The 72,089-nt window shown below is 41.4% G+C and overlaps 1 long non-coding RNA gene across 1 annotated transcript; it reads right to left on the bottom strand.

Moving 5' to 3' along the window:
* Positions 1 to 28,193: 28,193 nt before the first annotated feature.
* On the bottom strand, positions 28,194 to 37,051 carry LOC120395244. The gene is made up of 3 exons (XR_005592540.1): positions 36,473 to 37,051; positions 33,961 to 34,100; positions 28,194 to 28,715 (listed from the first exon to the last, which is right to left on the bottom strand). It is a non-coding gene; the product is annotated as an uncharacterized LOC120395244 (long non-coding RNA).
* Positions 37,052 to 72,089: the final 35,038 nt, after the last annotated feature.

The following is a 72,089-nucleotide window of genomic DNA, read 5'->3' as shown; positions in this document are numbered from 1 at the left end:
TTGACTACCCATGCTGGAAATGCTCTTGACAATTTGACTATGAGCCCTGAGTGCCTGACTGTGTCACATGTTTCTGTCAGGTCCAGAAATACAGTTCCCATCTTCAGGTTTTTCCGAAAACCATTTTCAACAAATGTTGTCAACGCTAACACTGGAACAGAGGTGCTCCAACCTCTCTGAAAGCCTGCTTACACAACACTGAGTATTGACTCCATTTCTGGAGAGATGTGCTGGAGAATGAGATGCTCTAGTAACTTGAATAGCACAGACAGCAGGGGTATTGGTCATCAAAATTATAAAAAATAAAAATGGAATTCTGCCCAGCCTACTTATATGCATTAGCCCTTGACAAATACCATACAATACAAAGTAAAACAAGTTTATACTGGCAGTTGCATAGTATTATTTGGCACACAGATATATTCATTTAACTAAAATTAAAAGTAAAATGACCAGAATCTTTCCTGGAAAAATAACATTTATCTGCTATTTATTTTGTTTTTTAAAAGGGCCAGATACTCCATATAAGGACCAATTTAAATGTTTTGAGTACTGGGAAAGAATCCTGCAAAGAGCATTTTAAAAAAAAATCTGAAGTCAAAGCAAACTTACCCCATTGTTCAGCCTGATATAGTTATTTATGGAGATTTCATAATTGGAGCATTTGTCTTGAGCATTAATAATATGATTAGCAATATTATGTTATGCCAGCATACATTAATCTTTATACAAGATGACTACATGCACATAATAAAAATGACCAGCTTAATATTCCATATTAGGCCTGCCTGCCTCTACCAGTTTTTATCAGCAACACTTGTTTTAAAAATGTTGGGCCCCATGTCTGCACTGAAAAGTATATGGACATATTTCTGTAGCTGAGTGTAGTGCATGATTGGGGCTTTGGTGTGTATGGTACTGAATTTTTTTTAGTAACAGGAGATTGCTTTAGTAGGACTGTTGGGAATTAAAAGAGGCACATACCTGTCCAGTCCCCGAGCACCTGGCCCAGGAGGCTCACCCCTGGCCCCTCCCCTGCTGTCCCCCCTCCCCTGCAGCCTCAGCTTGTTCGCTCCGCCGCCAGCGCAATCCTCTGGGCGGCTGGGCTGTGAGCTCCTGGGGCAGAGCAGCTGCAGAGCCCAGCCTGACCCGGTGCTCTGTGCTGTATGGTGGCGGCGGCAGTGGTCACAGCATGACCCGGCTGCAGCTGGGCGGTGCAGCTGTACCGCCACCAGTGCTCCAGGCAGCACGGTAAGGGGACGGGGGGGGGGTTGGATAGAGGGCAGGGGAGTTCAGGGTGGTGGTCAGGGGGCAGGGTGTGGATGGTGGTTGGGGGCAAAGAGGGGGTTGAATGGGGGCAGGGGTTCCGGGGGCAGTCAGGAAGAGGGGGTGGATGGGGCGGCAGGGGCAGTCAGGGGCAGGGGTTCCGGGGGTAGTCAAGGGACAGAGAGAAGGGGTGGTTGGATGGGGCAGGGGTCCCGGGAGGGGGCGTCAGGAATGAGAGGAGGGGTTCAATGGGGCGGCGGGAGTCCGGGGGCAGTCAGGGGACAGGGAGAGGGGTGGTGGTGGAGGGGGCAGGGGTCCCAGAGGGGCCATCAGGGAATGGGGGGGTTGGATGGGGCAGGAGTTGAGGGGGGCAGATAGGAGATGGGGGCCAGGTTAGGGTTAGGGTTTGGCCGCCCCTAACCTGCTCTCCATATAAATTTATGAAATTTGATGTGGCCCTTGGGCCAAAAAGTTTGCCCGCCCCTGCTGTAGAAGAGCAAACCATCTGTTCCTAATCCAGCCCCTAAATCCCATACAGGGTAACTGGGTAACCTAGGTTCCTTGAGGTTGTCTCCACATTACTCTGATGTGCTTATATTATTGCCCCCAAGCCTCCTACTTGCAGCCCACCACACTGCATTCTGCCGCTGTGGCTACTGCTGGCCCCCTGCCTGCATCTGCTATTTCCCTGGCCAGCTCTCAGGCTGTCTGTGCCTTGCCTTCTCTTTACAATCAGCTCTCAGGCTGTTGCCTCCAACCTACTACTTCTCCTGCAACCTCTCAGTCTCTCCTGAGCCCAGTCAACTTTGAGCTCAGCATGATACTCCGTTTCCTGTATTTTAGGAATTATGTAATCTTCTGCCAGATGGATGTTGAACTGCATAATCCAGTGGCTTCCATGGCTATATCCTTTCCTTCCAGCACATTCAGGGTGTGGGGAAAGTATCCTGTAATGAATAGGCAGGTATCATGACTTCTGATGTGAAAATAGTAACAGATTTCTGTGTGTGTGTGTCTTTTTAAAAATAGGGTAACTACAGCCTTGTGAGACATATACTGAAAAAGTTATTGAACATCAATATGTCATATCTTTCCTACATGTATGGATTGAAAGGCCAGAAAGGACCTTTTGGCCATTATGATCATATAATCCAACCTCCTCCATAACACATGACATAGACTATGACTCAGTAATTCCTTCTTCAACCCCATAAATTCTGGTAGAAAGAGAATATTTCTTTTAGAAAGACATCTGTTATAGGAGTGCTCAGTGAAAGATATGTCTGCATATATTCCCAGACAAAAAAAATACATGAAGATGGAATAAAGTTTAAGGTTATGTATCAATAAATGAAGGATTAAAACAACATGTGACAAAGTTCCTCCTCTACCTCTGGGTCCTGTGCTTACTGGCGGATTTGCTCGCCTCAGTGATCTTCCCCTCTGGTGGAACCCACAGTCCAGGTCAACTCCTCCTGTGTCTGATCAGGAGTTGGGAGGTTTGGGGGGAACCCAGACCTGTCCTCTACTCCGGGTTCCAGCCCAGGGCCCTGTGGATTGCAGCTGTCTATAGTGCCTCCTGTAACAGCTGCATGACAGCTACAAATCCCTAGGCTACTTCCTCATGGCCTCCTCCAAACACCTCTTTATCCTCACCACAGGACCTTCCTTCTGGTGTCTGATAGCGCTTGTACTCCTTAGTCCTCCAGCAGCTCTCACTCTCAACTTCTTGCTCCTCTTGCTCCCAGCTCCTCACATGCCACCCACAAACTGAAGTGAGCTCCTTTTTAAACCCAGGTGCCCTGATTAGCCTGCCTTAATTGATTCTAGCAGCTTCTTGATTGGCTGCAGGTGTTCTAATCAACCTGTCTGCCTTAATTGTTTCCAGAAAGTTCCTGATTGTTCTGGAACCTTCCCTGTTGCCTTACCCAGGGAAAGGGGACCTGCTTAACCTGGGGCTAATATATCTGCCTTCTGTCACTCTCCTGTAGACATCTGGCCTGACCCTGTCACAAACATTACACTGATACCGTAATTATTTTTTTTAAAAAAACAAGCATTGCAAAACCAGAAAATTCAGAGTTAAGGTTACATTTACAAGAAATCCAAATACATTAAGGTCTGGCAATGTACAGAGACCCTTAACTTTTCGGATGCCATGAAATAATTATGCGATTATAATTAGGGCATTTTAGGGTTTGTGATCCAAGATTAGATTACACTGATTTTTTTAAAAGACACATTACCTTTTTTTCCCCACATTTTTCTCTTCATAGAGTTACATACAAATGATATTTTTTACACTCCTAAGTAGGAACAAACCATACCTGACATTGCTAGAAACAAAGGGAGAAGGGTGATCTAGCTCATCTTTTGTGGTGTTTGTTTGTTGTCACTCTCAGTCTCTGACTTGCATCCAGTTTAGAAAAAATAGATGCAAGTAAACCCTTTAAGCATAAATATTTATTCTAACCAATAAAGACCAGCTTAAGAAGCAGAAAGAAAGGTTTACCTACAGCTGTTTAGAGTGCAGCCACACCCTCAACATGTGTGAAGTGTAAGTACTATCTCTTATCATTCTGAGTGGTTCAATTATAATATCAAATATATTGTGTCAGACTTTATCCATAAACTGGTATATGATTTGGTTAAAACAGTATTGGAAATGCCCCTAATAAATGCAAATTGCAGAGCTACTGATTAAAGTCTCAAACGTTAACATTTTCTCCAGTAAGCCACTGCTCTAATGCAGTCTTTTCCAGCTGATATCACATCGATAGAGTGTTTTATTACGGCAAGATTTCTTATATTACCTAAGGCTGTGAAAATGTTATTTTAACTTCCTGCAGAATAATGTCACAACCCTTCCATTAAAATTAACCATTAGCATATGAACTGCAAGCTGCTTAATAGCACAATCTCTTTGGCTAATAAAGACCATTCGTTGTTTTTTTCTAAATGGTGAAGTGGGCCATTGTGCAGCGGAGCTCTTTATTAGAGCTGTTTGCCCCGTTTACAACTGTCACTGGGGGTCATATGGAGGGCAACCTGGCTGAACTTTACCTTCACCCAGTAACCCCCAAAACAATCCATTGTTAACACTCATCAACCTGGGATTGAATGAAGCATCAGAGAGCGCTATTAGGCAAAAACAAAAGGTACAATAGAACTGTAAAGTCTACTATTTGCATTCTTGGCAGGATGACATATCTTAGCGCATACACTTCCCTGAAAAAATAAGAAAATTAACCCACTCGAAAGGAGTGATGAGTCTGAGATCCAGCATACTGACTGCACAGTCACAGATATTTGATGGCACTAAATACAAGTGGGAAAGTAGCTGTAAAAAGGGCTAGAACACAAACAAAAGGGAGGTAATTATTTTATGACTCCTTTTTTCTCCCTTCAATTGCCATGTTTATAACTATATTTTATTACACACGCTGAGTGGTCACAGAAGTAGAACTGTAGGTATAGCCAGACAGGATTTGTCTTGGCAAATGAGTAATCCACTTTGACTAGTATCACCTAGTAGGCTTTATCTCCTGAGGAAAGGATTAATTTTTAATTAATGATGATTTCAAGTGATATCACAGTCCATTACCCAGTTCACTGCCCATGAAAAAGCTGGGTGGAGGACGCTGCTGTGCCTCAATGTTAAAAAATAAATTATTGCAACATCCAGAAATAAAACTCTAAATCTTTGCATCCAGGGATGGAATAGAGCAGTTTACCACAATAAACATGGGTTAGATTCACCTCTATGGGCATAAAGTATGGAAATTACCCTCTCTGGCACTCATGGGCTCAGCAAAACGGATTCAGTACCTCCTTACCTCTCCTGAAGAAGCAGCATCAAATTCTAGAAGAACCAACACAGGAGCCAGGTTGATGGAGTCTCTTTAGGAGAATAATTGAATCTGGTACCACATAGAGCTGGTCTTTTCTTGCCAGCTCTAGCTACACCCATTGCAGCAGGAGCTCTGGACAGCTTGAGCTAGATTAACAAGGGAGGCTTAGGTGCTGGAATATGCTTAAACACGTAATTAGTCATTGCGCCAGTGAGAAAGTATGAGTGAATGACACCATATTCCTGTGGCTACGGAACTCACTTAGGAGCCAGGAGACCCAGTTCCCCTATGACAATTGATATTCAATTAGTTATACATAGTGGAACAGCTCCAACAGGAAACATTGAGAGAGACCTGCTCAGGAATACGTCATACCTCAGTGACTAGGGCGGGAGCCCTAGGTTCATGTCTCTACTCCATATCAGACAGTAGGAATTTGAACTTGACTCCCCCACATCCTGGGTAAGTGCTCTTACCAATGGGCTACTGGATGGAATGGGGCTCCAGCATCTTTTGTGCAGATTCAGGCATGCTTTGAGCACACCTACCGGAATGAACTTGGAAGGTAAGATAGGGAGGGGAATTCTGAGGCTTAGGTCTGAGCTGTGTGTGCCGAGCTGCTCGGCAGCGTCAGGACTTAGGCAGCAGTATATGTGCCCAGATGCCAAAATTTAAGTGCCTTGCAGATTTTAACAGTAGAAACTTAGGCATCTTTAGGTGTCTATGGAGATAGGCGGTAGCTGATTGGTGATTTTGTGATTGCCAGTGGCACCTAAATGTTGGACTGAGAGGTGCCTAAAATGGCAGTCAGGTGCCTAAGTTGCTCTTGTGAATCTAGCCCTTTATAGCTTCTCCAGGTAAACTTCTGCCTTGGGGACTCACAACCCAGTGTGTACTGGTAAAACCAAAGTGATGAATTTCACTCACTCTTGTTTGCCTCTCATTCATACATCAGCTTTTGTCACAAAGGATCACTGAGCACTTTTAAAGAGCAGCTGTTGATGGTGCAAAGCAATACTACTTGGTAGCTTAGGGCAGGAAGTATAGAAGGGTACCATGTCCAATTTAAAATATAGGGGCAATTTCCTAACAGGAGTTTGACCAGGACACTAGGCCTAACAGCCCCATTCCCACATGCCATGAGATCTTTAAGACCTTACTCCCCCCAAACAACTTTACTTGTATGTTAGGAAACACCTATGTAATTTTTTAAAAATAGTGGCAGCTCCCACTTTGATTACACAAACCCTCCCTTAACTCAACTTCCTTTCTTTTGCCACCCTCTCCAGCAGCCTCTCTCTTCTACTCTGTTCCTGTTTCCCTTACCCACCCTCAATCCCACTGTTCCTGTTTCCATTGCACATACTTCTCTAGTGCCATGCTACTACTCCATCTTTTTCCTACCTCTACCCACTGTCTTTTCCCTTCCGCTATTTTAGACTACCCCCTTGCATCCTATTGCAGCTTGCTATCTACTTGGCATCTTCTAGGACCTCCATTCCTGTTCTCCATTAATCCTATTAGTTACTCAGTTCCTACTAACTTCCAGGCTCATGAAGTACCTTGCAAAATCAGGCCCAGTGAAAAGAATAGCCTGTTTTATACCAATTTGTTATGAAAAAAACATGTTGGTTTTCAGTATCTAATAAGCCACTTCTTCACTGGTGGCACACTGTGAACCTCATCCTGTCCCTTAATGTGCCTTTGGGACCTTTTATGATTTCCATTGTCGCTTGACTCATAAAACTGTACAAGAAAAGCATAATATGCAAACATTTCTGTTTGTGAGAAGTAGATTCATCTTCTGGAGGAATACGTCAAAGAACCATCACTAGGCCAGTGAAGAGTTTCCATCTTGTTCCAACAATTCATTCATTATTTGCTGTATATTTCCCCACTCTTTCTGCAGTGGTACACTGTTCCATAATTTGTGTATCAAGTCAGTGACTTCTGCATTGTATTTCCATCATTTGTTGATCTCTGATATATGTTTCTGTTTCAGGTATTGGGGTTGTTTGCTTCTTTGTTTCTGGCTCAATGAACATGAACCAAGAAGTAATCTTGTACTTTACACTTTTTTTTTTTTGTGGTCATAGTCAGCACAAGAATTCTTCCATTTTTCAAGTATGATGGGAGTCCCCAAGTATGTTTCTCATATGTCTGATCATGTCTCCTGGGTTTTTTTATATAAACTAAGTCACTAATTGCATTATAATCATGAATAAAATCTATAGTTATAGCAGGTGCATATTTATTTATTTAGATTTGTACACACCATAAAGTATGCTATCTCATTAACTAAAGTTGGTGCTTACAGAATCTGAATAAATGGAAATGACTCAATGTAATATTTTTTGGCCATTCTGAAAGGTAGGAAAGCACAGAATAAAGTTAATAGGTCTCTGATGGTTCTTTTTTGCCATTCCAAGAACTCAAAGCAATTTGCTCTTTTGAAATTAAGTTGTAAGATAGACAGGTAACGCTTGCTTTTTCAGAAGAAATAGAAGCAATTATTCTTTATTTAGAAGGGACACTCATTTCCATTCATAAATAACTTGAAAAAAAAATCAACCAGATTTTAAGCATGTGGACAAGAAACACATGTTGCAGCCACTGAAGAAATAACCATATATTAAGTCAGCATTTTCAGAAGACTTACATCTACTATATTCATATAAACCACCCTCCTAGGACACTGAAGTAGACATGGTTGGGTGGAGTCTCTGATTCCACCACGGGGAATGGTGCATGTTTGGATGGATATGTACCATAATGCCAATTCATCATTGCATGGTTACTTCTGAAGAGGAAGTACCTCCTTAGAATAGGTTTTCATTTCCACAGATGTTTAGCCCAGAGACTATGAAAGTCTGGCTGGATACAGCATTCACAGAATTTTGTTTGGAATAAAAAGAAACCTCAACCCAGTTTATAAATTAGTCTTAAAACAAAAATCTTGAATTATAGATACTCTGTCTCAAATTGCACTAAAGGGTAAATAATAGCAGAGCAGATAGAGAGAGAGATAATGCATCTTGAAACAGATATGTGAAAGAAACCCACACGCTAGATCCTAGTTTTAATCCAAACCATCACAGTCTATTTTTTGGTAACACAAAGGAGGGCTTGTTTCCATTCCAGGAGGATGAACGTTACTTAACTCCTGAATTTTCTAAATGGTAAAATAGTGTTAATCACCACTTACATTCACTGAAATGCCCATTTATACTACTTCGTGTGGCTGAATCTTTTGTTTTAAAAAAAGAGAGAATATGGCTTGATTAGATGAGATTAGGTTTGACTAGAGTCACCTGCACACTGCTTTTCACTTAGTCACTTCTGCTGCTGTAAAGAACTAGTAACTTGTCCTATGGCAAGAAAAAGAAAGAGAACTGTTTAACATCTTATTCCATTTTATATAATGGCTTAATTGCTCATTCAGAGTAGTTGGTTACTACAGGACAGGAATGCTGATTCTTTCAGCAAAACTGAACATTTATATAAAACTTGGACCATTTCACAAAGGCAGGTCATGTACACAATTAAAAATTTCCAATGTGCAATCATTCAAACTGCTAATTGTTCCTTGAACAGGCATGGCAGATACAAGAAATTCATTGAAGGCCCAGAGGGAGCTTTTTAAAGGCACGAAGAGGAGAGTGGTGCCTACCTGCCCTTTGTGCCTTTGAAAATCTCCCCATGAAATCTGTATATAGGCTCCTAACACAATGGCCTGATTTTCAAAAGTGCTGAGCAGCCAGCAGCTCTCCTGGAAATCTTTCATTAACATTATGAACCTATGTAAGTGAGGAAAGGTTTTCAGGATTTGAGTGTAGATTTCAATGGGAGCTGCTGGCTACTCAGCAGTTTGGAAAAGCAGGCCACATAGGTACCTAACTTTCAGCTCCCATTTCTGAAAACCTTTGCTGAAGTTTATTATTTATTAATGATTAATTATTATGATTTTTATTAGCATAGAAGCATTTAGTTGTTGAGAAATAAATTCTAATTTTAAAATAGCATTTTGACCTCAAGGCTATAAGGTAAAGTTATTTTAAATTCTCAGTTTTCCATCACCAGTATAAAAATTAAAATCATGCATAGTTTGAATGACAAATGTCACCATTTCTTTCGGAAACAAATCTAGCAGCTTTTTTTCTGCACAGTCTCCAAGGCTCAGAACCACAGAGGGATTTACAAAGGGACTTAGGCACCTATGTCCTGACATACCACCACTGGTGGCACTCACAAAACTCTCACCTAACCCCATAGATTCCTAAACTCACTCGGTGCCTATGATTTTTGCAATAAAAGTTCCCTCAGGCTTAGGTTTTTGCCTTTGGGCATCCATTCTGCTGTCCAGCTTTAGGCATCTGGATGTGTCCCTCCTGATTAAGCCTCAGTGTTATCCAGATACCCCAGAAATATGGGTGCTGCTGCATCTAATTTGCCCACAGGGATTGATCCAATAGGCATGCTTGGAGCCTCCTCTCAACTTCACCCAAAACACTGGGAAGGAGGCCCTCCCTCACAACTTTTAGCCCACTGGTTAGGGTATTCCCCTGGGATGTAGGAGATCCCTGGGTCAAGTTCCCCCTCTTCCTGATGAGACAACGGGATTTGAACAGTGCTCTGCCACTTCTTAGGTGTGTGTCCACTTTAGCTAAATCATTGGGCCAGTGTGAGAGAGTAAGAATAAACGTATAGCCTGCTGGGCAGCACACTCATAAGGGAGAGCCAAAATCCAGTCTGTCTGCTCCAATAGCTCTTTAGTAATTCATATTCAGTGGAACAGCTTCAACGGGAGAGATGGAAGGGACCCCCCCACATCATATCAAACTGTCTGATAGCTCAGTATCATAGAATAATAGAATCATAGGGTTAGAAGGGACCACAAGGGTCATCTAGTCTAACCCCTTGCCAAGATTCAAGATTAGTTGTGTCTAAACCATCCAAGAGAGATGGCTATCCAGCCTCCTTTTGAAAATCTCCAGCGAAGGAGCTCCTGAGGCAGTCTGTTCCAGTGTCCTACTGTTCTTACGGTTAGGAAGCTTTTCCTGAGATGCAGTCTAAATCTGCTATGCTGTAGTTTTAATCCATTGCCTCTTGTCCTGCCCTCTGTGACAAAAAAGAACAAGTTTTCTCCATCTTTTTTTATGGCAACCTTTCAAGTACCTGAAAACTGTTATCATGTCCCGCCTCAATCTCCTCTTTTCCAAACTAAACATACCCAGTTCCTTCAGCCTTTTCTCATACGGCTTGTGTTCTATCTCACTGATCATCTTTGTCACTCACCTATGGATCCTTTCCAGTTTCTCCACATCCTTTCTATACATTGGTGACCAAAATGGGCACAGTACTCCAGCTGAGGCCTAACCAGTGCCGAACAGAACAGTACTATCACCTCCCACGACTTGCATGTTACGCCTCTGTTAATGCAACCTAAGATTGCATTTGCGTTTTTGCAACAGCATCACATTGCTGATTCATGTTGAGGTTGTGATTCACCACAATTCCCAGATCCTTCTCAGCAGTGCTGCTACCAACCCAATTATTGCCCATTCTGTATTTGTGGATTTGGTTTTTCTTCCCTCAGTATAGCACCTTACATTTGTTATTGTTGAATTTCATTTTGTTGTCTATAGCCCAGTTTTCCAAAAGATTCCTCTGAATCAAAGCTCTATCCTCCAAAGTGTTTTGTGTCATCTTCAAATTTGATCAGTATGCTCTACATCCAGGTCATTAATAAAGATGTTAAACAACACCAGAGCCAGATGAGATCCCTGTGGAACAACACTTGAGACCTCCCTCCAAACTAACATAATTCCATTAGTAGTTACTCTTTCTTTGTGGTTGTTAACTAATTATGTATCCACCTAATGGTACTTTCACCAATCCTGAATTTCTCCAGCTTACTTATCAGAATGTCACGTGGGACTGTCATGTGGGATTTGCTGAAGTCCAGGTATATTATGTCCACTGCATTGCCCTGATCAACAAAATCAGTCATCCTGTCAAAGAAGGAAATCAAGCCATGTTTAAATCCTTTCTCCCTCTAAAGGGTCCGATTTTATTCAATCTATTTATCGCTGACCTCGGAACCAAAAGTAGGAGTGGGCTGATAAAGTTTGCGGATGACACAAAGTTGGGAGGTATTGCAAATTCGGAAAAGGATCGGGATATCCTCCAGGGAGATTTGGATGACCTTGTAAACTGGAGTATTAGTAACAGGATGAAATTCAATAGTGAGAAGTGTAAGGTTATGCATTTAGGGATGACTAACAAGAACTTTAGTTATAAGCTGGGGACGCACCAGTTGGAAGTAATGGAGGAGGAGAAGGACCTAGGAGTCCTGGTTGATCGTAGGATGACTATGAGTAGGCAATGTGATGTGGCCGTTAAAAAAGCTAATGCGGTCTTGGGATGCATTAGGCGAGGTATTTCTAGTAGGGATAAGGAGGTGCTAGTCCCGTTATATAAGGCATTGGTAAGACCTCATTTGGAGTATTGTGTGCAGTTTTGGTCTCCCATGTTTAAGAAGGATGAATTCAAACTGGAACGGGTACAAAGAAGGGCCACTAGAATGATCCGAGGAATGGAAAGCCTGTCGTATGAAAGGAGACTTGAGGAGCTCGGTTTGTTTTCCTTAACCAAAAGAAGGATAAGAGGAGATATGATTGCACTCTTTAAATATATCAGAGGGATAAATACCAGGGAAGGAGAGGAATTATTTCAGCTCAGTGCTAATGTGGACACAAGGACAAACGGATATAAATTGTCAGTCAGGAAATTTAGGCTTGAAATTAGATGAAGGTTTCTAACCATCAGAGGAGTGCAATTCTGGAACAGCCTTCTGAAGGAAACAGTGGGGGCGAAGGACCTCCATGACTTTAAGATTAAGCTAGATAAGTTTATGGAGGAGATAGTATGATAGGATAACGGGCTTAGTCAATAGGTCAATTAAGTGCCACACTGGTAATTAGTACAATGGGTCAATGATAGGATATTGTTAGCCTTTTTCCAGAGGGTATGGCTGGAGAGTCTTGCCCGCATGCTCGGGGTTCAGCTGACCGCCATATTTGGGGTCGGGAAGGAATTTTCCTCCAGGGTAGATTGGCAGTGGCCCTGGAGGTTTTTCGCCTTCCTCCGAAGCATGGGGCAGGGGTCGCTTGCTTAAGGAGTGGGTGGATTGGCTTATGTGGCCTGCATCTTGCAGGAGGTCAGACTAGATGATCATAATGGTCCCTTCTGATCTTGAATTCTATGATTCTATGATTAAAGCAGAGGTGAGAATTTGACCTGGGTTTTCCATGTGAGTGCTCTGACCACTGGGATAAAAGTTATAAGGTCAGCTGCTTCCACCAGATTTTGAATAGGACCTGATCTAGTAGGCAGCCTCTGAGTACCTCATGGGTGAGATAGGCACTCCTCTGCCTATCTTCTCTTGCTTCATGAATCACACTGTGACTTTGGCAGAGACAGGCATCCAGATGCCTCATGTGAGGAAGCAGTGCTCATGCCCCGAAACAGAAACCTCAACACGTAGGGAACTTCTACTGCAAAAACATAGACACCTATAGAGTTAGGGGACAGTTGAGCAGGGTGGTTTGTGGATCACAGTGACACATAAAAAAAGAGACTTAGGTAGCTAAGTACCTTTGTGGATCTGGGCCCAAGACCCCAAGGACAAATCTTCAAAAATAGGAGTTTAAAGTTAAGCTTCTGTATAAAATCACCTAGTTTTCAAAGGTGCAGCGTACCCAGCAGCTCACATTCAAGCCAACTTTGGAAACTCAGGTGACTTGCTTAGGGGCCAAATAAAAGGTTTAAAGTGTGGTTTTGTGGCAGAGGGAAAGGTAGAATCCAATTCCTCATGGCATCATGGGAGTCCATTCCAGGCTCTGGAGGGGAGCATTCTTTAGTGGACACAGTTTCTTCTGCCTGTTTCCCCCAAACCTGATGCTTTCTGCCTCTTCACATCAAACCTGTCCCTGATCCAGTTCTGTCTGTTTCCCCCTGGGCACACAATGATTGATCCATCCCCAGTGGCCCAGTGTGGGGTTGGTGCACCCCATCACAGGCCTAATTCAGTTTCTAAACTTCATCTGCAAATGACATATTTTTACTTGAAGTACATAATGAGTAGAAAGAGAAATAGTTTAATTCATTTTATATCACAATTTCACTAATAATATTTTACATTTATGCTGTGTAGCATATCTCATCTAAGGCTAATTGAGGTTTCTTCCTGGAATGTTAGAGAAGATTTATCCACATTTCACAGTTAAAGAAACTGACACAAAGACTTGTTAAGTAATTTGGCCCAACATCACACAAGAAGTCTGTTGCAAAGCTTTTGATAATCTTGATATCTTTTCCTTGTAACATTTCACACACTTGGGGTTTATATGTATTAAAATTAAACTTCCTTTTAAAAAGCCAAAGATGGAAGAGATCATTTGCTGGCTTTGTCTTTTATGAGTGTATATATATATATATATATATATATATATATATATATATATATATATATATACACACACACACACACACACACACACACCCCTATTGGTGTTAAATACCACAATTTTAATTTTCAGACACATGGAAAAAGTTACAGGGCAAAATAATCACTTTTATTAGACTAATAAAACATTTTGGAACCAGATTCATCATTTCCTATATTTAATTCTTGAGGAAATGCAGCTGATGCTTTCAAGGTGAATAATAATGGGGTTTTGTTTTTGTTTGTTTGCTTTATATTGGGAGGATGGAAGATACAATCAGTCAGTGGACCCAGAATGTTTGCAGATGTCAAATTAAAGGGGGTTATTAAGAAGGTCAGCAGCTGTGTTCTCTGGCGAACAGCTCATGTTGCTATGACCCTTTGTTTGTCCCTCAGAAAGCTAGTTCACCAAATAATGAAGTGTATAAGAGCTGTTATGAAAAATGGTTACATTTTTCCTGTCAGAGGAGGTTACTATGATCAGTAAACTGACCAGCTGCAATATGAAACAAATAAAGCAAAACACTTCTTCCTGTAAGGCTATTCCCTTCAAGGAGCTGAACACACTCAATTTCCATTGACTCAAAATCTCCTAGCACTTTGCAGTAGAACACTCATTAGGTCCTCCTGGGGTTAAGCCCATAACCTGTAATATGCACTTCTGCAGGACAATGAGATGATGTTGATGTTGGATTTAAAGTTTTAACATGGGTTTAAATCAATCAGTGTATCAGCTTCTTCAATCATGGTCAAAAACTCTGTTGCTATGGTATATCCACTATCTGCTTCTTTATCATCTGCAGGTAACTGGGAATGCATATTAACCAAGTGCTTTCTAGATAATTATTATTCTCACAGTTCAGGGCAACTTCACCTGTATTTCCCCTCCATGGCCCATCAAAGGCACCCAATCTTAGGTTTCTGGCTTCCAATCCGTCACCTCTCTTGGACAGTAACACGTGTCTCTCCCCCTCCTGACCAGGATATTTCCAGGCTGCATAGCTCACTACCGACACTGTAAATACCCCAGCAAAGTCAGAGTACCTGAGTAGGCCTACTTTACTTTTCTCCTCAAAGGCTATAGTGTAATTACCCACTGTTAAGTTACACACAGCTCTTTCAAAGCAAGCACTTCATTCTTAAGGTGCAAACATTGCAGAGAAAACATTGTGTCAAGTATCAGAGGGGTAGCCTTGTTAGTCTGGATCTGTAAAAGCAGCAAAGAATCCTGTGGCACCTTATAGACTAACAGACGTTTTGCAGCATGAGCTTTCGTGGGTGAATACCCACTTCTTCGGATGCAGAGAAAACATTAAAAACAATAAAAGAATCTGCATGCATAAGGAACGAGGAGTACTTGTAGCACTTTAGAAACTAACATTTATTTGGGCATAAGCTTTCGTGGGCTAAAGCCCACTTCATCAGATGCATGCAGTGGAAAAAATTAGGCTTGAATTAAGGACTGGGAGTGGATGGGTCATTACACAAAGCAAAAACGATTTCCCCATGCCAACTTTCCCCCTACGGTTACTCACACCTTCTTGTCAACTATTTGAAATGGGCCATCCCGATTATCACTACAAAAGTTTTTTTTCCTCCTGCTGATAATAGCCCACCTTAATTGATTAATCTCATTAGAGTTGGTATGGCAACACCCATTTTTTCATGTTCTCTGTGTATATACATCTTCCTACTGTATTTTCCACTGCATGCATCTGATGAAGTGGGCTTTAGCCCACAAAAGCTTATGCACAAATAAATTTGTTAGTCTCTAAGGTGCCGCAAGTACTCCTTGTTGTTCTTATGCTGATACAGACTAATACGGCTACCACTCTGATACGTGCATAAGCTTACCAGAGATCACCCCAATTCCAACAAGCACTGTGGCTGATGAACAGTCTTTCAAACCCCACCAAGGGGGTTTTCTGCAATCAACAATTTGTAGCAGCTTTGGCTCAGAACAAGCACCCCATGAATCTGTGAGTCACTCTTTTACCCAGTGAGGACCTCTGGTCATGTCTTCATGTAACCCGTGATCAGCGGATAATGGGTTTCGCTTCAGGGCATAGCTTCAAAAGGTTGGTTCTGGAGGTGAAAAGTTGCATTCCCTTCTTCCCAAGTATTTCATAGGAATCCCAATTAATTTTGTTTGTTTAGTATGTTGTTTCAAAGAGTCCTTTGAAGCTCATAATACTTCCCAGGGTCTATGTTAGCCACAAAGAAGTTTAAAAAGTTTTAAAGACGTTATATAGAATCCCACAATAATACATTTGCATTGTTAATAGAATGAACTGGTAAAATACTGTACCTGAATGCAATAAGGTTTAATTGAATTGAATAAGGTTTGGTTATGATATTTCATGAAATTGTCATATCTGTCACAACTACCGCTTGCGAAAGGGTGTGATGCAATTTTCACATTAGGTTGTTCATATCACATGCTTTTCCATCACCACCATGAAAAAAGGGGTAAACAGTGAGGTGGCAAAATTTGCAGATACAAAATTACTCAAGATAGTTAAGTCCCAGGAAGACTGTGAAGAGCTACAAAAGGATCTCAAAACTGGGTGAGTGGGCAACCAAATGGCAGATGAGATTCAAAGTTGATAAATGCAAAGTAATACACATTGGTAAACATAATCCCAACTATACACATAAAATGATGGGGTCTAAATTAGCTGTTACCACTCAAGAAAGAGATCTTGGAGTCATTGTGGATAATTCTCTGAAAACATCCACTCAATGTGCAGCAGCAGTCAAAACACCAATCAGAATGTTGGGAATTGTTAAGAAAGAGATAGACAATAAGACAGAAAATATCATATTGCCTCTATATACATCCATGGTACGCCTACATCTGGAATACTGCATGCAGATGTTGTTGCCCCATCTCAAAAAAGATATATTGGAATTGGAAAAGGTTCAGAAAGGGCAACAATAATGAGTATGGGTATGGAACGGCTTCCGTATAAGGAGAGATTAATAAGTCTAGGACTTTTCAACTTGGAAAAAAGATGACTAAGGAGGGATATGATAGAGGTCTATAAAATCATGAGTGGTGCGGAAAAGTAAATAAATAAGTGTTATTTACTCCTCATAACACCAGAACTAGGGGTCACCCAATTAAATTAATAGGCAGCAAGTTTAAAACAAACAAAAGGAAGTATTTTTTTCACACAATGCACAGTCTGTGGAACTCTTTGCCAGAGGATGTTGTAAAGGCCAAGACTATAGCAGGGTTCAAAAAAGAACTAAATAAGTTCACGGAGGATAGGTCCATCAATAGCTATTAGCCAGGATGGGCAGGGACGGTGTCCCTAGCCTCTGTTTGCCAGAAGCTGGGAATGGGTGACAGGGAATGGATCACTTGATGATTACCTGTTCTGTTCATTCCCTCTGGGGCACCTGGCATTGGCCACTGTCAGAAGACAAGATACTGAGCTTGATGGACCTTTGGTCTGACCCAGTATGGCCACTCTTATGTTCACCCCATGTACCCTCTGTTTCCAGGCAATTAATTTTGCACAATGAGGACCAGATCTGTAGCTGGTGTAAATAGACATAACTCCATTGAAATCAATGGAGCTGTAACAATTTACAGTAGTTGAGGGTTTTATCAATGCTGAATGAGCCTACACAGTGCATTGTGCCAGTACAACTTGTTATTTTGGTATGAGAACTTTATTAGGTTCAGTGTGTGCTACTAATTCCAAATTTTTCAATAATTATGTGTTTTTTATTTCCTTTGGATAATGGTTGTAAAATGACTTATGAGGCTCTGCATTTTACACCTGTCTGTCTTAGTTTTCCTTTGGTGGGCTCCTGATGAGTGCTAAGTATCTCACCATCAATTTTTCCCACCAGAGTTGCCTAAATCATGACTTTTGGCTGTAAACTCAGGCTTCCCTATAAGTTCTCCAACTCCCTGGCCAATCTCCCTCATGTCTGTGTTTTCTTGGCTGGCTACCATGCATATTTTTTTCAGTGCTTCTCCTCTGCCTGATGATGCTCTCTTCCCCAACTGCTGAACAGACAGGAGGCCAGCAACAAAAACTTCCTCCCTTCTCTTTTTTATTTTTCCCTATTGACTGCTCAGCATTCTCATTCCTCTCAGCTCCTATTCTGCATGTCTGATGAGGAGGAGAAGCCAAAGGGTCAAGTGAATCTGCTGAGGAAAGAGGAATCTGTCTCAGATGGCCCCAAACACTAAATTGTGGCAGCAACAAGATCTGTCCCCTAACTGTCCACTCCTTGCGATGGTAGGCTTTGAGAAGAAGGGAAGAGGTGAAGGGGCAGAAGCCTAAGGGAGTCAAAGGTAGAGAGAGGGAAAACAGACACAGTGTCTGTCAGCACCTGGATGAAGAGCAGTGTGCTTAAGATGAGATGATATTGGTAGGAAGAGAGAAGGATTTTGAAGAAATGTCTCCTCTCTAACATCTCCTTCTGTCAAGGACATCTGTTAATTTGCTATACAGCCTCAAGCCCTGACTGAACTCCACATTATTGTTATTAATGGCCATAAAACTCTTAAATGTGATCCTGAATTTGGGCTCACTGACATTATGGCAAGTGTGAGCCTATAGATGATTTTTAAAGTCACTATAATGATGTGGTTTATAAAATGGACTAAACCCCTTGAAACGTTCTCCTAGCAGTCTGGAGAAATATTTAGGATACAGCTGCATGCCTTTAACTATAGACTGGATTGGGCTGGATTTTTCTGATTTGCAATAGCATATAAAACCAGATAGAATCCAGGGACCTGAATTGCATCTCACTTACTTTGATGTAATCAGGAGTAACTCCCTTGATGTCACTCGAGTTACATCAATGTAAAACTGCGGTGAGAAGAGAATCAGGCCCTAGCAGTTAGACTACTAGAGGCTTGAAACGAAAGGCCAGTTTTGTGGCTGCTCACCACCTTGCATTATCATTGATGCATGAACAAACTGCATGTAACATGGTATCAAACTGGAATTCTTCACTCACTTATGGATGTGGGGGTGCAAATGACTGTTTGTGCCAGTAAGTGGATAAGTAAAGTGTTTCTGGGACAGTTCTTCTATATCAGATTGCCCTTCAGAAAGTAGGAAAGGATAAGGCTGGAGAAAAAGAGGAGCTAATTGGAGAGAGCAAGAGATAGAATATGGGCAAAGGTAATTGGGAGGGAGAACACTCAAGAAGTACAAATATATTAGGGTGACAAACTTGGGGGCTCAGACAAACCAACTGAACCTTCGAATCTTTAGAGGTAAATCAGTGAATATGAGAAATTGATATGAATGGGTATAAAAGGGAGCATCAGCCAATGAATAAAGTTGGGTCTTTGTTTTTAAAATAAACGGCCTTCAAAATGAAACTCATTCAGTATTTTTTTAACTATTTAGAGGAATTATTTTAGCTCCTTTTTAAAAGGCAAACAGAATATCCATACAGGTCAAAATGTCATTACAAGACCTGGATTTAATCAATTTCACTCTAGATATGGTTCAATTTAAATATTTTCATGGCAAACAAAAGATGTCATGGTTTGTCTAACTTTCGCCGCATTGCAATTGACACTGGGATTTATAAGTAATGTTTATAAGGTTGATGCAAATCTTTATCAGATAGAATGGTTTACATATGTTAAGCTAAAAAAAACAGGAGTACTTGTGGCACCTTAAAGACTAACAAATTTATTTAAGCATGAGCTTTCGTGAGCTACAGCCATTATGGTTGGGTCATTACACCAATTGAATCTATTTCCCTATGTTAAGTTCTCCTCATACCTTCTATGGGCCATCTTAATTATCACTTCAAAAAGTTTTTTTCCTCCTGCTAACGATAGCTCATCTCAATTGATTAGACTCTGCCTGTTGGTATGCATACTTCCACCTTTTCATGTTCTCTGTATGTATAAATATCCCGTCTGTGTGTTCCATTCTATGCATCCGAAGAAGTGAGCTGTAGCTCACGAAAGCTCATGCTTAAATAAATTTGTTAGTCTTTAAGGTGCCACAAGTACTCCTGTTTTTTTTGCGGATACAGACTAACACGGCTGCTACTCTGAAATATGTTAAGCTAGTACACAAGACTGTCACGGTTTGGATTAAATTCTATCATCATAACACTTTTGAATCTTGATCCTCTGAGCCTATGACAAAAAAAATGTTTTTCAGCCAAAAATATGCATAAGAGATTTTCTTTGTTTTAATTATATAATCTGTACAACATAAAATTCTTAATAAATGTAGCTTTAGATAGGATTCTGTTTTGAATCTTAATTCTTAATTTGTGCACTAGAGGGTCCCCTTTCCCTCTTATAACGTAGAAACACCTGAATAGCTCACTGTATGCATTTAAGTTAGAATGCCAAATTTTCAAGTATGTTTTTGATTTGCTGCTACTTTCAGTAAAAGGATTTATTTAGCACACTACTAAGCTTTTACTATTTGAATGCTTTCAGTTATAATTCTGCCTCTAAAATAAGGATATAAAATATCATCTTCTATTTCAAATCTATTCGTGTACAGATATAAATAGATCTCAAATCTCTTGTGCTTTATATACGAGTTCTTTACTGCTCAACAGAAATCTTATGGAAGGATGCACACTTGTATTTAAGAGAAAAGCATTACTGTTCTTGCTTTTAAGTAAAAACAAAAACAAAAAACAAAAAACCACAAGGGTTTGTGCCATAGGATGGATTTTTCTGCCCTCTGATGATTCTATGGATGAAAATGCTTATAGAAATCAAGTGGCTAAATATATATAGATTAACAGACAACATATGTTTTATTTTATTTTTCAAATGTGAAAAAATCTTCAAGATATCTGAGCCTTAATATTTATATTTGTATTTATTTATTTAAGGATGATGGTGGGGGTAACTAGGTTATATAAATTGGTGATAGTATTGGTGACTGGGAGGTAAAGTATATATGAGAGTGTGTTTGTTTGCCTGGTGGAGTGCTATTAGACTCCTGAGAGGTCTGTTATAGAGAAACACTACTGTTTAGTAGGGAAGTTCTTTGACTGGACATCAGGGATCTAGTGAAGTTCAGAATGGATGAGTGGCAGGGAGGGAAGCTACTCCCACAGCCTCAGTTTTCTACTTGGCAATTAGCTGGGAAACAGGGGATGGGACCAGTTGATTGGCTGCTGTGTGCCCCACTTTTCTTATTTAAGTCAAGACCAGACTTTTTTAAAAACTCATATTCTCCAGTTAGCTGTCCTAACCTTCTTAGCAGTAGCTTAGGATCAGTGTTGCTTATGATGTTGCAGGCCTGCTTTCAGGGGTCAGGAAGAAATTTTTCATATTGGCTCAAATTTTCATATAGTCTAATTGTGAAAACACAGGCAGTCCATAGCTGATCTAAGAGCTCATTGACAAGGGGGAGCCGTTTCATATGGTCACCTTGTTCAGAGCCTGATAGTTAATACACCTCCATAAAGAGACACCTTTCTCCTAGACAAAAAAGATTAGTGTGCCCACCAGGGATGCAAATACAGATGGAGAGCCCAAAGTTTGGGTTCAGAGAGGGCTTACATCCAACCGAATTGTTTATCAGCTTCAGGCTGGAGGTAGATTGGGTAATTGTAAGACTGATGCAGGGACAGGATAGCTGCCTTTCCCTGATTTTGCCAATGTTTTTGACAGACATGATAATTGTGGGGAATCTTGGCCATGGCAGGTGGAGCTTCAAGGGGGTTTGAGTATCCTGGTGGTCTTGCTGCCTGAGGATTGGGATCTTCCAGTGGATGACATGAATTGCAGAATGTTCTGGTTTGTTTCTCAGATCATGGGAGGCAGGGTAGCTGGCAATGCCAGGAGTTAGAGTATAGGGTCCCCTTCTGCCAGTGAATGAGGGCATCCTGGGTTGTAAACCAGCACATACCTAGGATAACAGAAGCATGTGGAGGCAGATTAACACAAATTGGAGGGTTTCCTGGTGGCCCCAGAGGATAACAATCATTACTGGCAAGGTCTGTTGGATTACAGGTCCCAAGAAGAGAAGAGACTTATCAATAGTTTCAACCAGATCTGGAGGGTCTTGCATATGGTGGGAACTACATAGGTCTTAGCAAAGTTTAAATCCATAAAGTTACCTGAAGTCCCCAAATCAATTAGGGCCTCTAGGGTGGCCTCGGATCTTACTGGTAGTTGAATTAATAAAGGTATTTGGAGTTGCACTGGAAACTGACTTAGGGGCCCTGCTGTGCTCTCTGTGACCCATGAGTGCTAGGAACTACCAAGGGAAGAGACAATCAGCTCAGCCCAGACCCACTCCTTAGGGTTGGGGACCTGTCATTTCCCTACCCTGGCTCCACCTGAGCCTTTGCTGGACACATCAATGCAAGATTGCCAGGTTCCCCACAATATTAGCACAAGCCAAACGTCTGAAGCTGGTGCTTCTGAGTCAGAGAGGTACAGGTGAACCTGGTTAGCTTGCACAAGCTCTGATGCCAAGGAAGACCTGCGTGTTTAGGGTGTCATGCAGAGTGAATGGTGGCCTCCAGAAAACTGAGGTATACTCATGATGCTGCTCCATAAGGAAATCACCGAATCTCATGCACAAGTCAATCAGATTACCCAAACTGGATGGAGGCTCCACCCATGCAAGCTCATCTATTATATCGTTAATTAACCCCTGGTAGAAATGGTGATGCAGTGCCACCTCATTCCACCCACTGTCAGAAGTCAAGGGAAGAAATTCAACAGCAGACTTGGCAACAGATCTGCCTCCCTTCTGTAAGTCCTGAAAGGTTGCTACAGAGATCCACATAGAGTTGGGGTCATCAAAGATGATGGACACGGGTTAAATTAATTCCTCTAATCATTGCAACCGGGGGGCTGGACTGTTCCAGGAGAGGGAAAGCTCAGGCCAAGGTACTCCCAGTCAAACTTAAGATGAGGCCTGAACTGTAGGGAATGATGAGGGGCGTAGTAGGAACAGGAGCCCACATTGATTCAGGAACCCCTCAATTTTTTCCCAATTTCTATGTGTGTACCTGCAGGTTCTGGACAGCATCCAACAGTTCCACTGGCACCTTAGTAGGGTCCATGTTAGTGCTGAGGAACCCTGGCCCCAATTTTAGGACTTCTCAATCTGTCAGGTGACCAGGACAAGGACAGTCTAGCGTAATGGTTGGAGCAGACATCAGTAGTCAGGAGCCAAAGTCAAGGATTACACTGGAGTACAGGAATGGGATACCAGAGCCAAGGGTCAAGTCAGAGTCTGTAGTCAGATGCCTGAGTCAAGGGTCAAAGCAGAAGGCAAGAACTGGAGGAATCAGGATGGCAGGCAAAGAGTGGTTCAAGTCATGGGCAGAGTAGAGGCTAAGCAAGAGGAACATGGTAACACAAGTGCAGGCACAGTGGTAGGCATGAGCATTCAGATGCCAACAAACTGGTTTAAGAGCTAGGCTACTGACTTCTGCAGCCAATCAGGTGGCATGGCCAATCAAGCAGCCTGCTATAAGCCAGCTGGACTGATGAGGCTGCCTGGAGATTAGTTTTGCTGCAGGCCCTGATGCATAGTAGGTTATTTCCTTAGTTGGTATAAATCATCCTAGTCAATGCAGCTATGCCAATTTACCTCAGAGGAGGAACCCCTTAACTCAAATTAGGGAAGGAGAAATTAGATGAAATCTCTAACTCTATTCCACATCCAACTGACACTTTTGGCAACAATTTGAGCACACGCGCACACACCCTTCATGCTTTAAGGAAATGTATATAACACGGATTGTTTTCCAAATTGTTTTGTTATATGATCAGCTTTACAAAGTAATGGATGGAAAATATGCAACTCCCCACATGTTGTTGCTAGAACTAACCACGGTGGACAAACAAATCCAGACAACACCCACTTGAGACAGGATTCCATTACTCAGTCCAAATTCATGCTGAGTCCCAACTCTCAATGCCATAGAACCTCAGTAAATAGTTTAGGTTTGGATTCCTTGGTTTAGTACTGCAAGTTAAAATAGCGATAGAAGAGTTGTCAGACATGAGGCATTCACAGTTCCACCGTGGTTAGCTTGGAAACAGTAAGATGTTAAAATGGAGTTCATTATAGAGAAGATTTGAGTTCAACAAATTCTATTTTTGTTTTCTGATGGGGTTGTTAGTGGCTGAAGTCAGAAGTCATGTAGAAAATTGGGGTGTTAGTTAGGCACCTTCACACTCATTCAGGCTATGTCTACACTACACAGCTTTTAGTGACATGGCTGTGCCACTACAGCCGTGCCGCTAAAAGGCGCACAGCGTAGCCGTTGTTTGTCGGCAGGAGAGAGCTCTTTTGCAGACAAAGAGCTGTTCACACCGGCACGTGTCATCAGTAAAACTTTTGTCTTTGGGGAGGAGGGGTGTTTTTTTAACAGCTCTGCATGACAAAAATTGTGTCTTTCACTTGCCAGTGTAGACAAAGCCTAAGACACTCCAGAAGTTGCTCACACCAACTCTATCCTTATTTAATGGGGCCAAAGTAGGCCAAGGAGCTTAGCAAAGGCATAAATGGAAGACACTCTCAATCTATTTTAATTTACACCCTTTTATACCTAATTCCAACTTCTGGATGTTTAAATAATACCCAATTAGGCTCCCTTCTGCATGGGCAGAACAGATCTAAGGGAATTGATGGCCTGGTCTACGCTTAAAGGTCAGGTTGGTATAATTATGGTGCTCAGGAGAGTGAAAAATCCACATCCCTGAGCACAATAGCTACACCAGAGGTGGGTAAACTACAGCCCGGGGGCCACATCTGGCCTTCCAGACATTTCAGTCTGGCCCTTGAGCTCCCACTGGGAAGCAGGGTTTGGGGCTTCCCCCACTCTGGCGTTCCAGCTGGGGAGTTGGATCAGGGTCTTGCACCACTCTGCATGGCTCCCGGAAGCAGTGGCACATCCCCCCCACAGCTCCTACGTGTAGGGGAAGCCAGGGGGCTCCACATGCTGCCCCAACCCCAAGTGCTGCCTCCACAGCTCCCATTGGGAACCGCAGCCCATGGGAGCTGCAGGGGCGGCGCCTGCGGACAGGGCAGTGCACAGACCCATCTGACCATGCCTCTGCATAGGAGCTGGAGAGAGGACATGCCACTGTTTCTGGGAGCTGTTTGAGGTAAGCACCATCCAGAACCTGCCCCCTGGACCCCTCCCATGCCCCAGCCCTGATACCCGTCCTGCCCTCCAAATCCCTCAGTCCCAGTCCTGAGCACCCTCCTTCATCCCCAGCCCCACCCCAGAGCTGGCACCCCCAGCCAGAGCCCTCCAACTCCCCAACCCACAATTTCATGAGTGTTCATGGCCCACCATATAATTTCCATACCCAAATGTGGCCCTCAGGCCAAAAAGTTTGTCCACCCCTGAGCTATACTGACCTAATCACTAGTGTAGATGCAGTTACAGTGATGGAAGAGGAAGAGAGTTGAGAGTTCCTTGGGGAATTGGAGTTCTTACATTGATGGAAAAACCCCTTCTGTCACTGTAGGAAGTGTCTACACCACAGTGCTACAGCAGCGTATCTATAGAACCATAGTTATGCTGCTGTACAGCCCATAGTTGTAGACATGGCCTATGTGAATCTAAGAGAATAAAAAGGTCTTCATGAGGGTCGAGTATGCTACATATGCTATCTTAGGCTATGTCTACACTACCATGGTAAGTCGACCTACACTACACAACTCCAACTATGTGAATAACATAGTTCGCGTCAATGTACCTTTGGTCGAATTACCGCGGGGTCTACAATAGGAGAAACTCTCCCGTTGACTTATCTTACTCTTCTCGTCAGGGGGTAGAGTACAGGGGTCGACTGGAGAGCGACATGCTGTCGATTTGGTGGGTCCTCATTAGACCCACTAAATCTACCAACGGTAGATCGATCTCAGAGCATAGCTCCTGGCTGTAGTGTAGATGTAGCCTTATTTGTCACTACTGCATTAGGCCTCTGGTGTTGAATTTTTACTCACCTCTTCATTGCTAGCAGCTATCTCGTTAACTTTCAAACACTGTACCGCTTGCCCTCCTTACCTATGCCGTTCACCTACACACTGCAAGGGATAGGCACTGTGTCTAGTAAGTGCTTGAGCTCAGTGAGCAGAATGCCCCAAAGGGTGCCAAGCAGGAGTTCTGGTAGGTTTTCTTTGGCAGATGGCTGTTCATTAAAAGTATACAGAGAACATCACCTTCACATTGCATACTCAGCCTGTGGAATTCATCACCACAGGTGGTATTTTTAAAGGGCAGGACAGAACTTCATACATGTTAAAATAAGGGTAAATCAAATGTTATGTTTCAGGCTGTAAACTGATCATGGTACTTCTCTACATTCACAGTATTGCATAATTCACTGGATGCTTGTGCAGGATATTCACATTTGTCAGAAGTAATGGCCATACTTAGAGGCATGATACCACTTTTGATGCACTAAGGAATGGTCGTCCAGTATGGAAATCTTATTTTCCTAACATATTAACATAAATTAGCATGTTATTCATTGCGGTGAATTCCAATCACTGCTGACCAGGGCAGAATTTGAATCAGTCACTAAGGGCTGAAAGGATGATTCCATATCCTGAACCATTACAAGTTCACTGAACTATCTAATCTTTAATATTAATCATATGTTAATTTCCATCAGCATGAGTGAAAGATCATTTTGATTAAATTAACTGTGGTCTTCGCAGAATCATGCTTTCCCTTTCAACCCTACAAAATATAATTCAAAACAACATTTGAGACAGTGTGGTTACATGAAATTACATAAACACACAGTAGATCTTATTTCACTTCAGATTTCATTAGGGTTTATTTTATTTTACTTTGGAAGGAAAAGCCATAAAATAAGCATTTTGTACACTGTTCCTTGATGGTATGCTTGTACAAGGAGAACTAAAAGAAGAACAGAACCATTTAATATCTGGAAAAGAAGGATTAGTTATTTTATTGCATTCCACTACAGATGTATAAATTACAAAAAACATTTTAAAAATGTTGCAAAAGAGGTTTTTGAGTATCTACAGTGAATGTTTCTGTAGCACTTTACATTTTAGGCCATTGTGAAGGCAGATGAAATTCTGAACATGTTCTGTACAAGGTTTAATTATTCTAAAATTAATAAAGCACTCTTTAAAAGCATGTATTCTGTTAAGGGACTGCCTATATCTTCAGTCTGAAGTGACCTTAAGTATTCCATTTGGAAGTGAGACAGGTCCTGGGCATAACCAGTATATCAATGAGAGTGACTGAAAACTATTAGAGTGCTCCACAGATTTTAAGAGTGCTTCAGTTTGGAAGAGATCAAGCCATACCTGCGCATTGCAGCAAATGTTTAATATATCTTTGGAAACTTCAGCATTTAAAATGCAATATAAGGATGTTTTGTGGCTACTGCTATTTGATCAGTGTGTGTGTGTGTGTGTGTGCGCGCGCGCTCGAGTGTGCACTTCATTTGATCATCACCGATAACACTGTTAGCATACATTATATTCAGCTTGGTGTAAACTGGCATAGTTCCACTGAAGTCAGTGGACACATATTGACTTCAGTGGAGCTATTCCAATTTACACCAACTGGTGATTTGGCCCACTGTGTAGAAATATATACTGCTGATTGGTGTTGGCATTTCATTTGGACCCAAGAAATCTTCATAGGTCATGATAAATACCTCCCCTTCTTAGTGCCTCCATTTTAACTTTTAACCAAACTTCATGCATGTCAGGACATGTAACTACTGTAATTGGAAGGGATGTTTGCAGTTATGTTATTTTTTTTGCTTTTCTTAATGGTTTTAAGTTCTTGGCTCTTTACCCATATGAAGTACTTCATATATAACTAAGATTAATATACAATTAGTACTCTACTGTCAATGTCTCTTCTTGACTTACAGGTAAAATGATTCCATCTTACTAACCTACCATGTTAGGTAAATAAATGAATTACAAATTGTGAGAATATTTTACTGAAACTTCAGAAGATACAAGCAAACAGTCAGCCAGATATGACTGCCATCCCACCAGCCCTATGTGAGGAGAGGAGCATTGATAGACTATAGGTGAGAGGGAGCTTGATGGAACCAAGTTCCATTATGCTTGATCCTCCACTGGTATATGGAGTGTTACGTAAATGGAAGAAGCTAGACTAAGTTCTCTGATGCTCTGACTGCCACATGGATACCTAAGGATCAGGGAGCTACAACCAGCTCCCTGTGGCTCCCCATTCCTCTCCATCTGAGCAGAGAATTGAACCCTCTATTTTTAAATACTATCTTCTGGTTCTGCAGCCACCATTAACAAACATACAAGTCAAAGAGCTCTTCTGACATTCATCAATGATGCTGGTTATATATTTATCTCAATATGAAAGGGCCCAAATGTATGAAGCAATGCAAGACAAAGACAGGAAACTAGAGATGGCATTACACACCAGTAAGCCTTACTACCAGATGGTAAATTGATTGGGGTTATACTTAAACCAAGTATTCCAACACACCTGGAAGAGTACGGCATGGCTTCTGCAAAGGAAAATTCTGTCTCACTAGTCTATTAGAATTTTTTAATGAATCAGTATAACAGTGGATGAGGGAGAACTAGCTGACAATTTATTTGGGCTTTGACAAAATACCTCACAAAAGCTACTAAAGAAACTTAGTCATGGTGGGAGAGGCAGATTACTATCACAGATCAGAAACTGGAAACAAAAGCCAGAGCAATAAATGATCAATTTTAACATGAACAGTAGGGTGCCAGTGTTGTACAATATTTTCATTAATAATCTGGAAAGTGGATAAAAACAATGAGATGCCAAAATTAGAAGATGACACAAAATTATTTAGGTTAGTCACAACTTCGAGGAATTTCAGAGGGACCTAACCAACATGATAACAGATGAAGTTCAATGTTGACAAATACAAAGTAATGCACACTTGAGTGAATAATTTGAAAACACTCTGTATAGGAGTAGACTTACTGCTAGAGCAAACCCTCATGGCTGGGCATGGCATAGCAGGCTTTTCCCATCTGGTGCCTCCTGAAAACAGCCAGTCTGGCCCTGCGGTGATCTATCTTCCTGTAACTCGGCCATCCAAACAGGTCATGGTTCAATCTCTTCTGGGGTTATAAAGTTCAACAGAAATATAAAGACAACTGAATCTTCAGCCCCAGTCAGGCTCAGTTGGCCACCCCTCTCCCTCACAGATGAGCCTCAACTATAATGCAATGTCCCTGAATCTGTTCTCAAGCTTCTGTGCCTCACTTCACCCATACAGTCTAGGACCAACCCAGTTTTCCATCTTCCCAAGGCTTCAGTCTAGCCATCACCTCTCTGCAGCTCCTGGTCTTCCCTCAGGCTTCAGGCTCATCTCAGGAGGTGACTGCTTGTTTCTCTCTCCTTCCAGCCTTCAATCAGGTCCTTTCCCATATAGAGGGAACTCACTACATCCTCTCCGCCTCTCAACTAAGCTTTCCTCTACTCATTCAAGTCCATCCCCTTCACCTGGCAACACTCTCCCCCAAGTGCCAAGTGGGGTTTACACTCCATCTCTCTCACATATATCTTTTGGGTTCTAAATTAACTGCATCAACTCAGGAAAAAGACTTGGGAATCATTATGGATAGTTTGATGAAAAACTCTGCTCAAAAGTACAGCCATGGTCAAAAACACTAACAAAATATTAAGTGGTATAAGGAATGGGATAGAGACTACAGAAAATATTATCATGCAATATTACAATTCCATTATATAAACCAATGGTATGCGCTCATCTGGAATACTGTGTTCAGTTCTGTTCACAGTATCTTAAAATGGATATGGGAGAAATAGAGGGGGTCCAAAGCTGGGTGATAACAGTGATTATGGGCATGGAAAAACATTCATGAAGAGAGAAAGACTGTTTACATTTGAGGGAAACGAGTAAGAGGGGATATGATACAAGTACACAAAATGATGACCAGTAAAGAGAGGGTGGATCAGGAACTTTTCACCCTCTCTCAGAAAATATAAGAAATTGAATGCAAGAACATAGGATTGGAAAGGGACCTCATGAGTCATTGAGTCCATTCCTCTGCCATGGCCAGGTAACCACATCAATATAATCCTCTTCAGAAATTTACCAAACTCCAACTTAAAATGACTTTTAAAACTGAATGGTGTGCAAATTCAGAACTGATAAGAGGATATATTTTTACCACACATTGCACAAAAATTTCATTGCCACAAGATATCACTGAGGCTGAAACTGTGCAACCCTTATACAAAGAAATGGCAGGGAAATAAACACCTTCAAAAAAATCTCTTTAAAGGCAACTTTTTTTTTAAGAAAGATCATATATTTTTATGGCTAAGACCACCCAAAATTATAAAATACCAATAGAATATTAGAAGGGATATGAACTGTCATTCTTCAGAGCATGAGCTGATCTCTAACTGTTAGTGGACGGGGAAGATTTGTGTGCCTTTCTGTGAAGGAACAGGTATTGGCCACAGTAGCTAACAGGGTACTGGACTAGATGGGGATCACAGGTCTGATCCAGGCTGGCAACTGTTAGAACATAAGAAAAACAAGACAAGTTTTGCATACCACTGGGCTTTGCAGTAGGAGATGTGCTTGAGGGAAGGCTGGAGATAGCAGAACTGTGTCTGTAAAATAGCCTAAGACCACTGATCTCTTCGGGACTCCTTTCCTATTGATGTTTGCACTATGAGGCACCGACCCACAAACCCTCCAAGTCACTCTTCTCAGCCTCCAAGATCACTTTCTTTTCCAGAGTTTTCACTTCAGTGAACCATCGTCACATGCTACCCAAGGATCATTGGTCAACAAAGAGTTAAGATATACACAAGATCATCAGATTTCTGCATTTTCAGAGTATATCTATGACACACTCCTAACCAGTATGCAAGTAGAAATCTGCTATATTTGTGTATAAGAAAGCCACATTCACAATAAGTGAAATATGAACCCAGGCCTCTTTTGCAATGTACAGTCCTCAGGATGTCCCTAGCCCATTTGAAAAGCATGACTGCTAAAGGGAAATGAAGCCCTGAGTAGTGGGGGTGGGAATTATTGGACCAGCAGCAGCTGTTCTGGAGCTGCTATGGGTTATTTGGGATTGAGATCCCTATACAATTAGAGGAAAGAACAGGGGATATAGAGGATATAGCTGCTTTTATTGGGTACTGGCTTCAATAAAATCATTTTCATGTGATCCACATTGCTATTTTTTTAGGCCTTTATATATGTGTGATGATTTACTGGATATTTACTGTTGATTTACTGTTATCTGATGTGCCCATTGGAAAGGATTCCCCCCAGGAGAATTACAATAGTATTTGATTCACGTGTAAATAAATAACAGAGGAGCCCTAGAGAGCTTTAGCAGTTTTTTTTTTTTTTGTGTTTTTTTTTTTCATCTTAACGTGCCAAATATCTGTTTCAAACCCAAAGGCATAATTGTCATATCACCCTGACAATTCTCAGAATCTGTCAGGCTAATGAACATGCCCGGCACATATGAGGAAAGAACGAGCAGGCCCTTCCAGATTTGGTTCAATGTATTTATGAAATGGATAGATGATATTGCAGAAAATTACATCCCTGGTCTGATAGTAGCTGAAGAATGCACAACACAACTCAGAAGGAGGAGGATGGGATACAAAGATGGATTTAAGCAGTCTTTGCATTCCTCCAGTTCTGGGCAGATCCCAGTAATAAACTGGAGCAGCCTGAAGGCTGCTCTGTTTTATACCAGTTGACTCCAATGGACTGATAAGGCCATTGAAATCTGTGAAGCTTCCTATTTTTGCTAGCAATCAGGAAGATGGGTGGCATATGAGCCACTACATTATCTCTCCAACATTCCAGGATCCTCCTGCAACTGGGGCGATCCCCCAAACAGCTGGTTAAGCCATCAGTAGGGCCATGTTCCCATGCAAATGCAAATTGGCCACAACACATCTGAGGATTGGGACCTGTTAGTCTCTAAGGTGCCACAAGGACTCCTCTTTGTTTAAACTCTAAATAGTTCAATATGATGCAATGCTTTTCACTGGGGGGTAAATCTGCAAGTGTATTTTAGATCTATGGTCACAGACAAACTGAATTAAAGACACACAGGCTCGGACTTGGATTGAGCTATCTCTGACAGTCAAATGAATCCCAATCTTAAACTGGTTTTGTATCCAATAACGTTATCTGTAGAATTCATTTATTTCTATTGTACTCCTCCACTGAGACTACAACAAGTGGTGAGGCAAAATACAGCTTAAGGGGATCCTGCAAATACTTAAATTCTAAATGTGCCTTAAGCAGAAAGAACCTAATATCCTGCATTTAAAATGAAAATATATTTCTCCTTTGTGAATAGCTAGTTGGAGCCAAGAATACATCTGTTATGAAGATTCCACCTTCTTTCTGGGCTCAACATTCTTGAGGACAAAAGTTTAAATAAGAAAACTTACAATTATTTATAAGCAGATAGACTAAAATAATGCTAATGTTTCTTTTATTAGCACTATGCAGGTTATCCATCTTTTCCCCCTTGAAGCTAAATGGGAAAAAAGCAAATCTGGCCTGAGGTGGTGATCTAAAATAGGACATCTTTGAATCAGAAGTCATGAGAGTCATAGAAGAATGCAGCTATTTATTTTGAGGAATCACGAGTGGTGGGGAGATCCAAGAGAGAGGAAGCTATAAATGGTTCACAAGTTTATAAAAAGTCTGTAGTTTGGGTTATTTGGGATTGAGATCCCTATACAATTAGAGGAAAGAACAGGGGATATAGAGGATATAGCTGCTTTTATTGGGTACTGGCTTCAATAAAATCATTTTCATGTGATCCACATTGCTATTTTAAGGGCCTTTATATCCAGTGTGATGATTTACTGGATATTTACTGTTGATTTACTGTTATCTGATTTGCACATTGGAAAGGATTACCCCCAGGAGAATTACAATAGTATTTGATTCACGTGTAAATAAATAACAGAGGAGCCCTAAGAGAGCTTAGTGCAGTTTGCTTCTTTTTGTGGTGTTTTTTCAATATCTTAACGTGCCAAATATCTGTTTCAAACCCAAAGGCATAACTTTATTATTTTGTACCACTTCCTTTTATTAAACAGATACATTATTTATATGAGAACCGGATCCAGATTTCAGAGGTATGTATATCCTCATGGTCTCTCATTAAAAAAAATAAAATCAAAACTCTGTGAGCTGATGTATTCACATAATTAGCCCCAAATCCTGAAAATATTTGCATCCAGGCATAGCTTTATCTATCTGTTTACAGCATTGTAGTCTCAATGTCCAAGATGACCAGTTTCAAACACAGTGGAATATACAGAGGGATGACTTATTCAGGGAAAATAATGTGACTGGGTCAAATAGCCTTCCAAAACTCTTATTAGCATAAGAAAACCCCCACATTAATTCTCAACTAGCATGCATCCACTCTGAGACACCTTTAATTATGAGGAGCAGAGAGAGATGGTGATTCCAGTGCTAATTGCCACACTTTTACATTCTCCTTTAAGTCTTTTCTCAAAACTCATGTTTTCATGGAGGGTTACAAAAATTGGAATGGAAGCAGTTTGCTTCTATTTCACACTCACTTTGCACAGGTGTAAATGACTACATCGGGGTAAGGCCACTGAAAAATAGCAGGCCTGTTATGTCTTATGGCAGACTGTAAACTCTTCAGAGAAGGGTCTGTGATTAAGATTTTTCAAAGCAGACAAAGATGAATACAGAATGTGTCTAAATCACCAAGACAGCTTTGAGACTCTCAGCCTGTCTTTACTTGTGAAGCACCTTGCACATCTATAGCATTATACAGTATAAGCAACGTTTAAAGTCATCTAAAAAAAAGCATGTGTGGGAAAGGCCCTTCTTCACCCCCACATCCGCCCATCCCCCTTCCCTGCAATTAACTCTGATCCCAACCCTCAAATCATCCTGCTCCCACCAGCCATGTATCACTTCTGCCCTCTGTCTCCACCTCACATTAGGGTAGCCATTCTTCCAGCTGGATGGTCTGGTTTTTGGTTTCCGTGTCCAGGTGCCTGCTTTTCAGGGACCTAGCAAACCTAAATGGCACCTAACCCAAAAGTCTGATTACAACAGGGCAGCAGAAGGCTCTGGATCATTAACTTATGACAGCCCCTGCTAGTTCGGGGCCACCTCCTATGGGCAGGCAGGCTCCTTGGGATAATCCAGTGATCAACTAAGAGAGTGGGAGAGAGGAGTGAGCAAGGGGGGCATGGACTTGGGGGAAAGAGGAGGAGAATGAGTGAGGCCTTGGTGGAAGAGGCGGGGCAGGGCCTGGTTACCAGAAATTAGAAAGGTGGCAACCCTACCTCATATCAGCTCCTCCTGCAGATCCTGAGGGTTCTTCACTTCCTCTCCCAGGTCTGGTGGGCTGCAGCCTGGTCTTCTTTGCCCTTCCAGGTGTTGCAGGGCAGGAGAGGGGAGGAACTAGGAGCCATCCCATTGCTCACTATGAGAGTGGGAAGAGGAGGGCGCATATCCAACCTGAGCTGCTGTGCTCTTCCTGTTCCATCCTCCCCCATTCCCTCCTGTGAAAATGGTGTTGGCTCCTGAGGGGAGGAGGGGGACTTCCTGGGGTAGCTATTTGCTTTTCTGTAGGAGGTAGGTAAGTGGGGAAAACAGCCATTCAGAGGGGGTTTTCCCTCAGATGGTACTAAAAAAAAAAAATGTCCACCATCAGCCACCCAACTTGCTTTTTAGAGATTTGATTCCCCAGGTCTGTGACCTGGCACACTTTAAGCAGTGTGTATAATAAATGAATAACCCAAATAAGACCCTATCTTTCAACCATAACTAGTCTTTAAGGCCTGCTCTCCATGCAGATTTAGTATTAGCTTAACTATTTTATTTAGAGATATGATTGTTTACTGAAATATTTACATTGGTACAACCCCTAATGTGGATGCAGTTATAAAGGTGCTTTATACAGTGTATCTTATTCCCCTTTCCATACAGGAATAAGCCACAGTACCATAAAGTTGCTTAAACTAGAATAACGACATCCACACTGGAGGTAGCAGTATTGTAGCGTTTTAACAATACTTTTATAGTTAAGGAAGCACTACTCTTACATAGCGACAATCCCTAAATCCTCAACCAATTATTTTGCCTTTAGCAGCTGTCTTTTCTATGTTATCATTAACCCGTACGTTGCAGAAGAGCCTATTTGAATTCAGTCTGCTAAATTATCCAAAGGATAGTACACCTTTCTATGACAGTATCTCAGATGACTCTTTTCCCATCTGCAGAGCTTCTCAGCAGTTTGAGTTAAGGTAGCCCAATTAAACTTAAGTAAGGGTGTAAAGGGCAATTGGGAGGGGAAAGGAAAGGGGTTATTGTGAAAAGATATGATTTTTTTTGTAGGAGGGGGTGGTCTTTTTTTCTGTAATTAATTCTTTTTATTACGAGACTGGGAACTTCATGTGAAACTGGAAAATGAGGGTTATGCTTTGTGTTTGGCCATGAGAGGGCTGGATTGAGTAAAGAGTTGGGATGAGCCACTTAAACTCAAGTGGATTGTGAAAAGGGGTTTTGGTTTTCCCAGGCACAGCTGAATCTATTATATAACAATGTAGTGTGAAATTTCTTAACAAATGAATTCAGGCAGGGAAGTTGGAGGGGACAAAGGTCTGAACAATTGTCATTAGCTTCCCCAGCTCCAAAGGTTTAACTTCTCATGGAAATTCCATCACATGACTAGTCAGTTACTGCCAGTCATTAAACTGAAGAGGTGAGGTAATTTTAAGCCATTTTACTGTGTTAGTCAAACAGAGGTATAGCCATCCTTTACCTCAGAAGTAGGGAGGAGCCCATGAAAAAGTATTAAAAAATCAAGACCTCATGATACAACTGAAGTTTTCCTCTCTCTTCCCACCGACTTCCAGATGCTAGGATTTCTGGAGGCAGAGGGTTAGATGGCAACTCAAATTATGGGATTGCAATATTTATTAAACACTGGGTGGTTTTTTTAAGTAAGTTTTCTGCCACATCTTTGTAACCTTCAAGGATGATCAGAAGTTTTTGCCCAAAAAAACACATTTTTGGTGAAAAATAGCAGTGGAGGAATAAATAGTCAAAAAGCACCTCCACTCTTAGAAACTCAATCATTTATGAAAAACAAAATCTCTGGAAAAAAAACTGGAAAAAAACCTAATATTTTACCATTTCTTTTGAAAGTTTTCCATGGAAAATACATACAGTTTTCCAACCAGCTTAATTTTTACCAAGTTTTCAGTTCTGCTTTTGCTGTACAATCTACTTCTATTTTCACGTTTCCTCTGATGCATATATTGGGCCTTGTACAGGGTGCTCCATATTGCTATGTATTTTAAAGGAGCTCATTTTTGGCAAATCCCTTGAAAGCATGTTATCAAAGCACATCCACCAGGGGAAGAATCACTGATCCTCTTTTGACAGAATGAAAAACAGAGCATTTGACTCTTTGGATCTGTGTACACAGCCCTGCTATGCGGACTACAGTGGTATAAGTTGCAGCATGCAGTAAAGTGTGCTGTAACTACCCCATGTAGATGCTGCTGGGACAAACTAAAAGGTACCTTAGTTCAGATTAATGTAGCTGTTTCCAGTAGCATTCATCAGCACAATCCCATTGACCGTAGTTGACCTTTCCTATCCTACCTCATGGTAAAATACCATAGTGCCTTGTCTCCACTGGGATTTTACAGTGGGATAACTCATGCACATGAGTTATCCTACTATAAAAAACCTCACATTTTTTGCAGTGAAGATGTAGCCTCAGTCCCAGCACCTCAGGAATTCCTTTGTTATATCTTTTATTATGAGTGTAAGTAGGTCACTCACCTCTTGAGTGCCTCCTTGCATGTTGGTGCAGTCCTTCTCCTGGTGCCCTGTAAGTTGTTGACCTCACTTGGCAGGTCTTCAGTGACACAGTCCTCATCTGGGTCATGCAATCAAAATGAATCCGTTCCAGGGTAGCAAAGAGTGCAACAAAATAAAGTCTATCTACCCTCACCAAAGTCTTCAGCCTTTAAGTTCAGTATTTTGCTCAGGCTTTCAAATAAGCCCTGTCACCTTCTTGGGACTTAGGTTAAGTTTGTCCCCTGCTCACTGTTTATGCCACTTTGTTGGTGGCCAGCAAGGGAACCTGCACTGGCCCACTACTCTGAGTTTCAGCTCAAGGACTCTATACACAGCAGCTATATACTGCTCACTTCAATTAATTGTTACTTCTTCCCTGAGCCTCATTCCACTCAGCCTCTTTATCTTCACTCTTAGCTCATGGCCAGGTTTCTCAGGTGCCTCTCTCCCCGCAAAACCAGCTATACAAATGCTACCAGAGATTAACCCTGGCTAGCCCCCAGGTTTCTCTGGCCAGAGGGGAGCACACTTCCCTGCTCCTCTAGTCCCAGCCAGGTATTGCCCAGGTAAAGGCTTCCAGCTCCTTTTATCTAAGCCTACTGGGCTCTGATTGACTGTCACTCTCCCTTCTTGCCCTTGGAAGGCCAGGTCTCTGTAGTTTCAAAGATGGCTGCTCCAGAAAGGCCTGTCTAGGCAGGCCTGGAGGATCTACCTTCACTGCTCCTTTCCTCCCACATTATGCTTCCTGGGGTGGTGTGTCATAGGACCGTGGGGCCTCCTTGAGGGAGCCACAGAGGCCAGTACCCCCATCACAATGTGAATGTACAGTAATTAACACAATAGGCCCCTGATATCAATTGAAACCTCTAGGCAATGCTACTTTTACTACTACAGATTAAGGGTGCAAGTTCTATAGCTAATGGGAGAGAAAGAGTGTGGGCTAAGGGCTCTGCTTTGGGGGCAGGGGAAAGATAGGGAAAAATTTAAAAGATTTCAGATACTTTCTAGTTTCAGAGACTCCAAATTCTTCAAGGCTGGTAATGAGATGAACTTGGTTAACACCATCAGAGCTCTTCCAATTTACATGAGGCAATTGTGAAGAGGTTTCAGCAATGTTCTTCTACATGACAGACAGGAGAAGTGATAAAGGAAGCTTTGGCCCTGCAGAAAGATGCTTCTGGATGGTAGGATGATAATAATTACACCACAAGAGGGGTAGCTGGGGCTGCATGGTGTAGTAGACTGGGTGCAGCTCTATGAATCCTGAAACCTTAGGTTCTAATCCTAGTGCTACCCCTTACCTAGTGCATTACTTCCTGTTCATCTTTCTATGCTTGTTTACCTTTTTGTCTATATATTGTAAGCAACTTTGATTTCACTGTGTTTGTATTTCAGCTGGAAGATGTAGGCACTATTATAGTATTTAAAATAATAATAATAATGGTAGAATATGGTGAAAAAAATTCCAACCTTTTTGAAATTTTCTTTAAAAAAATTGTTGAAATTTTGAATTTTCTAAACATTTGGACTAGCTCTAGGAGTCAGTAACAACAACAACAACAACAAAATCCAAAACCAACCAAAACCTGAAAAACTGAAACCAAAACCTGAAAAATGTACTGTATCATCATCAGAAGTTCGAAATCACTGAAAAATTGCAACCAGTCCTACTAATTTCCCACCAACAATACTCAATGCATACAGGTAATTGCCACTACAGGGGGAACCTGTAATTTATATGACCTAAAGATGAATCCCTGTTTGTTAGGAGATATGATAGGCATGCTACATTTGAAATAGCTCTGATAGCACTATATATGACAATTTTTCAGTTTACTGACTTTGCATGGTGACAGATTTCAGAGTTTGTTAGTCTCTAAGGTGCCACAAGTACTCCTGTTCTTTTTGCAGATTTCAGAGTGGTAGCCATGTTAGTCTGTATCAGGAAAAAGAATGAGGAGTACTTGTGCCACCTTAGAGACTAACAAGTTTATTTGGGCTTAAGCTTTTGTGGGCTAAAACCCACTTCATGCAGTGGAAAATGGAGTAGGGAGATATATTTACACAGAGAACATGAAAAAATGGGCGTTGCCATACCAACTATAATGAAATTAATCAGTTAAGGTGGGCTATTATCAGCAGGAGAAAAAAAAACTTTTGTAGTGATGATCAGGATTGCCCATTTCCAACAGTTGACAAGAAGGTGTGAGTAACAGTAGGGGGGAAAATAGCATGGGGAAATAATTTTACTTTGTGTAATGACCCATCCACTCCCAGTCTTTATTCAAACCTAATTTAATGGTGTCCAGTTTGCAAATGAATTCCAGTTCTGCAGTTTCTCGTTGGAGTCTGTTTTTGAATTTTTTTGTTGGAGTATTGAGATTTTTAGGTCTGTAATTGAATGACCAGAGAGGATGAAGTGTTCTCCAACTGGTTTTTGAATGTTATAATTCTTGGCCTCTGATTTGTGCCCATTCATTCTTTTGCGTAGAGACTGTCTGCTTTGGCCAATGTACATGGCAGAGGGGCATTGCTGGCACAGGAAGGCATATATCACATTGGTAGATGTGCAGGTGAACGAGCCTAAGGTCGCAATACTCCAACACAAAAAATTTCAGAAGCCATTAAGTAAATTATAACAGAGTAGTTGTTACATTTTCATATTCCAATGATCAAGTGCTACCATCTTTTTAACTTTGATTCAGTTGATTACTGAACTCACTAATTTTCTTACAACATTGCTCTCGCCAAGTAAAATTACTGCTGCTAGGACTCTTTTACTGGTTGGCTGTTAATAATAGATATACCTATCTCCTAGAATTGGAAGGGGCCTTGAAAGGTCATTGAGTCCAGCCCCCTGCCTTCACTAGCAGGACCAAGTACTGATTTTTGCCCCAGATCCCTAAGTGGCCCCCTTAAGGGCTGAAGTCATAACCCTAGGTTTAGCAGGCCAATGCTCAAACCACTGAGCTATCCCTCCCCTTAGTGTATTAAATAAAGGAAATACAATTACCCTTTGTTTAAAAAAAAGGGTACTAGATTTATCACTAAGGATCCATGACTTGCGCATCATAAAAATTTAAATTTGTTTTGAAGTCTACAAAGCCTTCTACACAGCAATTCGTTTCAAAATGTTGAACACATCATGTCATTTAAATCTGACATTATTAACTCCTCTTTATATTACTGAACATTCTGTATTATCAGGTAGGTATTATGAAACATGCTACATCTTTTACTTTGGCTATAATCAAATTAAATACAAGAACAATATCCTGAACTTTTAGACAGTCAGAATGAAACAGTAACTCTCAGGGCCATATGCTGACCACCTTTCCATAGAAAAAGAGGTTCTAAATACAGTGAACCTACTGTAGCAGCATTGTATAAAGGGGTAAGCCACAAAGGGGTCTGAAGTAGGAGAAGTTTGGTGGCAGTACAGTGAAGTGGGAAGTAGATTTCACCCTACATGAGTCCACAAGTCTAGTTCTCACTGAATAAGGGCCCAGAGATATTCTCGCAAAAACTCTCCTGAAGTCCTGATCTATAGTATTGTAATAGTTGATACAACCTTTCCAAATCAGTGTTGGGAGGATTATTTTTCTGTCAACCTCACTTAAATGCTCTGTGAAAAGCAATGAACATGATCTTCGCTCAGGGACTTCTGCATTTTTATAGTAAGGGATCTGCAGACTGTCCCCTCATCTCAAGGGGGTGATACATTTGGAAGCTAGCAAGGTCAAGAGGAAGTGAACATTTTTAACTATTTTCTTGCTGAACATTACAGCAGAGACTGCCATCTGCTTTGGGCTTGTGCTCACAGCTTGCACAGAGTCCAAGCACTCCCCCCACACTCCCCTACAGGACTCTGAGGGTATGTCTAAACAGCAATAAAACATTCATGGCTGGCCTGTATCAACTGACTCAGGCTCGCGGGGCTCGAGCTGCATGGCTATAAAATTGCAGAGAAAATATCTGGGCTCAGGCTGGAGCCAGGGCTCTGGGACCCCTCGAGTGGGAGGATACCAGAGTCTATACTCCAGCCCGATCCCAGACATCTTCACTGCAATTTTATAGCTGCACAGCCTGAGCCCCCTGAGCACAAGTCACCTGACAACATGGGCCAGCCATGGGTGTTTTATTGCAGTGCACACATATCCCGACTGAGCACCTTTCATCCCAAAGCACTTTATCCATAAAGCACCATAGAACTACATCCACGTCTAGAAATCAGATGGGGGAGAAATTTATTACAATACTGGATAAAACCCTTCTAAAAATCAGTGTCCACACACAGGAAAATTAGCTTCAGTTTTTTTAAAATATGAAAAAATTCACATGATAAACTGCAATGAACTCAGTTTATATGTCAAGAAGATAAACAACAAGGCCAATGTTGCCTAGATGTGATTTGGTAACTCCAGAATGAGTAAATTTTTCAAACATGATATTTAGACCACTAAGCCATATCCTCAAGTGGAAGCTGAAAGCTCCATAAATACTGGGGAGTTTTCAGCTTAATGGCCTTTTTTAATCAATTTACTTCTCTACAGAAAATATTTCTGTCTAATATTAATTCCCCCACACATACACTCTTTTAAAACAAAAAGTATGGGTCGGAATGGAGGAGAAATGACCATATTACAGGACCATGTAGAGGAGTTCCCATTTAAGTTAACATTGACTACTCATGGAGTAAGGGATCAGAATCTGGCCCTGGCCCATTTTGGCCAGTGGGACTTATGCATTGATTGATCTAGCTATTCCTCCTCAAAGATCCAGACATCCTTAACCATGCGTCTACAATCTAAGAGAAAAAGATCTACCTTGCTGAGGTTAAGTGAGACTACTGAACCAATTTTCTTCAAACTTGGCTACATTTTTCAGTCTCCATTCAATCTACAAATCAAGCTCATTTGAAATCTCAAACATCAGCCATTTGTATGCGGTCTGAGTACAAATTTTTCCTGATCAAAAGACTGGAGAAAATATAGATTTATACAGCACAACTCAGAAAAGGTCAAAACAGCTTTGTTGATGCTTCCCAAAGAGTTCACAGTTAGAAATAGCACTATGTTCTTAGATGGCTAGTGAGGTTTGAGCCTGTGAGGAGAAGAGTGGAGCTCTGCCATAGAACCTAAGCTGAAAGGTTGAGTATTAGTCCTGTGAGATTGTAAGACTCTGATCCTCCAGCTGTGCATGTGTGTAACTTGGACTTCAGTGGGGCTCAGAGCAAGTGCAAGGATGTGCCTAAATACAGACAATTGCAGAATCAAGGTCTAAGATTTTATTACTTTTCATATTACTTTTCACTTATACTAACCGGCTAAATGTTTTGAGCCCATTTTTGCACTGAAAATGTTAAAAAATCTCAGGTAAATTAGAAAATTGTGTGTATGACATTCTGCTACCTATGCTTTGTGAATTTCTAAAAACCTGCTCTAAGGTAAATTGTAATGAAACACTGTAAAGTACATACTCACAAAAGTATTAAAAGTTAACTCCCCACACTTGCCAAATATCTTCCCAGTTCCTATTAATTTTAAATGCAGTTTCTCTTTGACCATATATTAAACCATATTAGGATATGCAGCATTCAAATATACTATATACTGTTTCCTGCTGTAGTAGCCAAGTTCTCTTCACAAAATGCATACTGTGTATCTGTCAATTATCCCTATGTTTATTACTATTTTAATTTTCTAAGGGTTTCTAGTGCTGTAAATAGTGAACTGTAGAACACTATGACTTGGATGGGTTTCAATATTTTGAAGTGTCAAGGTATTTGTACTTGTAAAAACACAGGTGAGTACAATCTGCTTTAAGTTTTTGCATTTTGATGATGTGTAGCAACATGAAGTTAAACATAGTAACTCAATACTGTAGTTGATTTTGAAACAAAGAAGAGAAAAATAATTGAATTCCAAATGTTTACATCTGAGATATTTGAAACTCAATCTAAATTTTCTTTGAAACCGTTCTTTTTGGGGTGATAGGGTAAAAATTATAAAATAAATATAATTTTTGCCCACAAAACTAGTTTTGGGTAAAATCCTGCCCTATTGTATTTTGAATTTCACATTTCATTTGTTGATTTGCAATTTATACTGTATCATTTTCTCTCCTTCAAAAGCACATGACTTGTCCACTGTTAAATGTGGTGCTTTTTCTGTAGCAGTAGATGAAGTCATATTTAACAGTTGTGCCTGTGGCCCAGGATATTGTTAGAGGATAATGGTCCCCTGCTATTACAGTAATGCTGGTATATGCCTCACTGATTTTTGAAACAAAGACAAGACATTTATTTTCAAAACAGGAGATGTTTATTCTGTGACAATAGCATAGTCTTTTATTAATTCTACCAGTTTATTTACATCCAATCTGGGACCAGCTCCTTTTGAGTACTGATGGAGTAAGGTACTACTCATTGTGGTATAAGGGCAGAAGAATCTGGCTCTGATCAATTTAGAGAAAAAACTTATTTGGCTTGATTCCCCTTGCACACCAGTATAGTTATGAATAACTCCATTGAAGTCAATGAATTACATCAGTGTAAAGCTTTGCAAATCTGAGGGAAATCAGGTCCATTCCATTTGTCAGATAGCCAGAAAACACCTCGTTAATAAATGTATTAGTTACATTTAAAAAGTAAGGTCCCAATTCAGTAAGGTACTTAAGCACATGCTTCGCTTTAACCCTTTGAGTAATCCTACTGATTTCAATGGGACTACTTACATGTTTAAAGTTAGGCAAGTGCTTAAGCACATTGCTGAGTCAGGATCTAAAATCTCAGGGCCACCTCCTGCCCCCTTGTAGCGATCTAGCAATCTTATCCTTAATGTCATATTCAGATCTCAGATAACCCAGACAGCACTTACAATTGTAACAGGACTTTTTTCAGGAATAGGCCAGTGGAGTGGGCATGGAAAAAATGGCTGCGTCAATATGAGAAACTGTCAATGAACCTAAGCCCTGTTGGACAGCTCCAAATTAATCATACTGTTCATTACAAAAACAGCATTCCCCTTCTTTTCCAGATGACAGTGATTATAATGCAGCCATGGAAAAGTTTCTCCAGATGAGGTGCCTGAAGGAGCACACTAATCTGACTTTTCTGAAAGAGCAATGCTTTCCTTTCCCAGCGGCTACAAAACACCATAAAGAATGCTCTCCTTGGCCTTCCCCCATTTTTCCCCTCAATCCTCTCCCCAACACACACTTCTCAATTTATGGAACAGCTCAGAGCCTGAGCTACAAGACTTAACTCCTACATTTCTGAACTGAAGGGGATTCAATCTGATTAGCTTGACTTTCCTCCAAATCTTTTTGTTCTTCTCCATCTTTCATTGAAATTGCAAAGAAAGGAACAGAAGGTGGGGGACAGAGGGGCGGGGGACAAGCAGCAGTGAATGGATAATCTACTGCTTCAAAACTGCCCATTTTCTGAGGTACTTAACCCATGAAGTGACACAGAATAAGACAGAGAAGGAAAGACTTTTCAGGAGGGAAAGCTACAATGTGGTTAATGAAGGCCAGAGGTTGCACTAAGCTTGCTGGTGGTCCTTTAGTTATGAATGACAGAAAAATGGGATAAATGCTTAGGTTAAATCTACAACACAGTCATGTGTTTATTTTTCAAAGCCGCATTATGCTCTTTCTTGCTCTAACATGCCCCTAATAGAGAAAAACCATGGGAGGGACTGAGGACTCTTTACACTCAACTCTTTTATGTAGAAGGGTGGGGAGGGGTCAGCCACCTGTCCAGCATTGTCCCCCACCCCCTGTGGAGGCCAGTCTCTGGGGTTAGGAAATACAAGTAGGGAGTTGGACTGGGCAGATTGTAGGACAGGGAGTTTGCAGCTTCATTCTGGGTGCTGCAAACTCAGAGATGCACTTTTCTCCCATTGGGCTCAGGAAGAGTCCCCAGGACATGCGTCCGACGAAGTGGGTATTCACCCACAAAAGCTCATGCTCCAATACGTCTGTTAGTCTATAAGGTGCCACAGGACTCTTTGCTGCTTTTACAGGAAAAGTTAAGCACCCTGGGGCTGTATGACTTTCACTGAGATCTTTTCACTTCCCTTTTAGGAGCCATATGCTGCTTGTGGGGCAACGAGGGTATGGATCTGTTGCTGAGGCACAGGGCCTTTATGTAGATGGTTCTGGCCTCCTGATGATCCCCCAGGGATTCATGTAGATCTTGGGGATTCATTGCAGTTCATTCCATGAGAGGGCAAACCCCACATCCTTAGTGAACAGTCAGGAAAGAACTCACTCAAGGGATCCTTGAAGATTTCCTTCCCGTTTCCTAGATATTCACTGTGAGAGAGTATTCATACAATGGGGAAAGAACTCAACCCATATCAGATGAAGTCATAACTTAATAAAACTTTGCGGCATGAAGGCTAAAGTGGCTAAAGGCCATTGATTAATTTCAGGGTCAAAATAGGGATCTTCTTATTTTGTATTTCTGGTATTTATGATCCTGATTGTTTCCCATCACCATCAATAGGAACCTATGTCAGTATTTGATAAACAAATCAATGAAACAGACATATGTTATTTCCTCACAGACAGCAAAAAATGTAAACATCTGTTGTAATTCCCCCAGTGAAACCTGTTTTCCTTGGGGACATTTAAGTTTTCATTTCCTGAAATATCATCTTTCTTGTTGCAGGCTTTTTCTGAGAAATCTTGCATCCATTATTCTGGATTTAAAAAAATCCAAAGCAATTGAAAGATCCTTGTTAAACTGCTTACAAAATACACAAGAGATGGGATCACAGCTAGCGATAAAGCATGATTAAATAGAGCACTTTTCGTTTTTAACTGAATTTCTTTAGACTTGTGCTAAGTCATCATCATGCTTGCACTTTTATTTTTCATTCTAACCAGGTATGGCTGGGTAATAAACAGGTGATTTTGCTGTCTTGTTTTGTTTTTTTAACCGAATGCTTGACTATAAGAACATAAGAACGGCCATACTGGGTCAGACCAAAGGTCCATCCAGCCCAGTATCCTGTCTACCGACAGTGACCAATACCAGGTGTCCCAGAGGGAGTGAACTTAACAAGCAATGATCAAGTGATCTCTCTCCTGCCATCCATCTCCACACTCTGACAAAAAGAGGCTAGGGACACCATTCCTTACCCATCCTGGCTAATAGCCATTAATGGACTTAACCTCCATGAATTTATCTAGTTCTCTTTTAAACCCTGTTATAGTCCTAGCCTTCACAACCTCCTCAGGCAAGGAGTTCCACAGGTTGACTGTGTGCTGTGTGAAGAAGAACTTAGTAATTGCTGGGATTACCTTTAGACCCCCTTTTAAATACGGGCGTTACATTTGCTATCGTCCAGTCATTGGGTACAGAAGCTGATTTAAAGGACAGGTTACAAACCATAGTTAATAGTTCCGCAATTTCACATTTGAGTTCTTTCAGAACTCTTGGGTGAATGCCATCTGGTCCCGGTGACTAGTTACTGTTAAGTTTATCAATTCATTCCAAAACTTCCTTTAGTGACACTTCAATCTGTGACAACTCCTCAGATTTATCACCTACAAAGGATGGCTCAGGTTTGGGAATCTCCCTAACATACTCAGCGTGAAGTCTGAAGCAAAGAATTCATTTAGTTTCTCCACAATTACTTTATCATCTTTAAATGCTCCTTTTGTATCTTGATCATCTAGGGGCCCACTGGTTGTTTAGCAGGCTTCCTGCTTCTTATGTGCTTAAAAAACATTTTGTTATTAGCTTTTGAGTTTTTCACTAGCTGTTCTTCAAACTCCTTTTTGGCTTTCCTTACTAAATTTTTACACTTAATTTGGCAGTGATTATGCTCCTTTCTATTTACCTCACTAGGTAAAGTAAAGGTAAAAGTACAACTTTGCAGAATGGAACTATTCCAGGTTTAGGGGGCTTAGAGCCTGGCTTTATGATTGCCTCCATCTAGACACAGGATCAAGGTTTGTGCACCCTGTCTGCCACATAACATGACAAAGCATCACAGTTGCTCGGATCTGGGGAGATGCCACCTACTGATGTAGTTGCACATCAGTGTCTTAAAGGGGAAAATGCTGAGACTCTCAGTTTGACTTTTAACCACTATAGTTCATTAAGTTTCATGTATGTGCTCTGTGCTAGGTTCTGAAGGTGTTGAGGGGGTCCTTCATGGCTAGCAAAAGTGAACACTGACATACTGTGTTTTAGCCTGGTGATGTTGTTACAGCTTCACTTTGGCTTGTGCTCTGCCCTTTTGAAAGCAGTATTTCTTGGCCTTAGCTCAAGCTATCATCTCTTGATATTGACATGTCTGCAACCTCCTCTTTTTTTTTTTTTTTTTTTTTGAAAAGGGGTTCAAGAAGGTTGTGATAGTTCAACTCTATCATGAGTCCTCAGATTTACCAGACTCCAGTCAGTCTGAACCGAGGTTTAAGGATTATACACAAACAACATTGGTGGCATTCATTGATGATTTCAGCCTGGAGAGTCGTGAAAAGCAGCTACCTTTACTACAGTTGACATCAGATGTGTATGGATGAGCACCTTTCTGTTTCAGAAGTCCCAATGTTATGTAATTGCTCTTTTGCATCAAGGGCTTTCTATAGCATTCTATAGGATTCTGGTTGGTTACCATTCCTGTTCAACATGTATGCTGGACCATTAGGAGAAGGAGCCATTGGGTGAAATCTTGACCCTTAAAGTTAATAGGAGTTTTGCCTGATTTCAGTGGGGCCAGGATTTCACCCAGCACATAGTGTTGTACAACTCTTTATTATTTGTCTTTTAATATACAAAGATAATTGACATAGAAATTAAACTTACCTATTCATTATACTATTTAACATTCAATTCTATATTTCTTTCTTCTTTGACATAACTTATACAGGGTAACAGTTGACTCAGAATTTTAATTAAATTGAGGCCTGGTAGTCACTCAAGTCATACAAGACTGAGATGGTGATAGTAGCCTAGGAGAAGCAATCAGAAGAGCTTGAAGAGTTTATGTTCACATTCCCAACTGAGAGATTGTTATGCTGTTTGTTACGAACTTTGGAGTCTTGTTAGATCCAGAAGTTGTTCTGGATTCAGAGGTAGCAGCTATTTCCAAGACTGGTTTGTTCTGTCTCTATCACCTGGAGATGATAGTGTGGCCTCTTGTGATACCACAATCCTTTGCTCCTTAGTTGCCTTGAGATTACATATGGGTTTCATTATGAGAGCATCTAGAAATTGAAGTTCCATGGATGCATTATGCATTTAGAAAAAAATCAAGCATTGCTTCACACATCATCATCAGCATATGCACAATATGCCCAGCCATTTAATGGCATCATTATCAGCCAGGTGGAAAACCGGTAGCCTGCCATCGAAATAAGTCAGTGGGCACTCAATAACAATATGTGACATAGTTTGAATTTGACTGAAGCTGCATTGCGGATCATTAGAAAAAACTATTTTAAAAGATTTGCTGCATAGTTGCCCTGTCCTGTTCAAAACCAGTTCAGAGATGACCACAGGTCCCTTGGCAGATCAAAAGTGTTGGACGGATGGTTGGGTCAGTGATGAGAGAGTGATTAACGACTGTCATCAATAACCACTTGCTATGCCAAGCAGATTCCACTGTCATGTCCTGTGGTGGAATAAATGACCATAAAGGGCCAGAAAACAGGTGAGCAGGTGGGTGGTTGAAGAGGTCTGAGTATAACGGCAGGTGGCTAGTCTTATGAATCTTAGCCAGCAATGTGACAGAGGCCTTTTCACGGCATATATGGGGCAGTGCTATGTTGCTAAGTATTGGGACCCATGGCAACAGAGTGTCCATAAGGTCCCAGTAACAATACGTATAGTTTTGTTCAGCTCTACATCAACCAGCCTCATGTGAGTCACTTGCATGGGGGCAATGGATCAGTATTCATATCATGCTCCCCATCAGTACCCGGCCTGGGCAAGCTAATGATCCAACCAGCGGACCAAATTTGGTGGTGAATCTTGGTCATATGCCATCTGACTGCTTCACACAGAAAACCTGGTATGACAATAGCCTGTATCTGCACTGACAGATGTTACGTTTACTAGGTGGAGTTCAAGGTGTTGGTCTTAATTTATAAAGACCTGATTAACTGAGAAACTACTTATCTCCTTGTGTGATACCACCACAGTTGTGAGCAACAAAATGGTTTGAGTTAACAACTCCATGGTTTAAGAAAGGGCTCTAGTGGCAGGTTTTTTGTCTGGGTTTTTTTTTTTTGCTTTTTTTTTAATACAGGTTCTTGAATTCTCATATTCACTTCCCTCCTTCGTCTAATAGAACCCAGATTTGTTAACAATCAGAGCACTCTGCCAAGTTCACCTTTTTCCTCTTAGGCTTTTGGAGAGACAGTGAATTGAGGCAGCTCCTCTTAAACATTCTGTGACCTATTATTACTAGGTTGGGTACATACTATGAGAAGCCCATTGTGTATTTATGTATATTTTATTTATATTGGTTCATGTTTGCATTGTGTGAAAACACCAGGAGTGATGAACAGGTGCTTTAAAGACAATTAAATACATTTTCAAGAGTTGTGGAGTTTTCATAATACACAATGAAAACTTAGATTCCAAATATGCTTAGATTCCATGAACTTTGAAAATTGAATGAAATTTTGCAATATATGCAGTATAACGTGTCAGTCGGGCTGATTTTCTTTTAGACCAAATAATATTTAAAAAATTAAACCAATTTTTTGTAAAGAACTAGTATTTATTATAGAATTAATTTGAATAGCCATTGACATGGCCTATCAGGGACCAGTTTAATTAAAGATGCAGACTTTTTAGACTTGGTATAGTGTAACATATACACATGTTTTAAAGACAAATTCCAAAAGGGCATTTGGTCCATCTGTTCTGACCTAACGAGGTCAAATTCTGCCCTGAGATGCACATTTGGCATCTACAGTGCATATTTTTTGAAACAGTACATACTGTATTTTACAAAGTGCATTGAAGATCAGCCAAGTGATTTTTAATGTATTTTAAATGCTATTTACAGAGTGTGCAGCTGCTGTGGTATTCTTCCAAGGTGTTCCCTTCTTTGTGCCTCTCTGCTTCTCTCTCTGTCACAAGTAGAAATGATTTCAATGCTAATTCCAAATGATATCAGCATTAATTTCCATTCTCAAATATGAGACTGGGAAAGCACAGAAACACAGGGACAATATCAACAGTTCAGTATCTATACAACAGAAGCAACAAGTTAATAGCCTCAGTACTCCGCTCCTATGTAACATTTGTTGCACTCTCCCGAATATATTCTATTTTCTTAATTTGAAAAAAACTGGAGAGAATTAACTCTGACATATACTGTTTCAAAGAAATTTAACCTTCTTGGAATACTACAAATTTTTATAATATGCTTCAGATTGTAAATTGATCACAAAAAACATTTCAGTAGCTTTAGGCAAGTCTTTATGTTGATGAAAAAAAAACAACAGAAAACTTTCCTAACACACACCTGAACTGTTATCCCGTTTTGCTTTATCCATTTATTTCTCTCTCTAGGCTTCTAAAGCCTTGATCCAACAGCAACTATATAATACCTATGATAGGAAAATAAATACAAAGTTCAAAGAGATTATGTCCATTTCTTATTCTGTTAAAGCACTCTGTGCAAAAATAAGTTAAATATAGTCAGCCTAATATAATATAACCAACTAAAATGTAGCAAAGCTGCAAATAAATTAAGCTGGTTTAAAAGTGTTTTGGGTACAATTTGTAAAAATCTTTTTCTCTCAAATATAGTTAACATTAGCATTTAATGTAGGCATTCTGGGCCAGATATCTGTTGGTGTCCATTGGCATAGCTAGGCTGACTTAGTGGAAATACATTGATTGACACCACCTCAGTATCTGGTCCTCTGAAATGTGACTCGGTTGGTGTCCAAAAGAGAATCTATTTAACACTATATTGAATTAGATAGCATTTGGGCAACTAGGTCACTTTGTAACTGGCCATCTGCATCCATGCTTTATCTCCCAGAAAGTCACCCATTTGATCACTCCACTAGAAATGAGGCATGATGAGCAGAGGGCGAAAAAAGCCCACAACAACATTTAGCACATGATCATAGAATATCAGGGTTGGAAGGGATCTCAGGAGGTCATATAGTCCAAACCCCTGCTCCAAAGCAGGATCAATCCCCAACTAAATCATCCCAGCCAGGGCTTTGGCAAGCCTGACCTTAAAAACTTCTAAGGAAGGAGATTCCACCACCTCCCTAGGTAACCCATTCCAGTGCTTCACCCTCCTCGTGAAAAAGTTTTTCCTAATATCCAACCTAAACCTCTCCCACTGCAACTCAAGACCATTACTCCTTGTTCTGTCACCTGCTACCACTGAGAACAGTCTAGATCCATCCTCTTTGGAACCCCCTTTCAGGTAGTTGAAAGCAGCTATCAAATCCCCCCTCATTCTTCTCTTCTGCAGACTAAACAATCCCAGTTCCCTCAGCTTCTCCTCATAAGTCATGTGCTCCAGCCCCCTAATCATTTTTGTTGCCCTCCGCTGGACTTTTTCCAATTTTTCCACATCCTTCTTGTAGTGTAGGGCTTGAAACTGGACACAGTACTCCAGATGAGGCCTCACCAATGTCGAATAGAGGGGAATGATCACAACCCTCAATCTGCTGGCAATGCCCCTATTTATACAGTCCAAAATGCCATTAGCCTTTTTGGCAAAAAGGGCACACTGTCGACTCATATCCAGCTTCTCGTCCACTGTAACCCCTAGGTCCTTTTCTGCAGAACTGCTGCCTAGACATTCGGTCCCTAGTCTGTAGCAGTGCATGGGATTCTTCCGTCCTAAGTGCAGGACTCTGCACTTGTCCTTGTTGAACCTCATCAGATTTCTTTTGGCTCAATCCTCTAATTTGTCTAGGTCCCGCTATATCCTATCCCTACCCTCCAGCATATCTACCACTCCTCCCAGTTTAGTGTTATTTGCAAACTTGCTGAGGGTGCAGGAAAAAATATCTCAAGTGGTGATGATGTAGGTACAGACATACATGTGATCATTGTCTTTCATAGATTTATAGGACTTGAATCAGGGAAACTACACATGAATGAAGTGATATGACAGACCTTCCTGAAGAAGAATATAATTCTAATGTAAAAATCACACCCCCAGGTTATTCCTGATTCCTGAAGCTTCTTCCACATATGTAGAAGTAGTCACACCTGACTATACTACCTACACATTTTGAAGATTAAGACACTGTATGTGTCTGTTTCTCTCCTACAGTTCCATCCCACCTGCTACACTGAAGTAACTAATGTGGGCTATTTAGCAATCTGTTAGCATATTTTTCTTGAAGCCCATGAGTGTCTTGTTTTTTTATTTCATCTCTTCATGGCAAGAACTGTGTTATACCTTTTTCAGTGCCTAACACAAGACGATCCTAGCCTCTATCCATGACCATAACACAAATTAACAATAATGTTATTTATTTGTATTATTATTTGTTATTTCACAGATTCCAAGGCCTGAAGGGACCATTGTGATCATCTAAGCTGACCTTCTGTATAACACGGGCTATAGAACTCCTGCAAAATAATTCTTGGAACATATCTTTTAGAATAGCATCCAATCTTTATTTAAAAATTCTGTTTGATGGAGACTCCACCGCAACCTTCCATATATTGTTCTCAGAAAAAAACCCTTTGATAGCAACCAATTGGAGCCGGTTGTTTGTATTTTTTTTACTTCAGATTTCTGCTGTGGGTTGTATTTGAACTCTTAGTGCCTGGGGTGTACTTGGCTTTGATAAACTTTACATATCCTCAGAGTTACCCAGGTCCTACATTTGTATTAGCATAGCATCCAGGAACCCTAGTCATAAACCAAGGCCCCTATGGGGTAGGTTTTCTACCAACACCAAACAAAAAGATGCTCCCTGCCCCAAAGAGTTTAGAAGCTAGTGTGCCGTTAACTTCAGCAGCATTCAGGCCACTGCCAAGTATCTTCAGATGTTTTTCTTCAGGATCTAGGAGTGTATAATTTTTAATTAAAATGTATACTCTTGTCAAGTGTTCATCAGTGAGAGTTTGAGTATTTTGTTTATTAGAAAAATTAAACCTTACAGTCACGCCAGATTTCCACTATTTTATCAACAAGCACAAATACATAAATGCACACTCATTTCAATGCTGGACATTTAAAAATCAGAATAATTGGAAATCATTCCAATTACACAGAATGGGCCTAGTAACATTGGTTGTACACTGAAAATATCCCCAAGAACAGGAACTCAGATACATCTGCTCTGAGTAAATGGTAACATCTCTTTTTTGGACACAAGACCTAGAAATGATACATTTTCCACTGAAATCTATGATATCTCCTTGTCTATGCATGAATACTGGGAATGCATCTCAACAGTTTTTCTCTCACCAAGCCACAAATGATTCCTCAGAGCAACTGTATCTTAGCACTGTGAGGAGCGGGGTTCTGAAATCTAGGTGATGGCTACTATTAAACCAGGGGTTGGCAACCTTCAGCACATGGTCCATCAGGGTAATCTGCTGGTGGGCAACGAGACATTTTGTTTACATTGACCATCCGCATGCACGGCTCCCCGCAGCTTTTATCCTATTTGAAGTCTAGCCCCTGGAAGGTGACAAATTCAAATATTCTTTAACAAGTGCAGGTTCCAGACACCAGAGTGCAGCAGAGAGTGTATATCTTTTATATACATGCACCAGATAATATGCAACATGACTATATCTGCAAACAACACAACACATCACTCTGCCCATCATATTTTGTTTTTATGCATGTGACTATTTATTTATAAATCTACCTGATCATCTTTAAACCAATAGTGCTCTTAATGAAGACAACTGGGCCCTGTACATGAACTGCCTTCCGAAACTATTTTCAAGTAGTGAAATGTGCTTGTGCAAATCTTTAGAGAGTAAGGCCCTGCAGAATTTTTAAATGGGGTAACTTTGTTATTTAATATGAGAAATTGAGAGATAGTGTATATTTTCTAGAAATTATATGTTCAGGATTAAAGCATGTACTTCTCTCCTAAAGGATGCAGTATATCTGCCATATATTGTTCATTACATTATCTGTTCAGCCAAATACTAACACAAACCAGCTGTTTGGAGATTATTTTTCAAGTACATGAGTACATAATCATATAAAAAATTCTAAATAAATAAAATCCATCCTATTTATTCTAAATTTGGGTATTATGAGAAACTCCATTTTATAGTATAGATTTAAGGTCTAATTTTGTTCCAATGCATTGCATTGCACAAACTGCAGCAGTTATAGCAAATCTCTAACAGTGATGATGATCTTTAAGTAACTTTAAGAGTTCCATTGCAATTGAAACTAATTGTCAAAAATCATATTCATATGGAATATTCAGTTTTTCATTAAGGACACCACTGCTAAAGTTTTAGCAAGCAGTTGTCCGTATTTGTTTTTGTTGCAAGCAAAGAAACAGAGCAAGCAAGCATGCCTTTTTTTTTAAAGAGTTTCATTAGCTGACGCATTATAATGTAAAATTCACAGGAAGCACAATCTTGCATTGTTTTAGCCATGAACTGTTGAAATGCCAAACACAATTTAAAAAAAAAAATCAGCAGGACCTAAAGCTGCATGGGTAGACAGACAGGTCATGTGGTAGAAGGCTCTGCAGTAACTCAAAGATTGCTAACTTGACAAATGCCCTTTCAAAAACTGGCAGTGATGTGCACTCAACAATATTGGCCCAATTCATCAAAGCATTTAGTGTGTACAGATTGAATTCAAAGTGAAATCAGGCAGACAGAGTTGGTTTTTAAAAGGCTGGAAATTCCTGGGTGAATATTCATGCTAAAAAGTTTTCAACATAACTTTATTTGCCTGCAGCTTTGTACATTTTTATGATGCCCAATTGATTGTTTTGAATTTTCATATGTTGTTCGGCAACAGTTTTCACCACTCAAAGTGGTGACAAATATTTGAAAGAAATGGCTTCATACACTACTGCAACCTAGCTTAGGCACTGCAAATAAAGAACAGCACCTGTGCTACTCCCACTGAAGGGAATAGGACTCATGCATGCATACATGAAAGCAGAATAAAATATTTATATAAGGACAGAATACAATATATTGAATATATGGCTGGATTCTCTGGCATGGAAGGTCCCTTACTTGCAAATGTCCTCCCATGTGGAAAGGAAGTAGCTTCCTCCGTGGCTGGAGAAGAAAGGGGCTGGAGGTAACTGCAGATGGGCCTGGGCCAAGACCCAGAAGATACACATGATTTCTTTGTCCCCACTTGCAGAAAACCTAGCAAAGGGTCCTGTGTTTCCCCTCAACATTAGAACGAAGTCCCCTATGAGATTGGCAGCACAGTTCCATAGGAATCACACTGTCAGAGAGCTAAAGAGGAGTAGGTTCCGGAGCTATCACAGAAGCATAAATTCTAGTTTCCTGCCGATAGCCAGGGCAGAATTTGGTGGCTGACCCCAAACAAAACAATCCAAGAAAAGGGGAACTCACAAACTTCCCCTTTCCCCGACCTCCCCCAGATTTTGGTCCCCTATGTATTTCCTCAGCAAGGGGTGATGAGGGCAAAATACTTGTGTTGTAAATGGAAACAAACAAACCAGGGAAAATTACTGATTGCTACATAAGATATTTTAAGAAATTATTACTCACGTGAATATTGGGAATTTTTATTTGAATGCACTAACCATGCGTAAGGCAAAAAAAACCTCTTAGGCCCCAATTTTTTACACTGCTCTGAACAAGCAGACCCTTCTGCTTGCAAGGAGTCACATTGACTTTAATGAAGATCCATGTGTTTGCTTGCAGGGTCAGTGTCTTAATCTACCAGCATCTGTCTTGAATGCTCATCTCCAAAGGATTCAGGGCCAGATCCTCAGCCGGCATTAATTAACATCGCTTGATTGAATCTAGTGGAACTGCTGCTGATTACTGTTCAGGTCCACAAATTCCAGCTTCAAAGTTGTCGACCAGACCATTACAGAACTGAGGTTCAGCAACAAGTCAATGACCATTGGTTCTAGAGCAGAGATTTATAAATAAATAGAAATTAGCCCCCGCACACACAAATCATAAAATGCTTGTAGTTTTCAAACAGTGGATACCTCATACTTAACTGTTTCTTACCCACTGCATATTAACAACAAGAGTGTCTGAAGCTGATCAGCGGTGATCTGTACCAACAGATATCAGTGAAGGCACTTGGAATTATTACTGAAATTGTTGACTGTACACAGATAAAGCAGACCTCAAAAACAGGCTTAAACACAACAAAAATAGGTAATGTTTACTCTTTTATTTTTTCTTTCAAACTATTTTGAAAAGACTTAATTTGAGAACAGGAAAGGATTCGCTTTGGACTAAATGAATCTCTTTTGGCATTTGAATTCAGCAGCTCAAGCACTTCCTATAATTAAGTCCAAAGAAATACTTATTTTAGGCTTAAATAAATCCCCTTGGAGTTGTCAATGAATGCTAACTTCTCTGGACTCTAGAGGGGCGGGGTGGGGGTCAGGGAGATCTCTTAAGTACCTCATTACCCATTAGCTTGCACAACACATTTATTTTGAATACCTGTAACGTGATATTGGGTTTTTAGGGGGAAAAAATCAGTTGAGAATCCAGCAGGAATGTACCCTTGTGAAATCCAATATGAAACTAACTTTAGTCCCAATTCTGTCCTTCCAGAGCAGCAAGCTAACATGAAACACTGTAATGGTAAGCTCTTTTTAAAAAGCTTTTTAGGACCCTTCTCCCCCGCTTCTGAAAACAATGTGTGCCCGCGCGTGCGCGCACAAACACACACACACACATACTTCTGCTGCCTGCAAGGAGGTGTCTAATTACTAACTGGAAAGTTCATTTATCACCCAGGTGTTAGAAAGCACAGCCCTCTAATAACAGGCCATTGCACTCCAGTGAACTTGCACTGCAGGGGATTGTCCTGTCCAAGGCCAAGCCTAGGGAAATCTGCTCACGGCCATATGGAGGGAGTCTAGGGTTTTGTTTATAACACTCCTCCTCTCGTTCCTGTTTTTTCTCTACTAGCCCCACAGAGATTTTTTTTTTTAATCTTATTTCCAGCAAGAGCAGCGGACGCCTTCGGCCACCTGTCCAGCAATTCTTTAGAGTAGAAGGTCATTGCTGGCTCACTTGTGCAAGTTTTAAAAAGAGCTGTGTGTGCATAAACTGCTTTCTAGCATTAATATGTATTTAAAAAAACCAAACAACCCAAACCCACCAAGTAATCCCACAATGTGCAGTTAAAAAAGTAACAAATTGACAGGAATAAATTAGGAAACAGTTGTCTGCATGGGGCAGTAGCCTATAAAACTCACTCACTCTTTATATTTTCTCAGATCTAAAGATCAAAACAAATGTTGTAGGGCTCCAGAGCCAACTCTGATGGTAGCACAGTTGAAGCATCCATGCATACACGGTAATAGTGAAATAAAGTCCTCATGTACATCTTTGTTTCATTCACAAAGAGATGCTGAATACAGGTTAAGTGGAACTTGATTAAACCCTGTGCACTGCCCATGTGGCTGAGTTGCTTCCAGCCTAACTCCCCATGTCTCCTGGTGTCCCATAACAATAACAGTCCCTCTAGAGTGCGGGGGCCCTCACTCCAGTTCCACTGATCATGATACAGTCACACTGATATTCCAGCTGACACATTTAGCAGTTTCTGAAACACTGACAAATTACAGCTCTCTCACTCAATTGACTGAGCTTCAGTCTTGCCAGGGTTCAATTTTGGCGAGTTCCAAGCCATCCAATTCACCATGCAAATGCCAAAAGGCCTATCCCATTCAGAGTCTGCATTGTAGAAAGCACATAGGTGAGCCTCAGCTGAACAACAGATATACTTCTTTAGTTCAGCTCTCCCTATACAATTCGAGCGAGACCTAATGAGTTCCTCTCTCAGTACCAGCTGTCTAAGACCATTAAATTTATAAAAGTAATGGCCAGTAAATTTAGAACAGAAAAACAAAATACAAAGTCACAAAGCAATTCCCAGATGCATAAGGTAAAAGCGTTGAACTCTTCTTGCATTTTAAGAGGGTTGAATAATTTTATGACAATTAATAATTAGTGCCATTCTGTACACTAGGACTATTCAAATCTCATGCTTAATACAAAGACAGCTCACCTTCAAGGTGAGGGAATAACCTCCTATCCACATACACCATGGTGAATTAGTTCTATTTTCCCACTGCTTTGCACCTTGTATAGTCATAATCTACTAAACTGAAACCCTGTCCTGTTCAAGAGAAAGTTGGAGCTTTATTTACTGGCACTCATTTGTTGGTTTAGGACAGAGGTCGGCAACCTCTGGCACGCGGCTTGCCGGGCCGGGCCAGTTTGTTTACCTGCCACATCTGTTTGTTTACCTGTGGCTCCCACTGGCCACGGGTCACCATCCCATCCCTGGGACGGCGAACCGTGGCCAGTGGGAGCCGCGATCGGCCAAACCAACGCGGCAGGTAAACAAACTGGCCCGACCCGCCAGGGTGCTTTCCCTGGCGAGCTGCATGCCAGAGGTTGCCAACCCCTGGTTTAGGAAGATGCATGAGACAGATAATTCATCTTACAACAAAAATGCAGACCACTGACAGAGTGAGTTCTAGCATGCCTGCTAGGCTCTTTCCTATGCTGAGGATAGTACAGAGCCATACTAGTCTCTTGGAGTTCTGGGAGGCATTGCCTCCTGGAACGCCTACATGTGCAGAAGGACTGCACCTACTGCTGTACCCTTTAGGGGTTGCAGCAGATTATATCCATTGCATGGGTCCCTCTGAAGTGTGGAGTGGAGGGAAGGAATTGTTCATTTCCCTTACTTACAATTCACCACTATCAATTTTCTTCACTCGTGATAACTACTTGGAATTGGTTTTTAAATAGTGCTGGTCTAACTTATCATTACAAATAGGATTCATTGTGACTGTAATCAGTTTAGGGTCTAGCAAGCAGTTCAAAAACCTATTTTGATTTTCAACAAATGTGAGTGTTATGGCAGTGGTTCTCAACAAGGGGTATGCATACCCCTGGGGGTACACAGAGGTCTTTCAGGAGTACATCACCTCCGCTAGGTATTTGCCTAGTTTTACAACAGGCTATATAAAAAGCTCTAGCAAAGTCAGTGACTTGTTTATACTGCTCTGTATACTATACATTGAAATGTAAGTACAATATGTACATTCCAATCAATTTATTTTAAAATAAATAATAATGGTAAAAATGAGGGAGTAAGCAATTTTTCATTAATAGCGTGCTGTGACACTTTTGTATTTTATGTCGGATTTTGATAAGCATGTCGTTTTTAAGTGAGGTGAAACTTGGGGTACACAAGACAAATCAGACTCCTGAAAGGGATACAGTAATCTGGAAAGGTTGAGAGTCACTGTGTTATGGGATGAATGATTTTCACTCTATGGTTTGTCAAACTTTTGGTTCTGACTAATCAATATTGTTTATAAGCCATGTGTGTTGTGTGGTTGCTCACCTAAGTCATGTGGCACTGTATCTGCTCCCTGCTGGGAAGATTAAACTGTTTTCATATTGTAGAATATCACATTTACGTTATGAAGTTTTAGATGAATACCCAATAAACTTCTGGGATTTATGGATGTCCAGTGGTTGGTTGATTACTTGCAAATAACAGATACACATAATGAATAGGGTTTAGAGGTTTTATTTATGAAAAGATCTACAGATCACTTTTATTTAAATGATTCCAGCTCTATACCAAGTATCTCAATCATTTCATTATCATCTGCTATTTCATGTTGATTTTATCCAACAGTTGCCCTGCTCCCCCCTCCCCCCACTTTCTTTTTGTCCATTTTTTTAATGCTGGCCTCTCTCTTTCTGAGAAAAGGTTCAACGTTTACTTCACAGTTTCCAAATATTCTGTCAGATTTTTTTTGTCCTTTCACAAAAAAAAATTCTTTATTACTTTTACATACAACAGATTTACAGGAATTAGAGTGTTCTAGTTCCAACAAAGCTTGCATAATAATCCCTAGTGTATTTCCGTATAACTGCACCCTAGATATTATGTTGCTGAGATTATGTTTTCTTTTTGCTTAGACTTCCAGCCTTCCTCTTCCTGTATGAGGAGAGGAATTCCCATGATAATACAGAATCACTGTTGCAGTCCCCCTGTATGGCCGATGTCCCTTCAAATCATCTGCTGACAAGATATACTATTATCTCTTTTATTCTTTCCTCCTCCTCTTTCCTCTCTAAGGGATGAAAACATCTGTACCTCCATCAGAAACTAAATGAATAGCTACATTTATCTGGCTTTTCAGGCGTTCTCCTTCCAGCCTGCCTGTTACAGACAGGGGGCCTGAATTAGAATTCCTAGATCAACTCCCATCATTAATTCATGTCTGAAATACTAACTAGTCTATTGCTTAACATGGACTATGGAATCTCTCTCTTCCTACATTATAGGAATAGAAAAAGATCCAAATATGCTATTAATATTACTAAAAAAATCTCTGAAATCTGAAAGACATTGATTAGAATACATTAAGTCAATGATGGACCACATTTACTTAAAGAATTTGTCATAATACGCGTTACAATGTCACATGAATATTATGCTCACGTTTTTCGATAGGCAGATTGTGATGGAATATACAAACCTTACACTGGACAACAAGGGGTTAAGGAGCTGTCCTGGGCTCAGGCAGCTCTGATCTGTCACACCTGCAAGGTTGGAGGAGGAGCTTGAAAAGGAAGAGGCAGGTCGCTGCAGAGGTGGAGCAGCTGCTGGCAAGAAACACCCAGCAGAGAGAAAGCTACTACGCCATGCCCAGCCACAGGGAGGTGCCAGTAGTGAGATAATCCCGTCACACAGATAATTAACATTTTCAATCAGGATAGTAGATAATCTTGTTTTTTTTAGGCTGGCAAGTGAAAAAGTCTGATTTAGGATTCTACATATACAATGTCTGTGCATCAATATCAAATTTACAACATGTCTCCACAATGTGGCATTCCTGGATATGCATTACAGTCCAAATGTAGGAAACAATTTCATAAAAATGTTTGCACTATCTGGCAAAATGTAACCAGTTCAAAATGTTGAACACATCTTCTCTCCTGCAGCTAAAATTACAGCAGGCTTGGGGATTATTTGTATTTATTTAAACAGAAAAGCAAAATCAAATAAACCAAACAAACATTTCAAGGGTTTTATGTTCTCCTAGCTAATCAGGGCCACTTGCTTGTCTTGATAACCTCAGCTAGACTAGGGATGGTTCTTTTTCACAGTGACCTCTCAGCAAGCATTTTTTTATTCCATTTTCAGAACTTAAACTCCACAAATCCTAGTGTTGAATAGCCCCACTTTTTTAACAAAAGCCATGAAAATGATCTGGGCAATGCAATTTGCTCCAATTGAAGACAAGTAAAGGGAGGCCAGGCTACATTGGTAGGAGCATACCCAGCAGAGACAGGAGAGCTATATTGGTAGGACAGATCTTGCCATGACTGTGGATAAAAGATGATCAAGGGGGAGACCAAAGACTCAGTACATGGACTGGATATCAGCAGACCTCAGAGAGACCAATCTGCATGACAATCTGTTGTAAGATCATAAGTTTCAGAAGACAGCTATAAGAGTCACCAACCTCAAGAAAGAAGAGGGCAATGCCACAGCCTTTGTGCTGTTTCACAAGTGTGGCCAAAATAAAACTATTTCTTATATCATTCAGTTGCCAACATTTTTTGGTTCATCTCTTACCATTTGTCAAACAAATAAAACCCATTTTATGCTTTAATTTCAATTCTCTGAAGTCAATGATGCAAAAATTGTCATATGTATGCCGTGCATTTGCTTGTTGAATTATTGTTTATGGATAAACTTGTGCTTTTCTTACTTCTTTTCTCCCCCACTGAAGTCAATTCAGTTCTGGTGCAGTTCTATTTTGGGGGTTGCACTTACTCAGATCAGGTCTGTATTTGGCTCTTATTGTTCAGATGAAATGGAGGAAGGAGGTGTTTCATGGACCAAGGGACTAATAATGGGATACACAGTCCTTTACAACTGAGTCAAAAGTCGTTATCCGCCTCAGGTTGGTAGTGATCAAATGTTGCCATTTAATGGGTCTTCAGAGGTTGATGTGAAATAAGTCATCTAGTCCAGTTCCTAACTTACATATAGGCACAGTAAGAAATACCATAACGAGCACTAACATCCTTGTTTACAAGTGTTGGCAAAGAGTCCAAACACTGAAACGGACAAGATATTTCCAAACCCTTTCTGCGTTTGGACTCTCTGCAGAGATCTGTAAATGTCTTGCCCATAGAAGTGGGCATCCCGGATTGAGATGCTGCAGTACCATATCTAAGCACCTCACAAAGATTATTGACTTTATCCTTACAACATCCCTGTGAGGTAGGGAGATACTATTACCCCTATGTTACAGCTGAAGAACTGTGCACAGATATGTTACAGTGACTTGCCCATTCAGAATGTTTGTGGCCCAGTCCAGAATCTGAACTCAGATATCCCAACTTGTGGCTTTGGCTGCAAGACCAGGCTGAAGACAGCATAGGGAAAATAGTACAGCCATTTGTGCTGTTCTTGTTCTGTGGCTAAGAGTTTCATTCTCCAAGAAAAAATTCAATTATAAGTACATTTCAGTGTATTCCATGGCACATTTGGGGTCTATATACTGTGCACATGTTGCATTTGAGTTCCTTGTTTTGTCATTATTCCAATGCCTCCACATCTTGTAATAGTAGCAATTTGCACTTTTGTATGGCCTTTCTGCTAAAGATCTCTAAGTACTTGACTAAGCACCATGAAGTAGAGGAATAGTAATATCCTACAGAGCTGGTAATTTTTTTTAAACCAAAATTGGAAATAATATTCATTCCACAGGCTTCAAAAGTGAACTCTCTTGTAGGTGCTCCCTGCTAGAGAGGCCTCTGAACTTAATTGGGAGTGTTCCAATCACGAAGATCCCGTGTGTCGCAAATCAGCCTTGGAGATAAACCTCTCATGATGCCTTGGGGAAGAGCGATTTCCACAGAATGCAGGGAGAGCCTCCACTGGACTTCATCTTGGTGGGGAGCTGAGATCCTGGTCAGGGGAGTGGAGATTGCTTTGTGGTACTCTGTCCAAGCCACAAGTTGCTGCTAAGATGCTGTTAGAAAGACAGAAGTTGCTGCAGAGAAGCTGTTGGGGTTTGGACCAAACAGGGAGCCATGGAGGCTATTGCTGGGCTTCACTGGAGTCTGGGCAGAGACTGTTGCTATGCCCAGAGCTGACTAAGGTTGGTCTGCAGCGAAGACAGCGTGAGTAACCATCTCCTTTGTTGTTTGGGAAAGGGCTTGCAGAGGAAGGGAGATAGTGAAGAGATTGTAAGGGGTTTCCCTGAGTCTGAGAAGAAATGAAGTGGTCTTATTGTTGAACCAGGATCCAGAGTTACTGACCTCTGGTAATAAAACCTCCCAGCTTCAGAGAGGTGGTACATCTTGGAATGATCCCAAGTTAGACTTGCTCTGCTCCTTGTTGCCTTGGCTGGACTGCTTTACTGGACCGACTGTCCCCAGTTTCCAGATCTTCTAGCGCACCCACACAAGCAAACGTTTAGAACTCTGACTTTCAAAGGAGTGCACACTAGAGATGTGGTAAATGGTTCCAGTGTAAATGCAAGTTGGTTAAGTTTCATTTACTACTGTAAATTGCATTTATTAATTGATTTGTCAAAATGCTCCCTACTGATTTAACACGGTTGTTCCATTTCAATAAATCTCAATCTGTTATATCATGGTTTTCTAAATTGTTAAGTAAAGATGTATTTAATCTAAGAGTATGTTGGTTGTATATTGTTTATAATTGATACATTTAAGTTAAACCCCTTGCCTAGATTAGCTCAGGTTTATTCCTGGAGGCTCCCAGAGCATACCAGTGAGTATGTACCAGTCCCAGCCAGGTAGATGCACCGCCAATTTTCATTTCCTATACAAGTAAAAGGACTGCAGCACAGGAGTGGATGGAGGATTTCCACCTATCCAATATCACCACTGGGGTACTCAGGATCTCCCTTACTGTGGACAACTTCAGGGACCTGGGCACACAAGTGAGTATTGCCTGCTTCTGAGTAAACCCTGAAGGAAAGGGGGGTTACACTCTTTTTGGAAGGAGGGGGCAAGTATTTGTACAGAAAATGTTCATGTTTTTTGTCTTCCCCCCTTCAGCTTTGTCCTCCGTTTTCACCTATTGCGACTGAAGGAGGAGTGAGGGAGAAAGGAAAATACAAAAGTGTGTTGTTTTTGGAGGGTCACCCCAAATAAATAAATAAAAAGTTAAATTTGAAATGTTTTGACCATTTCTGAACAGAAGGGGGAGCTCTTCTCACATTAACCTGGTGGGAAGGGCAGATGTGTGGGCGTGCTGCTTTCATAAGCTAATGAGAGAGGTGGGAGCTTTCCCTCTATTTTTGGCAGAGGAGCAGGAACCATGTTTTTCTCCATTCGCCCTTACTTTAACCTCTAATGCTGTCATATGAAGATGACAACAAAAATACATTCTGGACATGAGTGTCCTCCCTTTTGCCTCATCTTTCTAAGAAAATCTTGCTAGCTGGTAGTTTTCTTAATCTAAAGACACCTAAATCAGAACTAATTTAGTACGTTGGTTCATAAGGAATAGTATGTCTGGATGAATCTCAAGTTAATCATGAGTCTTACTAAGAACTATGCAATGCCTTTTGCTTAAGTCCACATTTCAGTCCCTCTTAAAGACCCACTTCTGCTCAGGGGCGGCTCCAGGCACCAGCACACCAAGCATGTGCCTGGGGTGGCAAGCCACGGAGGGCGCTCTGCCGGTCGCCGCGAGAGCGGCAGGCAGATTGCCTTCGGCGGCATGCCTGTGGAGGGTCCGCTGGTCCCGCGGCTTCGGCGGACCTCCCGCAGGCTGCCGCCGAATCCGCAGGACCAGGGATCTCCCGCAGGCAAGCCACTGAAGGCACTCTGCCTGCCATGCTTGGGGCGGCAAAATACCTAGAGCTGCCCCTGCTTCTGCTGAGTGGCTTACAATGAATTGAATTCTACACAATGTATCTATTGCTTTTCCCCTTTACTTGGCTGGCCGTCCTTATATTAGGAGCTCTTCAGAGCAGAGACCATCCTCTTTCCATGTTTGGAAAGCATCTAGCACATAGTGAACTCATCAGTAAAGCGCCACTATGACCACCATGCAAATACAAGTCCTTTGAATTACTATAGCAGGGTTACTCTGCTTGTTGGGTTTCTGTATGTGGCCCGGCCTGTGCCGCTTCCCGCAGCTCTCATTGGCCGGGAACGGTGAACCGTGGCCGCTGAGAGCTGTGAACAGCCGTACCTGTGGACGCTCAGGTAAACAAAGCATCTTGCGGACCGCCAGGGGCTTACCCTGAACAAGTTGCAAACCAAGTTTGGGAGCCCCTGCTCTAGAATCCCTCTTGGTAGCTGTTTTCTACTTGCTTTACCTGTAAAGAGTTAAAAAGTCTGACTGCATGCATAGGTAAAGGGAAGTGAGTGGGCACCTGACCAAAAGAGCCAATGGGAGGGCTAGAACTTTTTAAAATTGGGGAAAAAACTTTCCTTTGTCTCTGTGTTGTGGTTCTCTGGGGAACAGGATAGCAGTTATGCTGTGAGAAGCTGAAGAATTGCTTATTTGGAACCCAAATATGTAAGTAGATCAGAAAATGTGTAGGAAGACACGATTAGGTTTATTTTGTTTATTTCTTTTGGCTTGTGGATTCCTCTGTGCTAACCCCAGATGCTTTACTTGCTTGTAACCTTTAAGCTGAACCCCCAGAAAACTATTTTGGGTGCTTCATTTTTGGAATTGCTTTTTTAAAAATCTAGCAATAGTCTGAGTTTTCAGATGTATTTTCTTTCTTTTTGTTTTTAATAAAATTTACCTTTTTTAAGAACAGGATTTGGATTTTTGTGTGTCTTAAGAGGTTTATTCATATGTTTTTTTAGTTAGCTGGTAGCAACGGCTGATTTCTTTGTTTTCCTTTCTCAGCTCTTCTTTGGGGTTGGGGGGGGGGAGTGAAAGGACTTGAGAGCACTCATCTATCACCTCTACCAGCACATGTGCCAGATTACACACAATATGTAATTTTTGTAAATGGTACTTACACTGTACTGTCCCCAATGGGCACTGCAGATCCACCCCATGGGCACACTTTCACCCAATTCAAATTCCCTCCCACCCCTCCAAAACTTACGCCATTTGTGCTCCTGTAGAAATGACTTACCCGGTCTGGTATCTGGCTCATCTGCTGCATGAATTTCTATCAGGCTGGTGTCTCAGTTTCCCCACTCAGTCAGTCATCCACAGGCTTGTAGGCTCCTGTGGAGCTCTCATGCTGTACTGCATTGTAGCATGAATACCACAAAGCCTTCTGTCTAAGCCACAAAGTCCTCCTCTCCCCTCCCCCAAAGTTAATCAAAGTCCAAAGGAAAACACAAAACCAATCTTCCACCCCAGACTCTTTACAGACACAACCCTTCCTCCAAGGGTACATCCTGTTCCATGACAGTCTCTCTCTTGGACTCAGCTTCCACCCCTCCCAGGCTCTTCCACTAATCCCTTCTTTCCCTTGTTAACAGGTGTTTTGGCTTGGGGCAGGGAGGTGGGAAGGGAGAGAGTGGGCATATCCCTCTTTGCTAAGGGCCTCTGGATCTGGGATCCTAAACAATTGAGCTCTCAGACTTTCCTATCGTCCCTTCCAAGTTGTTTTATAACATTAGAGGAGTCCACATTTTTTTCTGAAAGTAAAGTGGTTCTTCATTAATAGAACTATTTGCAGAGATGCTGCAATTACAGCTAGCATTCAACCCATGTGCACAGCCTAAATTCCTGGTGCCTCCAAATTCTTTCCTCCAGCAACCTGTGCTTCTCCCTCCAAGTCCCACGCAGGTTGCTACATCAGTGCCTCCTCACTGGCCCTTTCCTGGTTGGTCCCCTGCTCTTTAACAGAGCATCTCATTCCCAGGTCTGCTCTCCCTGAAATCTCTTCTCAACGTGACCACAGGTTGCCCTTATATTTCCTAACTGGCCTGGTTCTTAATCACATGGTCCCCTGTCATGCAATGATTGACCTCGCATTCCTTCCACTTGGGATGTGACGGGTTGGATCACAGAAACTCTCTTGGGATTGCCACTTGATGTGCCGAGACTACCTCTGAGCCCATTTTCCCTGCCACCTTGGGAATTCAGTACCCTGTCTTGTTGAGCCAGACACGCTACCCAGCTACAAACTCAGTCCCAGGTCTGAACCGTGTCCCCTCAAAGCTGCAGACTTAACTGAAAACAGCTTAGAAAGTGCTCCTGTCTCTAGCACCCAGATACCCAGTTCCTAATGGGATCCAAACCCCAAATACATCCGTTTTACACTGTATAATGCTTATACAGGGTAAACTCATAAACTGTCCACCCTCAATAACACTGATAGAGAGATATGCACAGCTGTTTGTGTGTCCCCAAGTATTTATGCATAATATGGGTTAATTAATAAGTAAAAAGTGATTTTATTAAATATAAGTAGGATTTAAGTGGTTCCAAGTAATAACAGACAGAACAAAGTAAATTATAAGAACATAAGAACATAAGAACATAAGAAAGGCCGTACCGGGTCAGACCAAAGGTCCATCTAGCCCAGTATCTGTCTACCGACAGTGGCCAATGCCAGGTGCCCCTGAGGGAGTGACCCTAACAGGCAATGATCAAGTGTCTCTCTCTGCCATCCATCTCATCCTCTCCTGGCAGGCTAGGGACACCATTCTTACCCATCCTGGCTAATAGCCATTTATGGACTTAGCCACCATGAATTTATCCAGTCCCCTTTTAAACATTGTTATAGTCCTAGCCTTCACAACCTCCTCAGGTAAGGAGTTCCACAAGTTGACTGTGCGCTGCGTGAAGAAGAACTTCCTTTTATTTGTTTTAAACCTGCTGCCTATTAATTTCATTTGGTGACCCCTAGTTCTTGTATTATGGGAATAAGTAAATAACTTTTCCTTATCCACTTTCTCAACATCACTCATGATTTTATATACCTCTATCATGTCCCCCCTTAGTCTTCTCTTTTCCAAACTGAAGAGTCCTAGCCTCTTTAGTCTTTCCTCATATGGGACCCTCTCTAAACCCCTAATCATTTTAGTTGCTCTTTTCTGAACCTTTTCTAGTGCTAGAATATCTTTTTTGAGGTGAGGAGACCACATCTGTACACAGTATTCGAGATGTGGGCGTACCATGGATTTATATAAGGGCAATAATATATTCTCAGTCTTATTCTCTATCCCTTTTAATGATTCCTAACATCCTGTTTGCTTTTTTGACCGCCTCTGCACACTGCGTGGACATCTTCAGAGAACTATCCACGATAACTCCAAGATCTTTTCCTGACTCGTTGTAGCTAAATTTGCCCCCATCATGTTGTATGTATAGTTGGGGTTATTTTTTCCAATGTGCATTACTTTACATTTATCCACATTAAATTTCATTTGCCATTTTGTTGCCCAATCACTTAGTTTTGTGAGATCTTATTGAAGTTATTCACAATCTTCTTTTGTATTAACTATCTTGAGTAGTTTAGTATCATCTGCAAACTTTGCCACCTCACTGTTTACCCCTTTCTCCAGATCATTTATGAATAAATTGAATAGGATTGGTCCCAGGACTGACCCTTGGGGAACACCACTAGTTACCCCTCTCCATTCTGAGAATTTACCATTTATTCCTACCCTTTGTTCCCTGTCCTTTAACCAGTTCTCAATCCATGAAAGGACCTTTCCTTTTATCCCATGACAGCTTAATTTATGTAAGAGCCTTTGGTGAGGACCTTGTCAAAGGCTTTCTGGAAATCTAAGTACACTATGTCCACCGGATCCCCCTTGTCCACATGTTTGTTGACCCCTTCAAAGAACTCTAATAGATTAGTAAGACACGATTTCCCTTTACAGAAACCATGTTGACTATTGCTCAAGAGTTTATGTTTTTCTATGTGTCTGACAATTTTATTCTTTACTATTGTTTCAACTAATTTGCCCGGTACCGACGTTAGACTTACCGGTCTGTAATTGCCGGGATCACCCCTAGAGCCCTTTTTAAATTTTGGCGTTACATTAGCTAACTTCCAGTCATTGGGTACCGAAGCCGATTTAAAGGACAGGTTACAAACCTTGGTTAATAGTTCATAACTTCACATTTGAGTTCTTTCAGAACTCTTGGGTGAATGCCATCTGGTCCCGGTGACTTGTTAATGTTGAGTTTATCAATTAATTCCAAAACCTCCTCTAGTGATACTTCAATCTGTGACAGTTCCTCAGATTTGTCACCTACAAAAGCCAGCTCAGGTTTGGGAATCTCCCTAACATCCTCAGCCATGAAGACTGAAGCAAAGAATCCATTTAGTTTCTCCGCAATGACTTTATCGTCTTTAAGCGCTCCTTTTGTATTTTCATCGTCAAGGGGCCCCACTGGTTGTTTAGCAGGCTTCCTGCTTCTGATGTACTTAAAAAACATTTTGTTATTACCTTTGGAGATTTTGGCTAGCCGTTCTTCAAACTCCTCTTTGGCTTTTCTTATTACACTCTTGCACTTAAGTTGGCAGTGTTTGTGCTCCTTTCTATTTGCCTCACTAATGAAGTAAAATTTTACTTATGAAGTAAAATAAAATAAAAACATGCAAGTCTAAGCCTAATACAGTAAGAAACTGATTACAGATGAAACCTTACCCTCAGAGATGTTCCAATAAGCTTCTTTCACACACTAGACTTCTTTCTAGTCTGGGCCAAATCCTTTCCCCTGGTACAATCCTTGTTTCAGCTCAGATGGTAGCAAGGAGATTTCTCATGATTGCAGCCCCCTTTGTTCTGTTCCACCCCCTTCTATAGATTTGGCACAAGGTGAGAATCTGTTGTCTCTCTGGGTCCCTATCCCTCCTTCTAAATAGAAAAGCACCAGGTTAAAGATGGATTCCAGTACCAGGTGACATGGTCACATGTCCTGTGAGACCCCCCCCAAGCCTTCATTCTTCCCAGCCTGACTCACAGGAAGGCTTGCAAGTAAACAGAGCCATCTACAATCAATTGTACAAGTTTATGGGAGCCATCAAGTTTCTAAACCACCATTAATGGCCCACACTTTGCATAACGACAATAGGATCTCAGAGTTATATTTCATATTTCTATTTTCAAATACAAGTGTAAGCAGAGTCAGGATGAGATCTACCCTGACATCTGGTGGTACATTATGAGGAGTGGGCAAAGGAATTTTAGGAATGTGCATTTGCATTGGTAAACCCACTCCACTTAGCATAACACACAGCAGCATGGGATGGTTATTTTCACACTGTGGAATCCCCAATTTCTTTGTTATTGGGGCAGGAAGGAAAAAAAGGGGCTGTTACCTTAATTATGTGAATGAGGAACTATGAGACTGCTTTATGACAGAAATGACTCAACCTACATTAAATAGTACTTGCTAGACAAGGGACATGGGTTCCAAAACCCAGTGAAGGGAGAGAGGCTGGGGACTGGTATGTGTACTTGATGGTATGGGCCCCTTTTGAGGGCCTGGAACACCAATTGCACATCCTCCTCTCTCCACTGTTAAAGAGCAGAGCTAATTTTGAATCCTTTAGGAGTCCATCTGGAGGCTGCTGACCTGAATTCACATTGGGCCAAGGTGGCACTGGGGCTCCTTTACTACAAGAGCTGAAATCACTAAAAGAGCTAAGCTTACTGAGCTGAGATCACTGAGTGGGGGAGCCTGAAGATCGATCGCTAAGCAGCTGGCAGAGCGGAGCAGTCTGCAGCACGTTGGCGCAGCCTGTGGAGCGGTTCGCGTGGACGGCTGATGCGGTTCACGGGTTGGCTGGAGGAGCGGCACAGCTGGTGGAGTGGAGCCAGTCATGGTGAAGGCCACAGCAGAACTCCACGGAGAAGCGGGGCAGTCGGCCCTGGCCCACGTAAGGTGTCCCTTAACACCCTGCGTGTGCCCCCCCCATTTCCACCCAGGCTGGGGGGGTAAAACTCTGCAGATAAACTTTTGAACTCTGGGGTGGCACTGACCAGAGACAGAGACTCTTGGGTTGTTGGACTTTGGGGTGATTGGACTTAAGACCCTAAGGGGGAAAGGACAGTGCCAAATGTACTTGGGGTGGGTTTTTTGCTTATGGTTTGTGTATAGTCCTGTTTGTGGTGTCTCTCCAACGTGATGCCACATTGTTTCCCTCCTTTATTAAAAGGATTTTGCTACACTCTGACTCTATGCTTGTGAGTGGGGAAGTATTGCCTCCTAGAGGCGCCCGGGGGGGGTGGTAGGTAATTGTCCCAGGTCACTGGGTGGGGGCTCGAGCCGGTTTTGCATTGTGTTATTGAAACGGAACCCCTGGATACTGAACCCGGCCCTTGTTGCTGCCAACTCAGAGGGGCAGAAGGGTTACACAAGAATGATATGTTCATACAAATAGGATAACCACACTCAATAGATTATAAGCTTTGTAATGATACCTTACAAGATACCTTTTGCATGAAGCAAATTCCATTTACATTATATTCACACTCATTAGCATATTTTCATAGAATCATATGGGGTGCAATGTCACAGAGGGAGGCACACCAAATCTGGCACAAGTAAAACTGAGCCCCAATCCCTTTAGGGAGAACCAGTTCTCCTTTGGATATGTCCTCATTTATAGAGGTCTGAGAAACTCTCCCACAAGTTTGCTGCAAGGTAAGTTGTCATCCAGGCATAGCATTTATCTGATGAGTGTGCAATCTGCCATCTCTATGGGTACGTCCAGACTACCCGCCCTATCGGCGGGTAGCGATCGATTTATCGGGGATCGATATATCGCGTCTCATCTAGACGTGATATATCAATCCCCGAACGTGCTCCCCATCGACTCCGGAACTCCACCAGAGTGAGCGGCGGTAGCGGAGTCGACGGGGGAGCCGCGAACATCAATCCCGCGCTGTGAGGACCTGAGGTAAATTGATCTAAGATACTTCGACTTCAGCTATGCTATTCACGTAGCTGAAGTTTGTCTGTTACAGCTCCATTTTGTTCTTACAGCTGTCCCCTTACTCCATTTTGTTCTTGTTTTCCTCCTGTGGCCGCCCCTCCCTGGCTGTCAAGTTGTTTACCAGGGCCTCTGCCCTTCTCAAAGGGAGGGCCCCTTAAGTTGTTTAACCAGAGCCATTGCCCTTCTCAAAGGGATGGCCACTTATGCTAAGTGGGACCACTGCCCTGTTCAAAGGGTTAGTCCTGTTATCACCTTGTTAAAACCTGGGCTTGGTGTAGGGCGGCCACTGTCCAGAGCTGCAAGACCTATTGTGTTTTTAGGATCCTGGGCATGAGTCATACCTCTGGGCTCAGGGCTAGTACAAACATGCCTCTGTGGCTGCCTGCAGTTTTTCTCTGCCTCCCTCCTCCCTGTAAGAGGGGGAGCCAATCAGAGTTACTGGCGGGAAGCTGCCAGGGTTTGCCTTTAAAAACAGACATTTTTTGAACAGACTTCA

The sequence above is a fragment of the Mauremys reevesii genome, linkage group 1, assembly GCF_016161935.1.
Source record: "Mauremys reevesii isolate NIE-2019 linkage group 1, ASM1616193v1, whole genome shotgun sequence".
NCBI classification, from domain to species: domain Eukaryota; kingdom Metazoa; phylum Chordata; order Testudines; family Geoemydidae; genus Mauremys; species Mauremys reevesii.
The sequence above is the reverse complement of the archived record's forward strand: the minus strand, read 5'-3'. Positions and strand labels throughout refer to the sequence as shown.